Source organism: Bos indicus, chromosome 1, assembly GCF_029378745.1.
Source record: "Bos indicus isolate NIAB-ARS_2022 breed Sahiwal x Tharparkar chromosome 1, NIAB-ARS_B.indTharparkar_mat_pri_1.0, whole genome shotgun sequence".
Classification (NCBI taxonomy): domain Eukaryota; kingdom Metazoa; phylum Chordata; class Mammalia; order Artiodactyla; family Bovidae; genus Bos; species Bos indicus.
The window spans coordinates 142,353,861-142,414,808 of NC_091760.1; the positions used below are offsets into that span (position 1 = coordinate 142,353,861).

General features: G+C 51.6%; 1 protein-coding gene and 1 pseudogene across 2 annotated transcripts; both read right to left on the bottom strand.

Annotated features, from left to right (window-relative positions):
• Window positions 1-12,580: 12,580 nt before the first annotated feature.
• LOC139184636 (translation machinery-associated protein 7-like) lies at window positions 12,581-21,953 on the bottom strand (annotated as a pseudogene).
• A 12,352-nt stretch (window positions 21,954-34,305) lies between these two features.
• On the bottom strand, window positions 34,306-60,552 carry RIPK4 (receptor interacting serine/threonine kinase 4). Of its 2 annotated transcripts, none has more exons than XM_070795180.1 (8): window positions 60,318-60,552; window positions 50,353-50,644; window positions 45,285-45,433; window positions 43,384-43,433; window positions 40,971-41,129; window positions 40,072-40,175; window positions 38,549-38,810; window positions 34,306-36,962 (listed from the first exon to the last, which is right to left on the bottom strand). In XM_070795180.1, the coding sequence occupies exons 1-8, from the start codon at window positions 60,497-60,499 to the stop codon at window positions 35,686-35,688; spliced, it is 2,475 nt and encodes an 824-aa protein (XP_070651281.1). In that variant the 5' UTR covers window positions 60,500-60,552; the 3' UTR covers window positions 34,306-35,685. The 2 variants fall into 2 exon arrangements, with proteins under 2 accessions (XP_070651281.1, XP_070651285.1); XM_070795184.1 differs by having other exon boundaries at window positions 34,306-36,845; window positions 60,318-60,551.
• Window positions 60,553-60,948: the final 396 nt, after the last annotated feature.

Below are 60,948 nucleotides of genomic sequence, written 5' to 3' on the forward strand. Positions count from 1 at the left end.
GGAGGCACTGACATGCCTTGACATCGGTTGACTTATCTGTCAACAAAGCCACTTCTACCTGCTCCCCCACCCCGCTCCTTCCGGGCCACCTCTGCCTCCACCCTCCCCTAGAACCCAACCCCAGCCTCTGTGCTGGGAGCATGACCTGCCCTGGAGAGAACCACAGAAAAAAAAAAAAAAAAAAGGGCTTTGAGAAAAGAATCAGGTCAGCATGTTTGTGAGGGTGAGTCATCCTTCCAGTGGCCACGATGAGAGGCCATGGAGATTCACAGAGATCGCCTTGACTTTGGGGTTTGACATCTAAGCCCCCTGTCCTCAGGGAAGCCACCTGTAGAGGTGGGGTAGCCCGTGCGTCTGCAGGTTTTCTGCTGCAGATCATCCGAGAGGACTCTGTGTGCCTGCCTCCCGCCCCCTAGTCCTTACCCTCAGTCACAGGCCTAGCCTGGAGAACCACCCCACCCATCCTTGGTTCTTCCAGAAGGATGGTCTGACTTTCTACCTCTTTCTCAGAGGGTCCATGACTCCAATGCCCCCTTCTTAAGTGCATCTTCTGTTCACCCATTCTCTGCACAGTAGAAGACCCCATGCCATGCCATCCTGGGTCAAGTCCCAGCAATGCGACACCATAACAGTGAACCTGATGATCATTTTGGCTCTGAGAGCCTCAATGCTTCATCTGTCAAATGGAGGCAAGGCCTTCCAGTGGGTGATCGAGGGGCGGTCACCTGCGGGATTGCAGTGGAGGCATTAGTCAACAAGGCAAAGCCGGGTGTTGCAGGGGGTGGGGGGCTCCAACTCCTGGAAGACATTGTAGCAAACAGGCCCTGTCCTCTCGCCGTCTGTCCTCAAGAAGGTGTGGGGACCAGTCGGGCAGGTCTTCAGGGAGGTGACCATGTTTGCTTTGGATCATGGGGCTGGTCTGCACACTCGCTGGCACCACACCCCATGTGTCAGCCTCCAGGAAGCAAGCTTTTCCACTGCATTTCCTACTGTTTTTCTACCAAGTTGTGTTAGGCTGGGCCAGCACCCAGGGAAGACACCCCTGAGAACCTGCCCTGTGGGAAGAACCACCCCCTCCCCCAAGTACATGCTAGCTCAGGGCTAACTCTGCCCTGGGCACTCACCCATCCCAGGACTGTGCCAATGTCCTCCGTGTGCGCTAACGTTGGTTTTCACATTTCCCCAGGGGTCTGAGTTCTCTCAGCAAATATCTACCAAGCACCTGCTCCCTGCAAAGTTCAGAGACACGTCAGCAAGCAAAGCATCTCAACATCCATGCCCAGGTGAGCCTTCCACCCTAGGCGGGGAGGCAGACCACAGAGCAGAAGGTGCCAGAAGGAGCAAGCATGGCCTCACTGAGCAGAGACTAGACGGAGATGAGACAACAGGTCATGGGCATTGTTATCCCCATGTTACAGCTGAGGAGACCAAGGTACAGAAGGACCTGGTCAAGGTCACATAGTTTGTCCTTGAACCCAAGTACTCCGACTTTGGTACATTTACAGTTTGTTCTCTAAATGAAGCATCAGGAGCTTTTCCCTAAAAAGGCCTGGGGAGTAAATGTTCTAGGCTCTGTGGGCCACATTTGACTCTGACACAAATTCTTCGTTTTTTTACAACCCTCAAAAAATGTGAAAACTATTCCTGCCTCTCGGGCAGCACAAAAACAGGTGCATAGCGTGGCTTTTTGACCCTTGCTCTAAGCCATTAGCCTTTCCAACATTCCTAATGCAGTTAAAATTTCTCAGAACCCTGCATGACCCGAGGTGAATGGTATTAATCCCATTTTATGGACCAGGAAAGTGAGGCTCAGGAAAGTGAAGTAACTTGGCTATGATTATGGAGGGCCAGAATTCCAGCCCCGGTCTGGCTGGGTCGGCAAGATCCAGGCACTTTCTCCATTCTGCTTGATGTCTTACTTTCAACGCTGATTTTTAAATCCCTGTTTTAAAATGCAACATTGAAATAAGTTAAGAGGTTGGGATTAACATATACCCCCTGCTGTGTATTAGACAGATAAGCAACCAGAACCTACTGTGTAGCACAGGGAATTCAATATTTTGTAATAACTTATTAGGGAAGAGAATCTGAAGAATATATGTGTGTGTGGAACTGAATTGTTGTACTGTACACCTGTAATTAACATGATATTATAAATCCACTATACTTCAATAAAAAATAAATAAAATGCAACCTTTATGATTCCTCAAAAAATTAAACATAGAATTGACATATGACCCAGCAACTCTACTCCTGGGTATATATTCAGAAGAATTGAAAGCAGGAGCTCAAACAGATATCTGCACACCCTGTGTTCATAGCAGCATGACTCACAGTTGCCAAGAGCAGAGGCCCCTCAAGTGTCCATGGATGGATGACTGGAATGCAGTCCAAGGAGAGTGTGGTTCATTCATTCAAGGCAATGGTATTCAAGCTTAAGAGGAAGGATATTCTGACAGCTGCTGCCACATGGATGAACCTTGAGGTCACAGTGCTCAGTGACAGAAGCCAGCCATGAAAGAGCAAATATGATTCCTCTTACACGAGGTCCCTAGAGGAGCCAAACTCATGGGGACAGCAAGCTGGAAGGTGGGGGCCAGGGACTGCGGGAGGGGATGGGAGTGGGTGTGAGAGTGAGCAGTTCATGGGGGCAGAGCTTCGGGTTGGAAAGACAAACACATTTTGCAGATGGAGCCGTGGCGATGGCTGGACAGCAGTGTGAACAGAGTTCATGTTACTGACCCGTACAGTTAAAAACAGTCAAAATGGTACATTCATGTTTTGTGTATCTTTATCACAGTTCAACAAATAAAGCCTTCACAAGAGGAATAACGCACCAAACTGATCTCCACCCACCCCTGAGTGAACGTCCATCCACGTGACACCAGCTTGGCTCAGGGAACAGAGAGACCGCAGAATCCGGGACGCGTGTGGGAGGCAGGTGAGGAAGATGGAGGCCCAGGAAGTCTCCCTCCAGGCAATGGGTGTCCCGGTGCCAGGCGTTGGGCAGGGGAGTGGCCAGATAGGTCCACGGTGCAACTTGGCAGCCCCCAAGGCCCTACCCAGGGCTTCCAGTTCCAAGTTCTAAGCTCTTTCCGTCAACCTGACCCCACAGTCCCAGTCCCTTGTACTGGGAATCAGAGCAGGGTGGGGCTTGCATTCTGAAAACTGCCCCCTTTCCACTGGTCTTCCCAGGAGGACCCGGCTGAGCCCAGCTGACGGTGCCAACCTGTTTGCCTTCATTGTTGCAGAGAAGCACCGTCACCACAGCCCAGGGAGGAGCCCCAGAGTAGGCCCTGCAGGAAGCGAGTGACCCTGAATGCACAGCGGGGCACAGGAGGCCACTGCTTACGGGAAATCGACGTTTAATGGATAATCAGCCGTGCACTGAGCCTGAGTATTTTGTGTATTTTGTTTAATTCTTGCAGTCACCCAAGGAGGAAAGAACCATCATTCCCACTTTCCAGATGAAAAAACTGAGGTTTCCAAGGGCCAGGGGGCCTGCCCAGCATCAATTGGTCAGGTGGGAAGCCCCCTCCGTGGCCCTTCTCAGTCTCTAGCACATTGGTTTGACCTCTGACCTTTGAGGGTGCAAGGGGCAAGCTCAAGTTCAGAACTTTGGTAGAAAATAATTTCTTTTGTTATATAGAAATGTCTAAACTTTATCACCCACCAAAATCATTTGACCTGTATCTCTGACTTTTTATTGCCTTGAGAATATCCTATTCACTACATTTTGAAAGCAATGTAAGAAAGAGGACAATGAAACCAACAGAACTGAAATTTACATTTTCCTTTTCCTTTTTCAGCTTCTTAAAACACAACATGCTTTAAATTAATGGCAAAAATCATTCAAGGTTTAATTAAGAATTATTTATCTATGGATTTATAAAATGTCAAAGTCCTGTTTTTGTAAAAACGTCAAAGTCTTGTTTTTATAAAAACAACAGAGATTGTGTGTCATTTATTCTGTGGGAGTGTGAGATAGGTGTTATTTAAGAAAAGTTTATTATTTGAAAATAACAAATATTTATCCTTACTACTTGAAAATGAAAGTGACATTCCCTCAATCGTGTCTGGCTCTTTGAGACCCCATGGACTATATAGTCCCTGGAATTCTCCAGGCCAGAATACTGGAGTGGGTAGCCTTTCCCTTCTCCAGGGGCTCTTCCCAACACAGGGATAGAACCCCGGTCTCCCATATTGTAGGTGGATTCTTTACCAGGTGAGCCACCAGGGAAGCCCAAGAATACTGGAGTGGGTAGCATTTCCCTTCTGCAGTGGATACTCCTGACCCAGGAATGGAGCTGGGGTCTCCTGCATTGCAGGTGGATTCTGTATCAACTGAGCTACCAGGGAAGTCCAAGTAAACCAATTTATTGTATTTTGTTTTGATGTAATTAACCTCGATCATTTGTTTGTTTTTAAGATTTTATTTATTTATTTTTGGCTGCACTGGATCTTCTTCGTTCTGCACAGGCTTCCTCTAGTTGCAGAGAGGAGGGGCTACTCTGTAGTTGTGGCGCGTAGGCTTCTCACTTTGGTGGCTTCTCTTGTTGCGGAGCATAGGCTCTAGAATGTGTGGGCTTCAAAGTTGTGGCTTGAGGGCATATGGAATCTTCCTGCTCCTGGGATCGAACATGTTCCCTGCATTGGCGGGCAGATTCCTATCCACTGCATCACCAGAGAAGTTCAACCCTGCTGGTCTGTACTTTTTAAAAATTGTGATAATTCATTCAGGGTAAGGCTAGAATTTGTCTTTTCACTATCTATAAAAAATTTTTGCTAAATAGAGTATAATAGGACTCCACAATATGTATACAAGCTGCTTAGAAAAGCATTCTTTTTTTTACTGACTCTTACTGACTGTAAAAATAACTATTTACAATGAGACAACTGGGAGTTTAACATAAACATACATTTTTATTGGAAATTGTCTTTAATTGCTAGGTTAATCCTAATCACATTACTTTGAAATTTAAAACTACATGTTTTAAAATAATAATGTTCACTTTCTATAGATTCACCGTAATGTTTCTCCAATTAGTCCGTGTTGTTTCGGTTGTTACTCAGTCGCTAAGTCGTGTCCAACCCTTTGTGACCCCACAGACTCCAGCACACCAGGCTTCCCTGTCCTTCACTCTCTCCTGGAGTTTGCTCAGAATCATGTTCATTGAGTCAGTTAGTCTATATTACTCTTTAAACAAAAAATTAAGCCTGTTCTGGAAGCCAAGCTCAGACGGAGCACCTCCTGGCACTCTTTGGAGAATGGCTACAGTTTCCAGCCCAGTGGGAGCTCCCACCCCAAACAGTGGCTCTGGAAGTACCCGTCCGTGCTGGGTGACTTAGATCAGGCTCCTGGTGGTGGTCTGTCCCACCCCTGAGTGAGCTCTGCAGAGGTCGCAGCTGCCTGCCCTTAAGGAGGAGGCCAGTAACAGGAGAGCTGGGTCACCACTGGGCACCTGTGCTGTGCTGGGCATGCAGCGGACACGGGTGAGGAGCACAACCAGGAAGAAGGCATGGGCTGGGTGGATGCTCCTGATGGGAAAAGAGAAGGACATCTGCAAGAAGTTCGATGACAAGGGAAGAGAGACGGTGACAAGAGTTTAGCTTCTAGGGCCAGCATGTTGAAGAAGGGGTTTTTCAGTGCAAGAAGTCTTGAGCAGCCGTTGAGGGTGGAGCCAGCCAAGAGAGTATTAAATTGTGTCCTGCTAAGAGATACGTCCATCCCCTAAGCCCCAGTATCTGTGAACGTGACCTTATTTAGAAGCAGGGTCTTTGCAGATGTAATCAAGTTAACATGAGGTCATACCAGGTTAGGATGAGCTCTAAACCCAATTGAACTGGTGTCCTTAAAAGGAAAAAGAAATGTAAACACAGACAGAGGGAGGACAACGTGACGAGACACATGGAGGAGACGATCACGTGACGATGGAAGCAGATCTCAGTGAGCCATCTACAAGCCAAGGGACACGGGGGACTGCAGTCACCGCCAGAAGCTAGGAGTCAGGTTCGAAAGGAAGCCTTCAGATGAAACTAGCTAGCCCGGCCCACACCTTGATCTCGGACCTCTGGCCTCCAGAACTGTGAGGAAATAAATTTCTGTTGGTTAAGCCACCAATTTGTATCATTTGTTATGACAACCACAGGAAACATACATGAATTAAGCAGATGGGCTCTGACATCTCAGAACTGGACATAAAAATCAGATGTGACCTTGTGGTCTGAGCAAAGGGATGAGAACAGGCTACCCCTCCCTTCCACGCTCACCCCTGGGGCAGCAGGGACCTGAAGAATTCCTTGGGGGGTGGGGGTGATATCTGCTGGAGAATCTCCTGTCCACTACCAAAGAAGGCGTGTCCGAGGAGTGTCAGGACAGGATAGGAAACCTCTGTCTGGTCAGAGAAGCTCCCAAACTCCTTTGCTGCCTAAATACCAGCATTTAGGTTCCACTGGGAAAGAAAATAAAAAGACTGCAGAAAACAGCAGGAAACAGAGCATTGGGTGGATGGTTTCCATTTTCCCAGGTGTCTGTGTCATCAGTCCAACATGCTGGAACCCCTCATTTGTTACCGGGTGGCTGACTGCACAGCCATAAATCCACCTGTACCAACCCATAAACCTGCCAAAGCCAGGAGGTGACTCTAACTTAGTCACGTAAGCCTGTGCTCAGACTTCAGCTGGTTCAGTGGCCAGGGTCATCGCCGCCACCGGACACAGCAAAAAGGAGAATCTCAGGCAACCTAAGGTACCTGCCCTGATGTCCACATGGCTGGGTTTGGGTTTCTAAAGCCAGCTCAGAGGGAGTGTTCATATTTTCTCCTGAGAGGAGAGTTTGTAATTTTTATGAAGATGATTCTTCCTCCCTTTTTAATTAATTTTTATAACATTCTTTTAAAAGTCAGTGTTGCAAGGCTTGTTTGTCACCACACCCCTTCCCATCTACCATTCCCTCCCCATTGAGTTACTTTCAAATGTCTTAACTGTTTTATATTTTAATCTTTACCTTCACATTTTTAACTAACATGATTACTACACTATTTCTTGTTTGTTTGTTTTTGCCATCTTAGCTCACTTATTAAAGTACCCTCCACCATCCTCCGTACACTCTCAGACTCTTCCACACTACTTATCATCTTCACAATTATATCACAATCTTTGGCCAAATCACTGTTTAGGATTGGCATTACTATGACTCCGTAAATGTCACAAGAAAGCCTCTTACAGCACTAAGATACTCTTTCTTTTCTTGTGCAAATTTTTGTTTTTCCTGAAGTTAATTATTGACTCATTTTTTTTCATACACTTAATTTTTTATGTACTATGGACCACTTGGGCTTCCCCGGTGGCTCAGATGGTAAAGAATCTGCCTGCAGTGTGAGAGACCTGGGTTCAATCCCTGGGTCAGGAAGATCCCCAGGAGAAGAGCATGGCAACGCACTCCAGTATTCTTGCCTGGAAAATCCCATGGACAGAGGAGCCTGGAAGGCTACAGTCCATGGAGTTGCAAAGAGTCAGACACAACTGAGCCACTAACACACATACATGGACCACTTCTTCCCCAGTGTTGCTGCCAAGTCATTTCAGTCGTGTCCAACTCTGTGTGACCCCATAGACGGCAGCCCACCAGGCTCCGCCGTCCCTGGGATTCTCCAGGCAAGATCACTGGAGTGGCTTGCCATTTCCTTCTCCAATGCATGAAGGTGAAAAAAGAAAGTGAAGTCGCTCAGTCGTGTCTGACTCTTAGCGACCCCACGGACTGCAGCCTACCAGGCTCCTCCATCCATGGGATTTTCCAGGCAAGAGTACTGGAGTGGGGTGCCATTGCCTTCTCCGTCCCCAACGTTAGAATCTGACAAAGCTGAAAAACTCATCCCAACCAAATCATGCACATCAGGTAGGCATGCATGTCTCGTTTTGTTGTTTGTTTCTCCGGTGGAGACATCCTGACTGGAGCTCCCTGTCCTCCCATTTGTATCTGGACTGGCTGACTTTTTGGCTGTGGCATAGATGTCCTCCCAAGAGTTCCCTTCAACTTCAGTGAGAATGTCTTTGCATTTTTCTGTGCTATATACAGTGTGTCCTGGGTCCCATGTCTTTCTCTTTCTAGGTTTATTTTCTTACTCAAGTGAAGCACACCCTCCAGTAGCTTCCTAAGAAAGGATGCATGTGGGGTGCAATTTTTAGTTCTTAAAAATGTTACTTATTTTCAACATCTTTATTCTGTCCTTTATTTGACAGTTTGTACAGATAAAGAATTCCAAGTAAAACTTTTTAGAATTTTGAAGGCATTGCCCCCACTATTTTCTGCTTTCCAATATTATTAATACTATAACACTATTGAGAAATTCTGATGCATTGAATATCCCACTGTTTTTCTTCTATAAATGTTTAGAATTTTTTAACCCCTTGTGTTTTGAAATTTCAACATGATGCACCTTGTTTCATGTTTTATTGAGAAACTTGGTTCACACCTTCAATCAGGAAAATCATGTCCTGCAATTCCAGTAAATTTATTTGCATTGTTTCTTTGACAACTTTTTCTTCTGTTAAGCATCAATCTTCATTGTTGACCCAGAACAGCCAAAAAGCAAAATAAATACAATTTCTTTAAAAAAATAAATAAACAACTCACAATGCTAAGTGCTGGTGAGGTTGCAAAGCAAATGAAGTTTGCATAAATCACTGACAAGAGCACAGAATACTATAGCCACTTTGGAGAACAGGTTGGTAGTTTGTCTCTCACTTCTTTTTTTTTTTTTGGTTGTGACATGCAGCTTGTGGGATTATAGTTCCCCAAGCAGTGTCCGTGCAGTGGAGGTGCAGAATCCTCACCACTAGACTGCCAGGGAAGTCCCAGATTGGCAGTCTGCAATGCGGGAGACCTGGGTTCAATCCCTGGGTTGGGAAGATCCCCTGGAGAAGGGAAAGGTTATTCAGTCCAGTATTCTGGCCTAGAGAATTCCATAGACTGTACAGTCCATGGGGTCGCAAAGAGTCCGACATGACTGAGTGACTTTCATTTTTACTTTCAGGATGAAGTTAAATATAGACTCACCAAATGACCTAGCAAGTCTAATCTTAGATATTCACCCAAGAAATAAAAACTAATGTTTACAGGGACTTCCTTGGTGGCCCAGCGGTTAAGAATCCACCTTGCAATGCAGGGGACTAGGGTTCAATCCCTGGTCAGGGAACTAAGATCCCACAGGCCATGGAGCAGCTAACCCCTCACTGCACTAGAGAGTCCATGCACCACAATGAAAGATCCCACATGCTAGCAACTAAGATCTGATGTGCACGCATGCTCAGGTCTGTCTGCCTGTTTTCAGCCCCACAGACTGCAGCCCGCCAGACTCTTCTATCCATTGGATTTTTCCCAGCAAGAATATTGGAGCGGGTTGCCATTTCCTCCTCCAGGGGATCTTCCCAACCAGGGGTCAAACCTGTGTCTCTTGCACTGGCAGGTAGATTCTCTACCACTGAGCTACCTGGGAATCCCCTTAGGACCTGATGCAGCTAAATAAATAAATATTTTTAAAATAAAACTAATGTTTACACCAAAACTTGTATACAAATGTTTATGGCAATTTTATTCATAATCATCCCAAACTAGACAAACCAACAGTCTATCTATCAGCTGGATGACAAGGAAGACACTACAGACATGTATGTGCAACAACACGGACTCGACACAAATGCATTACGCTGCATGGAAATGCCACATTCAACAGCCACATCCTCCCAATGGAAGTGGGAGGTTCCATTGAGATGGCATTCTGGAAATTCATTCAGTGGAGACTGGAATGGTCACTGGTTGCCAGGGGCTAGGGCGGAAGCAGGAGGCTGACTGTAAAGGGGTAGGGAACGGTTCGGGGTGGTAGACGTCTGTTCTGGATTGTGTGGTGGTAACACAACTGGGTACATGAGTCAAAAGTCGTGCAGAACTGAGTTTTACCCTATGCCAGTTGTATCCCAGTAAAGTGTTTATTGCTAAGTCGTGTCTGACTCTTTGCAGCCCCATGGACTGTAGCCCACCAGGCTCCTCAGTCCATGGGATTCTCCAGGCAAGAAGACTGGAGTGGATTGCCATTCCCTTCTCCAGAGGATCTTCCCAACCGATGGATCAAACCCGGGTCCCTCCCATTTCGGGTAGATTCTTTACCATCTGAGCCACCAAGGAAGCAGTTGAGGGACTTCTGTGGTGGTCCAGTGGGTAAGAGTCCACCTTGCAATGCAGGGGACGATCCCTGGTCAGGGAACTAAGATCCCACACGCCGTGGAGCAACAAAGCCCATGGGCTGCAACTACTGAGCCCCTGTGCCACAACTAGAGAGTCCACGCATCAAAGAAATACCCTGCATGCTGCAACTCAGACCTGAGGCAGCCAAATAAATAAATCAGTTTAGCAAAATAAAATATTTCTGTTACTTTCTAAAAAATAATAATATATAAGTTGAAGTCACATACACGTGGGAAGTGCACTCTCTAACTGTATTTTGAGTCCTTGAGAAGATGAACAGTCACGGTCCTGAGTCAACGTCCTCCAGGACATTATCCAAGAGGATTCTCCCTCCCAGACTTTTTCCAAGTGACAGGCTGGACACACGTCACCCTTGATGATCTCAAAGCCCTGGTACAGACAGTCTACGATCTGCAGGAGGTTAGGCCACGCCCTCTCTAGAGGCGGTCCTGGGCAGCAGTCACCTTGCTTGGCATCTATGTTTCTTTGCAAAAGGCAGCCTCCTCCACCAGCTTCGTGGACTGACTCAGGTCTTCTCCAGGCCAGGAAATGAGGAGGGAGGACAGGATGCCTGTGGTCCACACCCTCTGGGAAAGGGCAGCTCCCGCTGGGGAGGGACATTGAGTTCCCACCTGGGGACAGTGTGGCCCCCACCCACAGGGCCTGATGCCAGCCAAGGGACCACAGCCACCATCATGAAGGCGAGCTCTGGTTCAGACTCGGACTGTGTCCATTTCACGAGACCACTTGAAGGAGGGGTGCAAGGTCTCCATGTGCAGCGGGGGCCTGCAGAGGAAGACAGAAATTGGCATACTTCCTTCAGACCTTCGCCCTTGGCCAACAGTGTGCCAGGGGGTCAGAGCCCAGTACCAGGCAGAATCAGAGGATCAGAGTGTGGCAGGGTCCAAGCCCCTCTGCTCACTTCCAGTACAACAGCCTTCCAGGTGTTTGCCAAGCACAGTTAGGAAGGTGACTCACTCAGCCCACGTTGGGGATGCTCACGCAGAGCACAGGCTGCCAAGGAAGGTGCCAGAGCACGTGGGTACTGTTCCTCCTCTGGCTACATGGGGGCGGCTCCAGGAGGGCCCTGCCCTGCCCCCACCCCATGCAGAGGATACCCCTGGGCCTACTATAGGCCAGTCCAGCTGCTAAAAATAGTCCCAGTCTGCAGCCAGAATCAATAAACATCATCACATTTTCCACAGCAGGCAGCAGCACAGATGACAAGGGAAATCATGGTGACTTTCCTAGTCTTCCCTGTGCAGCCTGCCCACGGCAAAGGGGACCTTTTTGAACAGGACTGAGGCCCCTGAATCTCACACTGCAGCTCCAAATGCTTTCCAGAGGTAGGTCAGGCAGGACCATGGTGCCAACATGGGAGAGGAGCTAGCCTCACACTTTTTTCATATTCTGTGACATTTAAATCACATGTTTCTTATTTCTGAAAAGACCAAATGAATGACAATGTAGATAAAACAAGTCTACAAAATTGGTCTACAAAGGGATAGTTCCTTTTGTGAGACAAGTTCTTACCAAGCGAACCTTGTAAGTTTTAAAAATATACTGTTTCTCGGGGCTTGGAGGTCCAAAGTTTAAGAAACCACCTTCCAATTCAGGGGACGCTGGTTCGATCCCTGGTTGGGGCGCTAAGATCCCACATGCCCCGGAGTAACTAAGCCTACATGCCACAACTAGAAAAGAGCCCAAGCACCGAGATAAGCACCCATCACAAAGTTTAAAAAATTTAAAAAAAAACAATAAAAAAGAAAGTATATTCAGTTTCTCAAAAAGTCCTGGTTGGTGTGCAACCATTTCATAAATGAGAACATAAAATCAGGTATAATATTACCCCTTGATCAACGTACTATTTAAAAAGCTTTCTTCCCCCATGTCTGATGAATTAACTCCCCCTATTGTGACTGCCTTAATATTGTTGTTGTTGTTTAGTCACTAAGTCATGTCTCACTTTCAGACCCCATGGACTACAGTATGCCAGGCTCCCCTGTCCTTCATTATCTCCCAGAGTTTGCTCAAACTTATGTCCGTTGAGTCACTGAGGTTAGCTAACCATCTCATCCTCTGTTGCCTCCTTCTCCTCCCACCTTAAATCTTTCCCAGCATCAGAGTCTTTTCCAATGCATCAACTTTTTGCATTAGGTGGCCAAAATATTGGAGCTTCAGCTTCAGCACAGTCCTTCCACTACATATTCAAGGCTTATTTCCTTTAGAATGGACTGGTTGGATCTCCTTGCAGTCCAAGGGACTCTCAAGAGTCTTCTCCAACACCACAGTCCAAAAGCATCAATTTTTTGGCGCTCGGCCTTCCTTTCGGTCCAACTCTGACACCCGTACACTACTACTAGAAAATAAAGCACCCTGAACTGGAGCTCGAGCCACAGAAACTTACTCTTAGCTCTAGAGACTCGAACTCCAAAATTGAGGCACGAAAAGAGCCACGCTCTCTCTGAAGTCTCCAGGGGAGGGTCCTTCCTGGCCCCTGCCAGCATCCTTGCCATCCTTGGCTGGCAGATGCATCACCCAGTCACATGGACGTCTTCTCCTGTGTCTTCTCACTGCCACCCTCTGTAGCTGTCTGTCTGTCTAATTTTCCCTTTTTTAAGGATGCCAGTCATATCAGGGTAGGGTCCACACAATGCCTCATTTTCTTTCATTTTTCTAAAAGGCTGCTATGTTGCTGTGCTCTGTTGCTCAATTGTGTCTGACTCTTTGCAATCCCATGGACTGTAGCCCACCAGGCTCTCTTGTCCCTGGAATTTCCCAGACAAGAATACTGGAGCGGGTTGCCATTTCCTCCTCCACGAGATCTTCCCAACCAGGGATCAGACCCCCATGTCTTACATCTCCTGCATTGGCAGGCAGATTCTTTATTACTATGCCACCTGGGAAGCCCCTTTTTGCAAATAAATTGGTTAATTCCAGGTGGTGTAGAATTCAGGATAGAACAAAGATTAAAGAACACTCTGGCAGGAATATTCTGGGCTGGGTTTTTGTGTGTCTCACAGCTAAGGTAGGAATGGCTGAGAAGTACTAAAGACAAGATGAGCCAGTGTATGATTTTTTTTTTTTCACACAAGTTTATTATTCAATGGACAATAGGTTCCAAGACAGCGCTTCCTTCTATTATCAGCTCTAGGTGGCAACAGACGTCATGGCAGGACATCCAGGTGTTTAAACAAGAACGGAATGAAGGATCGCCATTGCCTTAGGCACAAGGAACAGCTTACTTTTTGCCAGATTTCTTAATTCCACCTGTGGTCAAGCGGCCTCTCCCCACAGCCCTCGCTTTTAGTTCCTAGAGTTTCTTCTGCTCCTCCTTCTGTATCTGCTGGAACTCATCTCATCCATCTTCTTGGCTTTCTTCTTGGGCTGCTTCAGGGGCTGCTTCTTGCCTCCTTCGAGGCCCGACATGGCGCCTGCCATGCCTCATTTTTTTTGATCACCTCTATAAAGACCCTGAATCCCCATAAGGTCATGTTCTGAGATATAGGGGATAAGAACCCCAACATGTCTTTGGGGGATCACATAAATAATTCATAGCACTAGCTTCTCCTGGAGGAGCAGAGGTGGGAGAGGGAGGAGAGACATGTGGGAAGATGTGGGGAGAAGCCTAGCCTGCTCCAGGCATGCCCACTTCATTTTTGTGGTTTGTACCCATGAAACATGCAGGGCAGACAGAGCAAAAGAATTAAAATACAAAGCCAGAGCACAAACCCTGATGGTGCCAAAGATGCAGTGGTGAGAACATTACCTGAAGAAGTTGTTTTTCTGTTGTTGTTCAGTTGCTAAGTTATGTGCAACTCTTTGTGACCCTGTGGATTGCAGCACGCCAGGCTTCTCTGTCCTTCACTATCTCCCAGAGTTTGCTCAAACTCAGGTCTATTGAGTCAGTGATACTATCTAACCATCTTATCCTCTGCCTTCCCTTTTTGCCTTCAATCTTTCCCAGCATCAGGGCCTTTTCCAGTAAGTCAGCTCTTCCCATCCCAGGTGGGCCATCCCATCCCAGGTGGCCAAAATACTGGAGTTTCAGCTTCAGCATCAGTCCTTCCAATGAATATTCAGGGTTGATTTCCTTTAGGATTGACTGGTTTGATCTCCTTGCTGTCCACGGGACTCTCAAGAGTCTTCTCCAACACCACAGTTCAAAAGCATCAATTCTTTGTCATTCAGCCTTCTTTACAGTCACAACTCTCACGTCCGTACGTGGCTTCTGGGCAAACCATAGCTTTGACTATATGGACCTTTGTTGGCTGATGACTTTTTGTGATTTGTCTCAAAAGTGTTTGGGGTCTGAAGTCCATCCAGTCTGGGTCAAGTTTCAGGTGGGGCAGTAGGTCATGGGCCCTGGAAGAGCATCTGGCTCCCGGGGCACAGGCCTGGGGAGACCCAACCCCTGGCAGGTGGGCCCTAGTGACTTTCCCAGGAGAAGAGAAGCATTGGTTCAAGGTTACACGTGGCCTGTTCCTGGCTCTGTGGATGGAGCATGCTGTTACCATCTGCGATGCAGCGGGTCCTTTCAGCAGCACCATCCACATTTCACAGCCCATGAGGCTGCCAGCCAGGTCTCAGGCTTTGGAGGTATTGGCCTCTCTGAGGCTAGGAAGCCTCAACCTTAAAAACCGGAGAAAACACAGACAAGGCTGTCCGTTGCGGCCCATCCATCCTCCCTGTGCTGACACGACTCAAGAATCACATGACGCTTTGAGTGCCTTTGTTCAGAAGCAGCCTGGGGATGGCAGGGGTCTCAGCCTGCTAGACTCTGGTTAGAAATGGCGACATCTGAGTGTCAAGGCAACACCATCTGTTCCCAAAATCGGGCTCAGCAGGATCACGGCTGATCCATCCTCGCAGTCCACCTCCTCTTCCAGGTTTCTCTCTGGCGTCCTCCTGTGTCCTCTGGGAAGGCGCCCCCCAGGCTGGCCAGGAGCAGTCGTCAGCACCTGGCTCCCCTGTGCAGGGCCTGAAAGAGGGCCCGCGGGCAGGCGTTGTTAGGAGAGGGCCCCAGAGAGCCCCAGCAAGGGGAGGAAGAAGGTGAAACTGGAGGAGGAAATACACTGCAAGACACAGGGGAGGTGGGTCATGAGGACTTGGGCCCCAGAGCTTCAGAGTTGTCAGGTGAGGTCAGACAGGGAGCAGCCTTGCCCATCCCCCCCCGGCTCCCATATTCAAGCAGTCACTCCCACATCTCCTGGCACCATCTGCATGCCAGGTGGGCTCCACGAGGAGAAGCCAGGGGCAGGAAGTGAACAGGGTTCCCCCAGACCTGCTCCCACAGCAGCAGCTGGGACCCGGGGGACAGGGCACAGGAGGCGCTGGGCATACCAGTCCCCCACGACATTCCTTCACTGCAGGGGCAGAGATTGTAATAAGCAAGTGGGCAGGCCCTTGCAGTTGAGTCTGGGTCCTGGGAACCAGGCCTCAGCCAGCAGGGGAGGCCGTGGAGAGCAGTCGGAGGCAGGCGGGGATGGGGGAGGCCACCTTGCCTCCACTGACTCACGGAGGCAGAAAGCACTCCTCTCTGAAGCCATGGAAGGCCCCAGATTGTTCCCTACAGTCACCAGCTGACCCCCAGCTGGTGGTGAGGTCTTCCTGACCGGCCCTCCCAAATGAATGCAAACTGGGTGTGAGATGATGAAAACACCCATTTATTCCGTACCTGCTATGAGGCTGGGGCTCCTTCTGTGGTATTTTATTGACCGTCCAGGATCCTGCAGGGCAAGCATGTGTGGGCCCCATTTTTAGAGGAGGACCCCAGGGCTCAGGGGGGTTGGCATCTCAGCAAAATCCACACAGCAGGCCTGAGGGTCAGAATGCAGGGCTGCCCGCACCCTCGTGAGCCAGGCCCAGGTTGACTTGGTTTTATGTGCTTTGTTGACACCGTGCCAGGACATCAGTAGAGGGAGTGCCCTGGAGGAAGACTTGCAGGGGGCCCTGCCATGGTGTGTGAGCGTGTGCACGTGTGTGTGCACGCGTGCATATGCATGTAGTGGGACGAGGAAGAGCCACACATCCTCAGAACTGCCTGCTTTGGTTCTCATTCAAACCTACACAGGGCAAAAAACAAAACCAGGATGCCCAGTTAAACTTGCGCTTGGATGCCAGATAAACAGATATCGCATACAATATACTTATACCAACAAATTATTTGTGTTTATCTCGAATTCACATTTAATGGGTGTTCTGAATCTTACCACTGGCTCTCATGGGCTCTCAGCTGGGCTATTCCTCACATTAAATACCATTAAATACCATGCTTTAAACATTTAGAGGGGTTTCTGTATACCTAGTGGGATGCTGAGTTATACTCAGGTAAAATAACCTGGACAGAAATACACTAAATTGTTAATAGCCCTTGTCTCTGGTTAGTGGGCTTACAGATGGTTTTATTTCCTTGTTTATACTTTTCTCTATTTTCTAATTTTTTCAACTCACATCTACTTCACAGAAAACATTTTAATGACTCCAGTAACAATTACTCTCTCCTCCTTGGCACCTGAGACCAAAGGGCAGATTCTGCCAGCATGGGGGAGGGGACGGAGTGGACTTTGGCAGCTGTGAGCCCCAGGCCATGTGAATCATTAACCCTCAAGAGGGAGTCTTGAGGGGCTGATGAGGGTCAGTGCCTGGAGAAATGGGGCTGTGATGAGAGCAGTGACTGGAAAGAGTGGTTCAAAGGCAGTTCACGAATCGGCTACTTTGGATGAGAGGACTGTACAGGGGACCGCCCTGCCAGGTGCAAAGGCTGCTACCCACCTGGAGACAAAGAAGACTCAGGATGCTCTGGTGGAGAGGCTGAACTGCACCCACCAAGGGGCACATGTGCAGTAGGAACGCCACTAACATCGGCTACAGAAGCATATTCCCTGACAAAACTTCCACTTCTTCCCAAAAGGAAAACGAAGATCACAAGACCAGGAGTGGATTACAACCTCTTTTTTTTTTTTTAAGGAAAGGGCGTGTATCCATCCCCTTAGGAAAGAGTTGCAAGGCTATAAGCAAATGAGAACTTGTCCTCTCCGGGTGCCTCTGCAGACTGTCTGCAGGAAATCAGGAGCTGAGTGGTCCCACACGCAAGCCACGGGGTTGGGGGTGGGGGGTAGGCACCCTTCTAGGAGGCTGTCTTCATGCAAAGCCCATTCCTCTGCATCTCCTGGCAAAATGCTCCTTCTGCCATTTGAGACATCCATCATTGTAATCAGTGCTTCTGCTATAAATCTGTCACTCTGTAATCTGATACACTCTTTATTACCTACACACATCCCACAGCAGTCATCTAAAAGAATGATGTGTTTTTCACTTGTTGGCCAAAGTCAGCCAATAAAATGATAATTGCATGTTTGTTATTCACTTCACAAATTCAGGTAGTTGATCCAGACATCATAGAGTTCATTTTTCACTTATTTCCATATTAACCTTAAAATTACAAACAAACAAAAAAATAACTCTCTGTACTTTTGATATAATTCAATAAAAGACTTCAAACTTTAAAAAAAAAAAAAAGAGTGGGTATCCTGAAGCTCCAGCTAGGTCCTGGCCACTGGCTAAATGCAGTGGGCACCTCCTTCCAGATTGTGCCAGGTGGTTCGGTGGCCAAGACTCCATGCTCCCAGTGCAGGGGGCCGGGGTTTGATCCCTGGTCAGGGAACTAGATCCCACATGCCACAACTAAATATCTCACATGCCTCAACGAAGATTGAAGATGCCACACGCCAAAACTAAGACCTGGCACAGCCAAATAAATAAATATTTTTAAAAGAAAAGTAAAGTGTGGGGCAGGATCTCAGAGCCCACCCCTCGCTCATTCCCCAGGGCCTGGGGAAGGGGAAGTCCTGATTGATTCAGTTCTTGCGGGGGTGTCCACTCCTGAGAAGGGGTTAACCTCACCCCTTCAGAACTGCTTGGACCAAATGTGAGTGTGTACGTATGCACATGAGTGTGGTAGGGGACACAGGCCACCCGCCGCAGAGAGCAGACACTTCAGGAAGCTCCCTGCACCTGTTTCCTTTTCCTTAAAGTGCTTGAGTGTCTGACAGTGGCTGTGTGACTCTGTTTTGTCAGTGATCAGGAAGGTGAAGTCGCCAACGGCTTCTGGACAAGGTGACACAAGAGCTGTGAGAATAGAAGCCCTTTGCCACCTGCCCCTCCCTGCACTGGGTGTTGCCTAGGAGTATGTGATTCCTGGAACCCCTGCAGCCATATTGCCACTGAGGGGCAAGCCAAGAAAAATCTCACCAACCCAGTGCCCTCCCTGCATAGTTCATGAAATGATTGAAGGCATTGCTATCAACTACACTTCAATTTTTAAAATGCAAAAAAAAAAAAGAAATTTTTTAAAGAAAGCTTTGCTTTAGCTTCTGAGAGTTAGAGATTCTATTATTTATGACCAAAAGCACCCTATGATCACAGCCATTCTGTTGACAGACAAATAAATGGTCAGGAGGCCAGCTTAGTCATCTGGGTAGAATTTAGCTGAGACCTGTTCTGACACCTTTCTACCCAGGTACTATAAATGAAAACTTTGCCCCTTGACATGTCCCCAGCTCCCCATTCCCACACGACCATAACCTTCTGTGTGTGAAATGATTCCCGGTTGCCGTGGAGACCAGGACACCTGCAAAGGAAACAGACTGCACAGTGGGGTTGAAGGTTAGTCTAGGAGTAGGGCGTGGGAAGGCAGATTCTCCTGGCCCTTCTCTTTAATGGCCTAATTGTTATTTCGCACACAATAGTCTAATTATTTCCCTAAGGCTGGGGACACGGGCTTGCCTGGAATGGCTTTCTGAGTTGTCACAGGTCCCTTCCTTCTGACTCCTACTCGCGCCTAGCAGGGGCTGGGCAGCCCCCGTGGCAGAGACGGACCCTGGCTTAGCACCCCTGGAACAGCAGGGGTGGGCCAAGGGGAAGCTGCCCCTAATCTCACCCTCCACAGGACTGGACCTGGGCAGCATGGCTGGAGGTGTAAAGGTTCTATTTCTAGAACTCTCCAACCTGCCTGCTGAGCTCCAAGTCTCTACTGCAGGCAGGCAGATCGGCACAAACACTCATGAGATGCCCACTGAATGCATCATCCACCCCACTTCCAGGACCAACAATCAGGCCTAGATTGGGTTTCATCTGACCCCTATTCTTTCATTCAACACATATTTGTGGAGCATATTTCTCTGCTCTCAGGTGGGGATGCCTATGGTGGGCAGAATAAACCCCCCTTCCACCCCTCTCCACCCAGGGATGATGATGATCCTGGTCCTGAGACCTGTGTCATTTCTTCTGGCAGCAGGGACCCTGTAGCTGTGGTTCAGGTAAGGAATGTGAGCTGGGAGATCATTCTGGATTATCCACGTGGGCCCAATGTCATCCCAGAGGAAGAGAATCAGTGAAGGAGACCTTCAGGGAAGCAGAGAGGGAGGGAGGTGATGGCTGGCTTTGAGGCTAGAGGAAGGGGCCAGAGAGCCAGAAAGATGAGCAGCTTCTAGAAGCTGGGAAAGGATTCTCCCCCAGGATTTATAGAAGGAACCTCCCTGCTGCCACTTGACTTTATCTCAGCCAGGCCCACATCAGACCTCTGACCTCCAGCACCGAGAGCTGATAAATGCAAGCTGTCTTAAGCCACATGTAACAGCAGCCACGGGGAACCAGCCCAGCGGCCCTCTCATTGACCTCCATCCCCAGACCCCGCTTCCTCCCTGTGCTTCACACCTTCCTCCTGCCACCTTTGAATCCAGACTTTCCTCTCCCAATACAGCCTCTGATCAAACTAGTCAGTCCTAAAGGAAATCAACCCTGAATATTCATTGGAAGGACTGATGCTGAAGCTGAAGTTCCAATACTTTGGCCACCTGATGTGAAGAGCTGACTCATTGGAAAAGACTCTGATGCTGGGAAAGATTGAGGGCAGGAGAAGAAGGGGGTGACACAGAAAGAGATGGTTGGATGGTATCATGGACTCAATGGACATGAGTTTGAGCAAACTCCGGGAGACGGTGAAGGACAGGGAAGCTTGGCATGCTGCAGTCCCTAGGGTTACAAAGAGTTGGACATGACTTAGCAACTGAGCAAGAACTCATATACCACATAATTCATTCATTTAAGGTGTTCAATGCAATGGCTTTTAGTACATTCACAGAGTTGTACAACCATCTCCCAGCCATCTCCATGGTCAATTTTAGAACCTTCATCACCTCCAAAAGAAACACTCTACCCTTTCAGTAACACCCTGCAATTTCCCTCAGCCCCCAGGCCCTGGAAACCAAAACACTTACTGTTTTTCTATGACTGTGCCTGTTCTGGACATTTCATATGAGTGGAGTCGTGTAACACATGTTATTCTCACCCTTCCTTTTCCTCCTCACCACCTCCAACCCGCCACTGCTTCCTGCACCCACCTGCCTGGCACTCTCTTCTCTCAATGGGGTGGGGGGCATGTCACCTGTTATGAGTGTTATTGTTGCCTGTTCTGGTGGTTGGGGGAGAGGTGTTGGGGAGATGCTTTCACTGTTTCCTTCAATGCAGACACCTGGGAGAGTCCCACAGGTGAGGCAGGGCATTGTCCTATTGGCCCCAGTCACACCTGGACGTGGGGAGGACTTCCTGGAGAATGTTGCCAGGACTGTGTGGAGGAGGAGGGATGTGGGCAGCAGGCCAGCCAGGAAGCTCCAGAAGGAGGGGCACGGATGTGTAAGAGGGGCTGCCAGCCCTTCAGGGGCCAGGACGGAGGCCCAGGAGGGTAACTGAAAGTGGGGCTGGACACAGGCTAGAGTGAGCGGCCTTCATGGAGGCAAAAGGACCACTGAAGGCCTGGGGGCATCAGGCCTGGGAAGGAGAGTCAAGTTCCTTTAGAGGCCACTGGCTGCTGAAGGGAGAGAAGACAGAAGGTAAGATGGAAGGAGGCCTGGAGCCTCTCAGAGGGACATTCCTGGCTGGTGTCCTGAATTAACCTCATGAGTTAGTTCATGCTCAGAGCACAGAAGAGGCCAAAGTTCCTGTCAGGTGCCCTGGTGAGCACTCACAGCCACCTAATAGAGTCCTCTGCACTTTGCACCCGGGACTTCAGGGACTCCAGCCAGCTCCCCCGCCAGCCCACACTCTCCCAGCTCCCTCCTGGGCGCTTTCTGGGTTCTGGCTCCACACCAGGTGCTTCACCACTGAGTGCCACACCCACCAGGGGTACCTGCAGATGGAGCCAGGAACCGCCACACCTCCCCCAAAGTCCTTGGTCCGGAAGTGGTGGCCAGGGACAAGAACAAGCAACTTGGCAGATTGGAGAGAGTCCTGTTCCCTTCATCTCCTGGCTGGCTTTGCAAATAGCAAAGCACGTTGTCTTTGTAATGCAAGAAATATCAGCTCTTTGTTAATGGTCATGACCCTGATGCTGGGAAAGATCGAGGGCAGGAGGAGAAGGGGGCAACAGAAAATGAGATGGTTGGATGGCATCACTGACTCAATGGACACAAGTCTGTGCAAACTCCAGGAGACAGTGAAGGACAGGGAAGCCTGGCATGCTGCAGTCCATGGGGTCCCAAAAAGTCGGACACAACTGAGCAACTGAACAACAAAATGACATCTGTGGGTTGCAGTAAAACCTATACGATAAGCTTACTTGAGAGAAATTCAAATATTGAACTATTTAAAAACAAACTTTCAGGGGGGAATAAATTAAGAGTTTGGAATTAGCAGAAATATATATATATATATGCTAATATATAAATTACAATATACAAAATAGATAAATGGCAACTGTACAGCACAGGGAACTATATTCATTATCTTATAATAACCTATAATGGAAAAGAATCTGAAAAAGAATATATATATACAAGAAAAAATTTTATATATCATATAAAACTGAATCGCTGTGCTATACACCTGAAACTAACATGTTGTAAATCAACTATACTTCAATAAAACAAAAAACAAGGAAAAATTCGAAATTTAATAGAAACAAAATTTTATACTCTTCAAAGAACCAAGAATTACTAAGAGGATGTTACGTAAGTAAGGTGCTAGATAAAATGCAGGGCACCCAGTTAAATGTGAAATTCAGATCAGCAACAATTTTTTAGTATGAGTAGTCCCTGATAGCTCAGTTGGTAAAGAATCCACCTGCAATGCAGGAGACCCCGGTTCGATTCCTGAGTCGGGAAGATCCATTGGAGAAGGGATAGGCTACCCACTCCAATATTCTTGGGCTTCCCTGGTGGCTCAAGTGGTAAAGAATCTGCCTGTAATGTGGGAGACCTGGGTTCAACCCCTGGGTTGGGAAGATTCCCTTGAGAAGGGAAAGGCTACCCACTTCAGTATTCTGGCCTGGAGAATTCCATGGACTGTATAGTCCATGGGGTCACAAAGAGTTGGACACAACTGAGCGACTTTCACACATACACACAGTCATAAACAATAAAGTACAAGTATAAATTATAAACATTTGTGAGCTATTCATCATTTTTTGTAAGTCCATGCAATATTTAGGGTATACTTGTGCTAAAAATTATGAATCATTTTTAAATTTTCAAACAGAACATTAGTAAAATTGAGAATTGTACATTTTAATAAAAAATTAATAAACTATATTATGGCTAACTTTTTATTGTAAGTATGTCTTGTGCAATATTTGGGATATTAAAAAGTGATCTTGGGCAATAGCTTCACCACTCTGGGGCCTCAACTGTTTCATATCCAAGGTTGTAGTCCAGTGTACACACTCCCATCCCCACTTAATCAGGATCCTCCTTGTCCCCTGGGAGTGATGATACTGACCTTGGTTTTAACCAACATGATCAGGGAAGTTGGCCCCTGGCTGAGATGCTCTGACTCAGGTCATCCTGGAAGCCCCCCCTAAGGGGACTTGGGACCACAGGGAGTCGTTCCCAGGGCTGAAGGTCGAGGGAGAACTGGGTTGTGAGTGAGGACGATGGGGAGGCCACTCCAGGAAGGTGTGTTCAGGTAGATTGAGGTGATGATTTCCTGTGGCAGGTCCCAGCAGGCCGTTGCTGCCTTTGATGAATGAAGGAAGAATGTGGCCAGATCAGCAGAAGCGGTTTCCTGTGACTTGGTCTCCTTGGCGGTGCTGTGGTTGTCTACATTAACCTCTTCCCTCCTGTTGTTTCATCTCCAGAGAGGATGTGTGGTCCAGGCCCCTAGTGGGACTGCCAGGCCACCCTGCATCCCTGGGCAAGCCAATACCTTCAGTCTTATGAGTTTACCTGTATGCAAGGTAAGTGACATTCACCCAACTGAACAGGGTTCCGTGGGAACCTATGATGCTGAGGGGGCTCCAGCACCCAGGGCTGCTGGTAAGGGTGAGGAGAATGTGATGTTTCATTCTATGCATCAGCTTGGCTAGACCATGGTGCCAGACATATGGCCAAGCATTTTTCTAGTTGTTACTGTGAGAATGCTTTTGGATGAGATCAGCATCTAAATTGGTAGACTTGGAGTAAAGCAGATTGCCCTTTGTGGTGTGAGTGGGCCTCACCACATCAGTCAAAGAACCCAATAGCACAAAAGATTACCTTCTCACGAAAAAGAGGGCTGCTGCAACCGATGAACTTTAGACTTCAGCTGGGTCTCCAGCCATCTGGTCTACCCCATAGGATTTGGGACTTGCCAGCCTCCATAATCTCATGAGCAAATTCCTCATGATAAATCTCTTAATTTGCACATTTTCACACCCACTGTTCTGTTTCTCTGGACAGATGTGATGAATGCAGGGCGTGTCAGGCCTGCTCCCTCCCCCAAGACCAGGAGAAGCTGACAAGCATCAGACACACAGCTCTCCAGGCTCGACCAAGGCTGGGAGAAGCCTTCTGGAGGGGCCAGATCTGTGCCAAACAACTGGCAGAGCTCCCCCAGCCCCTCCTTCATGGGCCAGCCCCACCCCTCCATCCCTAACATGGCTACAGCCAGGGTGTGGAGATCATTACTGCCACCACCAATAATCACCAGGAAACTCCACCCAGCCCGGCACCGACACAGGATTCCACAACAGCCAGGCCTCTTCTGACTCCTTGGGAGCATCTCTGTTTTGCTGTTACAGAGTTGCTCCAAAGTGCAGCTCTGGGGGCCCACAGCCTGAGATGCCTCTGCCTCAGGAAGATGTGTCCTGTGAGTGGATGGTCATGCATGGGTCCCATTGTAGCCATTTCCCTGGGGAGGGAGCCCTGCCAGCCAAGATGGAAATGGTGGAGGGTAGGGTGGGGGTGGGGGCCCCTGGACAGCCTCCCCAGCCCCAAGCCCAACTCTCCAGCCCATGAGGCCTGGTCCTAGGAGCTCATCCAACTTGTTGGGAAGAGCCCAGGATGGCTCACTCCCACGCTGGGACCATAGTGTTCTAAGCTACTGCCTAACTGACTCCAAAAGGGGCAGCATGGGCTGCTCCCCGTGTCTCCACAGCCCCCGTTTCTGGCCGGCATCCAGATCACTCCCAGCACACCAGCCCATGACACATCTCTGTCCATTGTTCCCACCTGCAAGGGCTTTCCTGGTCTCCCTGACCTCCCAACACCATCCCCTAGCCACCTGAGGGCTGGGTCCCCAGGCAAGGAACTTCCAGGCCGCCTCCCTCCCCTTCTCCTCTGGGCCGGCTCTCTCTGTCACCCACTGTCCTCTAGAAGGTGAGCAAGTGTCAGAGACGCTAGAGGGCTTGGTGTCCTTTGAGACCAGGAGGTGACCCACACTGCTCGGTGGGAGCTTGGTCTGTGCAAACGATGGAGGAAGTGAAGGAACAAAAGATGGACTGAAGGGATGCCTTAGTCTGACATGTCCATGCTGCACAGCTTCATTACATCTACAAAAGAGATGCAGTGAATCATAAAACAAGACAGAGTCAGTGTAAAATAAGGATGCACCAGGCACCGCCCAGGTCCTTAGCGGGCCTGGAAGAGGAAAACACAAACAAGGGGCCCCTTACTGCCTTTGGCTCAGGGCCTGGCAGCTGCAGGACTTGCTTCTGTTGAGGGACCTTTTTTTTAATGAATTGAGATGAATACACACAGCATAAGATTAGTCACGTTAGAGGCAGCTGAGGAAGCATCTAGCACATTCACAATGTTGTTTCAACCCCGTGTTTCCTCCCCTCCAAAGGAAAAGCCTGGACCTCTCAGCAGTTTCTCCCCAGCCTCCCCCCAGGCCTGGCCACCACATCCAGGACTTTTCCTATCCATGGAATATACAGTATGTGACCTCCGTGTCTGTTGTCTTTCTCTGGACATAGAGACTTAGAGGCTCACTCACGTGGTAGCAGGCACCCATCCTTCCTTCCTTCCTGGATAACACGCTACTGTGTGGAGATGCTACGCTGGGTTGATTCTGGTACCCACTGACAGACCCTGCACTCTTTCCCCCTTGCTGGTTGGGAACGAGCTGCTCTGAGCACAGGTGTGCTTGCACTTCTCTGAGTCTCTGTTTGCAACTCTTGGGGTGTAGACCACCAATAGTTCACAGTTCACAGGACTGTGGATATCCAGTTTTCAGGCATCATAGCTTCGCTAGCCCACAGTCAGGAGCAGAGGGCCGGCTTTGTACCTGGGTCTCCAGACTGCATGCCATTCTCCCTCCATGCTCAGGCTTCTCTGATGGTGAAGAAAGGGAACAGAAGGTGTGTCTTCTTGCCTTAGCAGGTGGGCAACACCCACCAGGCCAGGCCGCAGGCAATGTTGTTGGAGGTGGGGCCCACATAGTCTGCCACCACCCACCCGCACCACATGAAATAACCAGGTTGGTCCACATGCCGGGGCAGCTAGAGGAAACCTGGTTAGCCTCAGACAGAGATCAAGGTTCAGCGTCCCACGGAGAGAGGCAAAGCCCAAGTCTGGGTGGAGGGAGGGAGGGGAGCGGGAGGAGCAGGCTCATGAGTGAAGCCTCACCCAGTTAGTCAGTGGCAGGTAAACATCGTTATTTCCACTCGGGGCTAAAAGAACGAGAAGGAAAGTTCCCTGATGATGCCACCATCCCGAGAAGCCACCATCAGCCTCTGAAGGTGGATTTGAGTGGACAGGAAAATCTGTGTGGGTTAATTACAAAGTCAGTGGTCAGATCTTAAGTCAATAGAGAAGTCTTCAGGGTTGGTTTCATGGACATCACTGGTGTGCCTTTTTCATTCTCCCTCAGGAAAGGCCAGAGGTTCTCAGCTCCTAGCTCAGGCGCTGGCACTTGGGAAGGGCTGAGGAATGCTTGTTGGATGGATGTTGAAACTTGGGCTGCCTTAAAAAGTGAAAGCAGAACCCCCAGAATCCTGCACTTGGGATCTTTCAGAGAGCTGGGTCTCAGCCAAGATACCCTGCCTTGTTCATTCCCAAGCCCCTTGGGGTCCTCTCATCAGCAAATCAACATGTGTAGGCATGTTCACGTGGTTGTTGCTGCTATTCAGTCACTAAGTTATGTCCAACTCTTTGAGACCCTACGGACCACAGCACACCAGGCTTCCCTCTCCTTCACCATCTCCTGGAGTTTCTCAAACTCTTGTTCATTGGGTCAGTGATCCCATCCAACCATTTTATCCTCTGTCGCCCTCTTCTCCTGCCCTCAACCTTTCCCAGCATCAGGGTCTTTCCCAATGAATTGGCTGTTCACATCAGGTGGCCAAATTATTCCTTGTGTGTTTTTTAATCAGATCAGTAAATATACACAGTGCATTAAGCAAAGAGCTCTGGACAAGGAAGCAGAACACAACTGTCCCCTGCCTTACTGGTCGCCCACTGCCAAAATCCAGCTCTCACACAGTGGGGCAGCCACATTCAAGTCCTGAAGTTCGTGACTTCCTAGTGGTCTAGTGGTTTAGAATCCACCTTGAAGTGCAGGGGACATGTGTTCAATCCCTGATTGGGGTACTAAAGTCCTATAGAGCAACTAAGACTGTGCATCAAAACTTCTGAGCGCCCACGCTCTGGAGCCCGAACACCACTAGAGAGTCCATGTACTGCACCAAAGATCCTACATGCTGAAACTAAGACGGAGGCAGCCCAATAAATAAATATATTTTTTAAAAACTTGAAGTTCAAATCTTTAGTGTTCATCCTGTCCTAAGTGGTCACTGCTGTTCACTGCTGTTTTCTGTTTAAGTCTTCATTTCTGACTACAAAAGATGAAGATTGAGCCCTTTCATAACAGCCCCACCCACACGCACAGTCACCCAGGGTGGTTATGTCAACAGCCACAATGAAATTAAAATTCACTGTTTGTACATCACTATGCCTAGGTCAATAGGCTTGGACCTGCCCCTATCCTATGTGGACCAGATATGAAGACTTGCCTAATACACATTTAGAAATGTTGTATAAAATGTGAGAATCCCTTTACATGATTATCTAAATGTACCAGAAAAAAAGGGAGCAAAATTTCTAGGCACCAAAGGAGAAGAGAGAAATGAAGACCAATCTGGTAAATGTGGCTGCCAGTCTCCATACCTGGGGAGTTGGGTCCAACATCCCAGGACACAAGATAAAGCTGGGGCCCATGCAAGGCAGCTGTTGTAAGTGAGACCCTTGACAGCTCCCTGCAAAGGAATATGTCTACCCACCAACAAAGAGAAAAGACCTGGAAACATACCTATCTCAGCCTGCGCCAGAGAAGAGAGAAGTGAAGTCACTCAGTCGTGTCTGACTCTTTGCAACCCCATGAACTGTTGTCTGCCAGGCTCCTCTGTCTATGGGATTTTCCAGGCAAGAATACTGGAGGGGGTTGCCATTTCCTTCTCCAGGGAATCTTCCCAACTCAGATATCAAGCCCACAGCTCCTGAATTGCATGCAGACTCCTTACCAGCTGAGCCATGAGGGAAGTCAGCCCGTGCCATGGGTGGTTTAAAAAACCAAGCAAAAAAACAAAAACAAAACCAATCTAGAGAACTTGTATTGGTGAGCCTGTCCTTTTCAGGTGTGAGATTCAAACGTGTACTACCTGCATAGTCTAGGACTCACGAAGCCCTGAGATTAGCATGAAAATAATCACTGACTGCCAATACAAATGAGAATCTTGCAAACACAAAATCTCTCAGGAAAAACACATCCTCAGCTTAAGTACAAAATATTCCCACAGGCAGAGCCCTACTGAAAATGAGCTCACAATCCAAAACCGTAAGACATGAGAAAACAATCCACCAGCAGATCCCATAAACAGGGAAATGAGATTCCCAAGAACCTCAGGTAATAGGACTATCAGATAATAGCTTTAAACAAACATGTTTAAAATGATTATAGATGTAAAAACAAGGAATTGAACCCAGGTACTGCTGGAAAAAAAAGGGGGGGGGGCATATTCAGAAGGAGTGAAATAGAACTTATAGAAATAAAAAATACAATGGATGGAATAACAATATCAATGGATAAGTTAATGACAGGTTAGACACAGCCCCATTCTCACAAAGTCAGCTCCAATCTGCAACTGGAAGGCACAGCTCCTATATAGGGGCCAATGATGTAGACCATAGCAAAGGGAGAGAAAAAGATGGAGAGACAAACAAAGCTGACAATTAAAGGAGAAAATTCACAGCAGTGCTAGACTGAAAAACTACCTTCCCGGGGACTTCTCTGGCAGTCCAGTGGTTAAGACTCTGCGCTTCCCCTGCAGAGGGTATGGGTTTGACCCCTAGTCGGAGAACTAAGAGCAAATGCTGCTGGGCAGTCAAAAAGAGAAAGGAAGGAAGAAAAACACTTTCCTTAGAATGTTGAGGGCATCGCTCTCTTGTCTTCTAGTTTGCCCTTTGTTGTCTAGCAGTCCGATGCCACCTGACTTAGAACCCCCCACCCTGATGCCCCGGCAACCCCCTGGAAGTTTCCAGCACCACCTCTGCATCCCCACCCTGACCTTCCGGGTGCCATGCTTTGACTAGCTGTCCACCCAGACATTGCCCTGCACCGTGTGATGGCCCTTCTGTAGCTGAGGCTCCTGTCCTTACTTTGGGTGTCTTTGCTTCCTTCTCTGCTTCTGGACATTCTCTCATTGGGATGTTGGGCCTCCTGGAATGATTCTGACCTTCTTTCCTTCTGTTAAGGGTTTCATCTCTCCCACCACATTAAAATTTTTTTTCAATTTCTGTTCTCGAAATGTTCATGCACACACTCCTGTTCTGATTGCCGTTTGTTTGAAGTCTTCTGCTTTCTCTCTGAGGTAATTGTATATTTTAAAGTTTTCCCCTGCTCCATACTTTGTTTTCTCTGCTTGTTGGCTTATTTGGGGGTGATGTCTTTCTTTTTCTTTCTTTTATTTTTTGGTTGGGGGTAGTGTCTTTCTTTGTCTTCCTTGTGAGAGGCTCACTGTTATCTTCCCAACGTGATTAGTAACTGAAGTCTGGAAGCCCTGTGCGCAGGGGCAGGGCTTACCAATGAGCAGGTGTCTCTGCAGGATGACGGAGGGCAGGGACCTTTAACTGTCAGGGCCGGAGAGCTTTTCCTGGCTAGAGGTGCTGAGTGCTGAGAGAAGGGAGAGAGGCCTGGGGGGCGGGGCAGGAGAGGCGCAGTTCCTATTTGTGAGTATAGAGAGTCACAAGGTCCAGGCACAACTGGTTCAAACGTGTCCCATGTCCCGTCTTTGATGGAGCAGGGGGCAGGGCAGAGAGAGGTCTGGGTCTAAGGGTTCCTGGCAAGAGCGCTGAGCAGTCCACGTGTCTGTCTCTGCCTTTCAGAGTCTGGTACCTTCACCTCTGAAGATTGACATTTTTAATATCAGATTCAACACATCCAGTTGGCTTTGTTCCTGGAAGCACAGGGAGAGATGGACGGGCAGGGAGATGCCCTGCCTCCTGGGGAGCTGGCTGGTTAATTAGCAGGGCTCTTTCAGGTGGCTCTAGTGGTAAAGAATCCACCCGCCAATGTAGGAGATACAAGGGACACAAGTTCAATCCCTGGGTCAGGAAGATCCCCTGGAGGACGGCATGGCAACCCATGCCAGTGTTCTTATCTGGAGAATCCCATGGACAGAGGAGCCCGGAGGGCTATAGTCCATGGGGTCACAGAGTCAGACACAACTGAAGTGACTTAACATGCACGTTCACACAGCTGCCCAGGAAAGACCAAAGAAAAAGGAGGTCCCATGGCCACCGCCCACCACAGCCCGCGGAGGAGGCAGCAGCCTGCCCAAGAGCCAGTTTTTTCTCAAGCAGGGGCCACCTCCCCACCAGCCACACTCACTGTCCCCATCAGGTGCCACTTCACCAGGGGCTCATCTTTCCGGTGGCCCAGCCAGCCCAGGCAGTGACTCAGGAGGGAGGAAGCAAGGAAGGAGACCTCATTCCCTTTGGTTGCCACAGAGGCGCCCAGGCTTGATGAAACCTTCAGGCTGTGAGCCAAGTAGCAGCAGCATCTAACTCAGACACGAGTCTTAAAAATTGAGTGTCCTCCCCCAGCACCCTCGACCCTCAGGCTCTGGGCCAGCACCCCACAGACTCTGGGAGCATCCTTCTGGAGCTACATGCAACTATTGCTCTTTAGTCACTAAATTGTGTTGCATGCACTCTTTTGCAACCCCATGGACTATAGCCCGCCAGGCTCCTCTGTCCACGGGATTATCCTGGCAAGAATACTGGAGTGCGTTGCCATTTCCTTTTCCACGGGATCTTCCCGACCCAGGGATTGAACCTGCTTCTCTTAGGTCTCCTGCATTGGCAGGCAGATTCTTTACCACTGAACCACCTGGGAACCCCACATACAACTATACAGTTATTTTTCCCCTACATGTACTTGTAGGTGTGAAATGGCCGGCAGGGATGCCTCCTGCCCTAGGTGGGCTTGTCTCCTACTGTGTGTTTCCTCATCCTCATCCAGCAGCTAAATGCTTTTTTGAAAAATGTGGGTCAGATGGTAAAAAAAAAATCTGCCTGCCAATGCAGGAGACATAAGAGACACAGGTTCGATCCCTGGGTTGGGAAGATCCCTTGAAGAAGAAAATGGCAACTCACTCCAATATTCTTGCCAGGATAATCCCATAGACAGAGGAGTCTACAGTCCATGGGGTCGCAAAGAGTCAGACATGACTGAGCATGCACACGCACACACACATACGTTACTTTTAGTGCAAACATTTTTATTACAGATATTAGCACTTTCCAATAGTCACGGAGGACACTTATTCTTTGTGTAACCCCTTCATCATCACGGCCTTCAGCCACCTGGGAGGTTCTGATTGTTCTTCCCTCCCGTAGCCTGCAGAGGTGGCCATCTGAGCCACCTTTCTGTTACTCGATTGCTTCATCCCCTTCAATCAGGTGGGCACCCTCTTAGATCCAGCTTGGCTTAGGGAGGACAGGGTCTCAGTAACTAGGGATGACTCTTCTTCCCTCTAGATATGGTGAGAGTTCACAGAGCCTGGGAACAGGGGTTCCTCCCCGACCTCTGATGCATTGAGTGGGTGACCCTAAGATACTCTCTCTGACCCAGTGGCTATGGCTTGGAAGCCACTGGGTAACTGTCCAAAAGCCAGGCCAATACCTTCCAGAACATCCCTGCTATTCTCCAGGGCTTCAAGAAGAGCCTGAATCAGGGAGACTTCTGTCCAATTCCTGAGATGTCCAGACACACATTCCACTGGCATCTCAGGTCCCCAGGCGGGTCCAGCTCTTCTGAGGGCTCTTTGTGGGGGGTCTCTGTGTGGGGAAACCCGTGTCTGTTAGTTGTTGTTCAGTCGCCAAGTCGTGTCAGACTCTTTGTGACCCCATGGACTGCAGCACGCCAGACCTCCCTATCCCTCACTATCTCCTGGAGTTTGCCCAAGTTCATTTCCATTTAATCAGTGATGCCATCCAGCCATCTCATCCTCTGTCACCCCCTTCTCCTCCTGCCTTCAATCTTGCCCAGCATCAGGGTCTTTTCCAATGAATCAGGTCTTTGCATCAAGTGGCCAAATTACTGGAGCTTCAGCTTCAGCATCAGTCCTTCCAATGAATATTCAGGACTGATTTCCTTTAAGATTGATTGTTTGATCTCCTTGTTTTCCAAGGGACTCTCAAGAGTCTTCTCCAGCACCGCAGTTCAAAAGCATCAATCCTTTGGTGCTCAGCTTTCTTTATTGTCCAACTCACATCCGTACATGACTACTGGAAAGACCATGGCCTTGACTATACAGACCTTTGTTAGCAAAGTGATGTCTTTGCTTTTTAACACACTGTCTACCTTTGTCATAGCTTTCCTGCCCAGAAGCAATCATCACTACCCAGCCTCTAATCCACCTCTCCAGCAGGAGTGTCCTGGTTTTCCTTTAGCAAACTACCACCCCAAGTTCTGGGTAAGACCGACCACCTGACCCAGCCTCGGGTCCAGAGCATTCTCTTGCCCTGGCCACCACAGCTGGTCTTAGGAATGGGCATAGCCAGGCCGTTCCTAAGGGGAATGGCCAATGTACTACATCAATTCTGAGATGCTGTGAATGATAAAATGTACCCTTATCTAGAGCACCTCCAAAAGAGAAAAAAATGTTGCCAACTTCAACTGTAAGATGCCATCCACTCTCGCAAGAGCTGTTAAAATGTGGGGAGGAAAAAAAGTAAGTTCCTGTGTACGTGTGTGTGAGTCCCTCAGTCGTGTCTGACTCTTTGCAACTCCATGGACTGTAGCCCACCAGGCTCCTCTGTCCATGGGATTTCCTAGGCAAGAATACTGGAGTGGGTTGCCATTTCCTTCTCCAGATCTTCCTGACCCAGGGATCAAACTCACATCTCCTGCTTTGCATCTGAACCACCAGGGAAGCCCAAGTTCCTATGAATAACATTGAATTTGGGGTTTGAGAAGGGGCAGAGATGACGAGAACACTCTTTCTACTGGGATCCTTGGGCTGAGGTTAAGCTAGGAGATGTCAGAGCCATTTGTGTTTTTGTGCATGGAGCCTGCTTGCACCTTAATGAAACCACCAGTGGGGAAGTGTGACACTTGTGAACACTGGATCCAGCCATTGTTCACACTGGATCATGGTGTGGCATATTTTTCTTTGCCAATTGGGCCCAGAGTGATGACTAACACCCCTGCATAGTACCCTGCCCATGTGGTGCCTCTCCTGACTCAACAGTCCCCACCAGAGCCACATGTCCCTGATCATGATGTCAATGCATGGATACAATAGGAAGCCTGGAGCTCCAGCACCTGGGAAGGTCGTGCCGGTGCTGGAATGGCAGGTCCTGACCCCCTGACTTCATACGATAATTGTAAAGGAAGGCAAGAGAAGAGAGGAAAAGAGGGGGATAAGGATGGGAGGGAGAGAGGTAGGTAGGGGGAAATGACTGAGGAAAGTGGGAGGAGAAGAGGGGTGGCTGAGTGGGGAGGGACCCTTGCCCAGGGTTAAGATCAAAGTTTTCCATAAGCTGGCCCTCGAAGTGAAAGCTCAGGGAGAGGACCCTGCTGAATGTCAGCTTCTCCAACGCTGGTTTCCGCTCTGCTGCTGCGTCAACAGGAGTCCTGAATCAAACTGCCCGCCACACCCAAGTAGCTGAGGCTGGGCAGTGAAATGCCTCCAGCCAAGGCCCTGAAGAACCAGCACCAGGCACAGTGACCTGGAAGAAGACGGCAACTCTGGGTGAGTCAGCACTTGGGTGTGGAGCACTCAAGTGGAAAACCAGGAGCCCATGGTGCCCAGGCCCGCGTGCAGGGGCAAGAGCACCAGGAGCTGACGGGCGGTGCCCTCAGCCCAATGGGGATCCGGAAGAAATTTGCACCCGGCTCACAATGTCCTCACAGTTGTTGGACACGGAGTCTAGAAACCACAGAAATGAAAGGGCTATATCGGTCATGGTCAGGGGTCTGACCTCTCTGCTCGGAGTGAGGCAGCAGGCACGTCTCTAGGGGGGACACGGTGACAACAAAGTCATGAGACACCTGAGCCCACGGGACCACGTCTCCAAGGCTGGGGCTGAGACGCAGCAGACACAGCACGCGGATACTGTGGCTATCCTGGTCAGTAACAAGGGAAAGCTTGCTGCCAGCTCACCCCTGGTTCTGACCTCAGCTCCAGGCTGCCCTTCCAAAGGGCGTCTCCACACCACGTGTGACCGCCTCAACCTCTGGTCTGCAGAAATCCGATTATTTGAGCTCATGTATAAAAAGATGTAGTCTCAAGGGCTTCAGAGAAGTAGGAAGAGAACTCAGCTTTATTGACATCAAGCAGACTTTCTTCCACGCGTTCTACATCCAACAGTAATACAACGTAGTAAAGCACAAGGCGTATTAAAACATAGCCAGTTCTAAGCAGTCGGGATATTTCCTGTTATAGAAAAGAAGTAACCTGCCCACAGATTCACATTAACATACACGGTACATTAATATCAATCTCTGCTTCATACACCAGGCCAAGGGGCATGTGTACGTATAGGCTGCGGCCCTTCAGCAAACTGACTCTCACAACAGCATCAGCGGGAGGTGCGAGACACCCTTGATGATGAAAGAACAGTGCTTTTATAGCCGAGACCATGAGGCTGTCTCCTGCAGTCGTCTCGGGGGTCACACCCCGAAAGCTGAGGCCCCTGCACAGTGTAGCTGTCTGTAAAGCAAGTCAGGAGCCACCTGGGAGACCCCAACACAGCATCACTCGCCACAAACCACCGTCTCTCCAAAAATAAGAACTGGAGAGAAAATGACATGAAAGGTGGGTCACTGAACTCAATAACACTGTTCTGAGTCCAGAACTGAGGCTGTCCGTTGACTTTTGGACAGCTGACTTTCGAGTTCAAATATTTTATGCAACATGAAATGAACAAAGGCAGGTAACGCGGCTGGCATCCATGTGTGGCCACCCACAAGGACAGAGTGATGGACAAACAAACTTGGGTGTAAAAGGGCTGGTGAGACGACTGCTTTTGTTTTAAAAAACCAACTTATCAGTTTATGCTCGTTGCCCACAAACTAGGTTAACCTACTTTTTATTTAAATTTTCATTATCTATTTGGCTGCACAATGTCTTAGTTGTACACGCACGATCTTCAGTTGTGGCGCGTGAGATCCACTTCTGTAACCAGGGCTCAGACGCAGGCCCCTTGCACCGTGAGCATGGAGTCTTAGCCACCGGACCACCAGGGAAGTCCCCGAAGTGAGTGCTTTTAACAGATCTCAAGCGATAGCTGACACTCTTCATCCATTACTGACATTCTATAAAGCAAGAATCCCACTCAAACTCTGTGGAGCAAGCTTCTTCACTGCTGCAAATGGAGACAAAAGATTCAGCTCCTCCCACACCTGCGTTCCCATGCACTCCAGGCAGCCGCTCAGGACATGTGGGCTCACAGCTCTGTCACCAAGGGACCAAGATCAGGAGTGAGGGACACGACCAAATGCCTCCGGCCCACCATCCCTCCGACACGGGTGCCCACTAGCAGCGGCCAAGCACACTGATGAACCTCATCGGGAGGGCGGGTAACGCCTAAGCTCGGTCAGTGTCCCGCAGGCCACGGATGTGACGAGCAGAGCACGATGCTGGGACAGGAACCCTGCTGGGCCCCGTCTCCCGTGTCAGCAGGCTAGGTCTTGCTCCGCCGGAGGAGCGTGGCGGCAGGACTGGGGCCGCCCTGGAACTTGAGGCTCTGTAGGTTGACGTGGGCTCCGTGTCTGAGCAGAGTCTCCACCGTCTTGGTATGTCGGCCCTGGGCGGCCAGGTGCAGTGCGCTGAGGCCCTGCTCATCGGACAGGTCGAGCACGTCGGCGCTGACCAGCTCCTCCACCACCTCCGAGTGCCCGCCGGCAGCAGCCAGGTGCAGTGCCGTCTGGCTGCGGGGGCCCCGGGCCAGCATGTTGGCCCGCTCCTCCACCAGCAGCTTAACGGTTGCCAGGTGCCCATTGCGGGCGGCCAGGTGCAGAGCAGTGCAGCCCTCTGCAGTCACTGCCTCTCTGTGGGCGCCCCGGTGCAGGAGCAGCCTGGCCGTGCTCGTGTGGCCCGTCTCCGCGGCCACATGAAGCGGTGTCTGCGCCAGCAGGTTGCACACGTTGACGTCGGAGTGTAGGTCAATGAGGACGCGGGCCACGCGGTAGTGCCCGCGCTGGGCAGCCAGGTGCAGGGGTGTCCTCCCGTCCAGCGTCTGGGCATCCACGCTCACCCCTGGCTGCTTGGCCAGCAGCTTGACGATGGGCAGGTGGCCCTGCCAGGCGGCGTAGTGCAGTGGCACCCAGGCGTCCTTCCCCGGCAGGCCTGCATCCACGCCACGGCGCAGCAGGATCCGCACGACGCCCTCCTGGCCGTGCTGGCAGGCCACATGCATGGGCGTCCGGCCCTCGCAGTCTGCCTCGTGCACGGAGGCGTTCTTCTCCAGCAGCAGCCGCATGCTGCCCTCGTCCCCGTTCTGGGCCGCGAAGTGCAGGGCCGTCCACTGGTCCTCATCTGCAGCGTTGACACTGATCTTCCGGGCCAGCAGGAGCTCCACGATGCCCCGCACCCGTTTCTCCACGGCCACGTGCAGCGGGGTGGAGCCCCTCCTGTTGGTGAGGTTGGGGTTGGCATTGTTGAGCAGCAGCCACTTAACACAGTCCTCCTGCCCGGCCTCCACGGCCAGGTGCAGCAGGCTGGCACCCCCGTCCAGGACCAGGTCCACGTCCTGGGGCTGCAGGATCTTCATTAGCCTGCTGGTGTCCCCACTCACGATGGCGTCCACCAGCTTCTTCTTCTGGATGTCCGTGGTGCCAAGGTCTGCGGGGACAGCAGATGCAGGGGTCAGACGGGGCGGCTCCCGAGGTCTGGCCGGTGTTTGAACGTAGCTACTGTTTACCTGAAATCGCTTAAGTGTTTGTCCATGTGGTTTAAGACCTAGTGGGGAGACCTCAGGAAGGTCAATGAATATCCCCAAGGTGCTCTTTTGTCAAATTGCAAAATGAAAATCATTCCAGCTATCCGATGAAGTTGTGATTAAATAAAGGATATAAAATTCAGGCCCTTGCTGGTGCTCAGCAATGGCAGTGACTGCTAACAAGGGAGAGAAGGCAGTGAACACAGAGCAGGCAGGAGCCCCCGAGCCACTGGAGATCTGGTAGCTCCCACCCTGGGGCATCCCTCCAGGGCCAAGCAGCTGCCTGCAGCCCAACCTCCAAACAGTGCCTCTTGTCCCAGTACCACCACCTAGGATGTTTTCTAGAAAAATCCTCCAAGGACCGAGACTCCCACTTCAGAAGGACTGTTACTCATGATGTAAACATGTAAATGTTTGATTTACAGAAAAACCCCACTATGTTGTCTGGGGTTCTGATATGCATGAAATAAGGCGCCTTCATGGGAAACACACTCAAGGGGCCTTGCATAGGAGGAGGGGGTGCTGGGGGTGCTAAGACAACAGAGTAAATGCAGCTGGGACTTGGTGTTTCAGCACAGGCTCCTGAGACGGACCAGTGACTGATCTAAGCATGAACACGTTACCTGAAGGTACCAGACCCTGAAAAGAGCGCATTCTAATGACTTTCTCCATGGGAAACAGGTGCTTCTTTCTTTCCAACCTCAGCGTTGATTGCTCACCTCCAATGCAGCCAGGCCTTCCCTACATCTGCATCTTTGCAAGGTGTCTCCTTACTCAAAATGCTCTCTTTAATCCCAAACACACCACTCTAAAAATCCCAGGAGGGCCAAGGCATCTAGGCAAGGTCCTCATTCCAGGAAGAATTCCCAATTCCCCAGGAGGAGCAAGCTCCCCTTCCCCCTGAGGTCTGCACCCTCCCCACAACCCTCTGGCCAGCCCTGTGCTACAGCCCTACACATGAACATCCGTCTTTTCCTCATGGAAAGGAAATCTCACACATCGTCCTCACAGAAGATGCAGTGAGGACCTCACAGGAGGGCCCCCATGCCCAAGGGCCAGCAACTGGGACAGGGCCGGAGCAGGAAAAAGTGCCTTCCAGAGAGAAAACCCAAGGTGTATAGTCAGGACCAGGCAGTTATGACTTCCAACGACAGTGTAGGCCCAGGAAACGGGAGCCCACAAATAAGAAAGAATGGGGTGTGTACCCAGCGTTGCCTGAGAAAGAGGGTACAGGGCTGACATTACAAAAGAGAGAGAGCTCTCCAGGAAGAGGGGGTCCATCCATTCACTGGGCTACCTGGTACAATCCAGCTTCTTCAACCTACACACCTGAGGTCAGTCCCTGCACGCGGTGTCAGCACAGGCGAGACCCTCCACACAGCCAGGGGCATGACCCACTCCACTTACACCTAAGTGACACCTGCTCAGCCCGTGTGCCCCCCCAGTGTGCACTGACACCCAAACCCCATAAGCAAAGGGCTGCAGAAAACACAGAACTACAGCCGGGCCAAGAAACAAGACGCCTGATCCTTTTCAGTTGCTCACACCATGCCTGCCCCCTCAGAATTAAACCCATTATTTCCCTGGTGTGGGGGTCCCTGCTCACCATTCGTTGAAGGTTCCCTCTCGAAAGACAAGGACAGTGACCCTCGGGAGGAGAAAGCAGAATCCACAGAGGACACCCCCGAGAGCCTCTTGCCACTGCTTGCCGACGGAAGTTTGGACTCGGAGGAGCTGCGGCTGAGCTCTTCCGGGCCCTCAAGGGTCTGGGAGATGCCAGAGTCCAGCTGGGACAGCAGCTCAGAGAGGCTGTAATCGTTGTCGAAGGTGGGGGCAGACGCACGCTTCAGCGGGGTGGGCACAGGGGCCTGTGGAGACAAGCAGACAGAAGAGATGAGGCTCCATCCATGACCGGATGGGGCAAGATCAGGGGAACATGTGGGTCCCCCCACATGAGCCACACAGAGAATTCAACTCTTGTTCCCACACGGTACTGGTGCTAAAGAGAAACGGAGGAAGGAGATGGCTTTGGGTAGGGTCCTAACACGCTGAACCCTCCTTGGGGCCATGCAAGGCTGGCTTGGGAGCTGCGGGTGCACAGGTGAGGTGTGGGGCTCAGCCCTGGGGAGGGCACGGCGTTCCAGCTCAACCCGTGCTAACAGGCCCTTCACAGGCTCTGTCCTGACAGCAGGGAGAAAGGCAGGTCCTGGTGAGGGATCAGAGCCTGCAAGGGACTCACGGCCCTTCCCTGAATCCTCCAACCCCGCGGCCTGGTGCGCCGAGTCACACCCATGTGCTGGGCCGCTCTTTTCCTTATCAGGGGCCAGGTCCCCTCCACCGTCGCTTTGCCCCCGGACCTGACACACACAGCCCTCGTGCTCAGAAAGCAGACACACCATAAACGGTTACTTATCTGCCGGCCTTACACCCCGGCCAGGGATGATAACACCAGATAACACCTTATAAAGTCAGTTTATCAGCCTCCACTTTACAAGTCCGACTGCCTTAAATGTATTTATTTAGTTAGCATAGTTAGAATTTCTTACCACATCTTACATAACCTGTGTGGCACTCGTAGAGGAAAAACATTTATGGGCAGTTAGAAAGGCGCCAATCCCCAACCTCGAGGTGCAGAAAGACACCCAGACCCCTGGAGCCCAGACCCCTCTCCCCAGTGTGGCCCAGCAGGGGCTTCAAGCAGCTCCCCTGGTTCAAAGAGCATCCGGCCCAGACTTCCCTGGTGGTCCAATAGTTAAGCCTGTGCCCTTTCAATACAGGGGGTGCGGGTTCTGTCCCTGGTCAAGGAACTAAGATCCCACATGCTATGCAGTGCAGTCAGAAAACACACACACACAGCATCCAGGCGGCGGCTACTTAATGTCAGCCATGGGCCCACACTGCCCTTCCCTAAGCACAGACAGCAGGTGGGGATGGGATACCGTCAGGCAGGAAACCAATCCGGGGCCAGCACACCATGGACCTACCCCTGCCCTGAGACAGAATTCTGCGGCCGGCCCAAGCCTGAGAGCCGGGTGGGTGGTCCAGGCTGGCAGGGTGTCTGCAGGAAGCAGAGACTCAATCCCTGAAGCTGGTGTGGCAGAAACCAGGCCCCGGGAGGGTCCCCATTACCTCGGCCTCAGCATCAGGCGGGTCTCTCACATCTGGGTCTTGAGTCGTCTCTTTCACCTCCTCATCAGGTTTTTCGCACAGGTCTTCGGTTTCAGAAGTGATTTCTTTGGAGGAAAATACAAACGGGTGTGTCACTCAGACAATGAATTAGCAAATGAGCTACTTAAGCCTGTGACCTTGGAGGGGACCAGCGCCTGCGGTGTTCAGTCTGACCTGTCAGCGCTGCCCACGCTGCTGGCCCCTGGCTGAGCTCACAGCGGACCCCCAGCACCCCTATCAGCAACCACATGCAGGGTCTGGCCAGACTCTAAAAGGAGCCACCATGTCTCTGTTTCCCCAAGAAGCCTTCGTCCAGGGAGCCCCACTAGCCAGCCCAGCCAGAGCTCGTACTCCGACGGCCTGGGCTGCCAGTACCAGGCTGCCAGCACTTCGTTCACACTCATTTTCCTCATATGTTTGAAATGTCATGGTCAATTCCAACAGCATCAGGATCACTCTCCTAACCAAAGGACACAGCTGTTCCCTGGGGACGAGGCCCCAAGAGAAATTCAAAGAAGGCCACAGGCCAGTGGTCATGTGGTCCCCAAAAGACGCACTACTGTATCTGAACCCAGAACACCAGGCTCCTCGGGACAGCAGGCCGCGGCCGGAGGTGGACAGCTGGAGATGACCAAGTGGTTCCAGCCGCCCCTCCCTGGCCCTGGGAGCTGGAGGGCCATGGGCGGGGCCCTGGGCGGATACAGCCTGCAGGAAGCGGGCTCACTCTGGCACTCCTGTCTGTGAACAGCCTCCTCGTCCCAGCTGCCGCCTGTCCCCTTCCTGGCCATCAACTCCATCCCCTGGGACAACAGCATGAGCGTCAGGCAGCAGGGCTCCTGGATCCCAGGGTGGGCGCTCACCTTGGAAGCTGGGCCGCTCCCGGGGGTCCCCGTGCCAGCAGCGCTGCATGAGGCGAAGGAGGCTCCTGCAGGCGCGCGGCCGGGGTTTGCAGACAGGCGGCAGCTCCGGCCTGTGGCCCTTCACCACTCTCACCATGATGTGCAGGATGTTTTTCTCGTCTGCAAAGGGAAGGCGCACAAGTCAGGGCAGCTCCCAGGGGCTGAGGTCGGATTTCTTATCTTCAGGAGGAGCGACGACGACCGTGGGAAAGTTTGGGCACCCTCCTGGGAGACACGGTATTATTTCCTCTTCAAAGCACGGAGGTTTCTGAAATCCTTAACCTTGCCGGACACACCTGTCCTCTATGCTCCAGATGTTGGAAACCACCTGTGATCTACCGAGGGGAATCACTCTCTGGTACCACAGAGATCTTTCTGTGCCACGAACTCAAAGAAAAATCAAGTTCAAAGGAGCAAAATATCTAACGGGGCAGATTCCAAAGGGGCCCAAACAGAGGAAAACTGATAAACCGTGGAGTCACACTGCCAGCCCCTAAGTGACCCATAGCTCCCTGCAATGACGAAAAAGTCTTTCTGAATTCCTACCCCAAAGCGCATGTGCCTGGCGATGAGCCAGCCCCAGTGATGGTACATGGCTCTCAGTCTCTTCACACATGGGCTGTGTAAACGGGGACCCTTCTCCTGCAATTCGTAATGTGGGGCCCCACCTGGCCTCCTTTCTAACCCCCTTCAGAAGCAGGCGTGGACCCCTCACCATCATCATCCTGGTCACAGAATGAGGGGCCCAAGGCGACCCTCAGGGCCCAGATTTCCTCAATCAGCCTAAAACCACACCAGCGACCAAGCAGGAGTGCAAGTTTCTGGTTCCTACCACGCCCACACCAGGGGACTCCCAAGATGCCAAGCCACAGGGGTGGAAAACTGGCCCAAAGTCACCGATGGCTGCCAGGAGTCTGCCCTGATATTTTGTTCCACTTTCCCGTTAAACCTTATGCAATAGCGAGCTCAGGTATCTACATGTTATCTCCACAATAACTCAGACTTCCAAAACCCAGCAGGTCCTCTGGATAAAATGTAAGTCACCTAAACACCTGGAAGGGTTTCTGCTGCCAAACACAGATGGAACAGGTTCATAAGCCGCCTCTGCGCACCCTGGATGGCCCATCGACCAATTGATGAAGCACGGGCACCTCAGCTCCCACGTTCCTTCCCATCGTGTGTCTGACCCCAGGGGCCATGTCCAGCAGACGGTGGCAGTCAGACAGGCACACGGCCACACTGAAAAGAACCCAGACCCTGGACCTCCGTGGAGGAGGCAGCGCCATGGAGACAGGGTAACGACTACGGGCAAAACCCTACAAGGATCCTACTCTGCTTCTCAACCAGCAGACCTAGGGCTGCACACTGACTCTGATCTGCATTTTTAGAACTTTTTGGTCAAACCAGAAAAGATGAAGTAGCCCAGATAGGCTTGGAGAGGAAGAGGAAAGCTTTCCAAAATAAAGAGAAAAAGTACTTGACTTTTCCAGTAAACCAAGTCAAGGTACTGAAATCTCAAGGCCAGAAATCCATGTGGTGGGTGCCTGGTGGGTGCGGGGGAAGAGGAAACCCCCAGCTCTCAGGCTGGGCGGGCTGACCCAGGGACTCTGACCTGGGGGCACCCCTCTGCGGCAGCATCTACACAGTGATTCTGGAGACTGGCTGCCCCAGAAGAAGAACACCCTTCACACGACTGCACCATACACTTCAACACAGTTCTAGTAGTCATTTCTGTTAGACATGTATTTTACAACCAAAAATTACAAAATTAAAAAAAAAAAAAAAACTAGCTGGAAATAAGTACAACAGACAAACCCACAGAAACAGAAAACAGGTGAGTGGTGGTCAGGGGCTGGGGGCGGGGGGTTGGGAATGACTTGCCTAAGCGCCAGGGGGTCCAGGTCGTGATGATCATACAACACTGTGAGCTTAACACCACAATGCATAGCTGAAGTGATTAAAAATGGGAATTTTAGCAACTAAATGCTAATAAGAATTACTTCTAAAAAATTGTAATGGGAATTATATGCTATGTATGTCACACAACACAAAAGAATGAGCTGGTACCTAACAAGATCCACTGACTGGACCCCATTGGATCTGTGCCTTTCCCTGTATGTGAACTGCATGGAGAGATCACCTTTTTGACATATGGGAAAGCCCACAATGAGGTGGGCCGTGGGTCTCCATGCTGACCTGCTGGGCTGGACAGAGCAGCCTCACCACCCCACCTGCCTGGACAGCCCACCAGCTCCACAAGCCAGGGCAGCCCCCTCTGCGATTGGCAGGCCCTCCTTACACAGAAAGGACCGCAAAGCACCCCCTTCACGGGGCCAGGAGAGACGGCTGCACCACCCCTGACATGTCCACTCACCTGCAAATGGCTTCTTCTGCGTGAGCACGCCCCAGATCACGATGGCAAAGCTGCAAGGAGACGGGCACATCAGTGCCTGCAAGTCAGATTCTCAAACAAAGCCAGAGCCCCACTCCCCTGACACTGCGACAAGCTCAGTAAAACCACCCCCTCAACCAGAGTCTTCAAGAGACAGGGAGAGAGAGAGAGAGAAAGAGGACATGGAGGTATTTTTCATGAATTTTTTAAATGGGCAAATACTCTTATTGTGGGACAAGGCATGCTGGAAGCTCAGACTGGACTGTCAGTCCAAACAGCAGGAAGGGGTCCCTGAGAGGGGGCCACCCTGTCCCCGGACCATCAGCTTGTGCGGAGAACGGCGTGACTGCTTCATTCACACCACGTTCTTGCAGACACGTCCACAAGATGCTGACTACAGCTCTTGGTGACTGAGTAACCTGCCCACTGATGTCATCCAAGTGCATGGAAGAGACGAGCAGGCAGCCATCTGAGCTTCCCACAGCCCTTGGTGGTGATTAGAAGCTATATATACTTGTGTGGTAATACATATACAAATTGGGTTGGCCAAAAAGTTCATTTGGGTTTTTCTGTAACATCTTACAGAATACAGGAATGAACATTTTATCCAACCATATAAATATACATACATAAATGTGTGTATGCACATATTTTTATATATGTACACATATTTATCTATATATATAATATATACATACACAACACACATATATATATATATACATGTGTATACACACACACACACACACACAATCTATCTATATAATTGCTCTGGATATACCCCCCAAAGAGCTCAATCTGGTAAATTAAAAAAAAAAAGTCCAAACTTGGGCTATCAGCCTGCATTGGGTTAACAGCACCTGTTTATAGAGACCCAAAAGTCCTCAGTGAAAATTAACTGAAATCTGCCAGTTCAAAAACTGAAACTCTCAACTCTGAATAAAGAGAGAATTTTATTCTCCCTAAACCCTACGAGCCGGGCCCAGTGCCCCCGTACCGCTCGCCTGCAGACGGACAGGAAGAAGCCCAGCAGAGCACAGACAGGGCGGCTGTGGTCAAACCAGCTGGCCGGGACCCCAGGCAGCGGCGATGACACAAGGGCAGGGCTCAGGGTGACAGTCATCCGCGTGGACAAGAACCACAATGACGGGGCTTAAGTGCCACTCACACCCGCCCGCCTGCTTTTCTTCTTCAAGACGTCTGAGGGATTAAGACCATGACAATTTGGGAAACGATGCTACCACGTGATTCCCGATTGTTCTCTGGCTCAGAAATCCCCAATGCTGCCTTGGAACAGCCTCCAGGTGTCCACGTTCCTGTCACAGGTCAGTGATGCTCGGAAGGGTAAGTTCTGAGCCAGAGGGACTGGATTTGGGAGCCTGAATTCACATGCAGACAGCCGCACAGACCACTGAAAGCAGGTGGTCTCAACAGACACGTGAGGAAGCCTACCTTTCCTACAAACACCAAAGCTCTCACCAGGCAGGGGCTGCCCATCCGTTACGTAACCGGCTCTGACTGACACCAGCCATTCATGACCTCCATCCTAAGCGGCATCACTCACAGCAGAGAAGTTCCTCTTGTAAGAAAGTTCTGGGGTTGGGACTTCCCTAACAGTCCCTGGTTAAGACTCTGAGCTCCCCATGCAGGGGTCACGGGTTCGATCCCTGGTCAGGGAACTAAGACCCTCACATGCTGCACAGCGCAGCAAGGAAAGAGAACAAAAGAGAAAGTTCTGGGGTGGCTTGTGCCCACCGACTAAACGCCCTCTCATCTGGACTGAACCTCTTATCTGACGGTACCCAGGAGCCCTTGGGAAAGCCCCGTCCAAACCCGAGGAATGGAGCTGCAGAGCCGGCCGGGGCTGTACACCTGTCGCCCACCTGTACACGTCATGCTTGGTGTCAAAGAGCCGGCTCTTCTCCCGGATGCGCTCCGGAGGGAGGTAGGCGATGGTGCCGAACAGGCCATCCATGCTGAGGTCATGCGAGTGGGACAGCCCGTTGCACTTGGCCAGCCCGAAGTCGGAAATCTGGAACAGAGCGGCGAGGAGGGGGCTGGTCAGGCTTGGCTGGCAGCGAGCCGAGTGAGGTGGCCCGGCTGCCACTTGAGGACGTTTATCATCATGTCCCCTCAGCAGTGTTGGGGGGCGCGGTCCCCCAGCCTGGCTGTGCGGGCCCCTTCACAGGACCACAGCTCTCATGTCAGCTGCACTCCCTGAGCAGGCGGGAAGGCCCGGCCGGCCAGGGAAGAACCAAGCCTGAAGACATTAAGGGCTTGACGGCTCGGGAAAAGATGACACTATCAGGAAGGAATCCACTGGGAGAGGGAACTGAAGAATTACGGCTTGTCTGTGGGGCGTTGTGTCTGCCCCGTCACACAAAGGGAGGAAGCGGCCCTTCGTTTTCAGGTGTTGGGGCAAAGCAGTTATGCAATCTCGCAGCTGGGGAAGCGGGCAAGTGGTGGCACATCCTTTAAAAGGAAATATGTCTTCAGAAGCCCTTTAAAGCGAGCAGAACACACACGACCAATCTGTCCTCCACGCAGAACGTTCTGGGGACAGATACTTGCTGTCTGCAAGCACACAGCATCCCAGCGTCCTGCAGCCGGCTCGTACACCACCCAGCCCACCAGTCCAAGGGCACCTGTTCCCAGGGGCTTGGCCCTCACAGCCCCCTGCCTCCTCGGCTCCTGGGACAAAGGTGCCCACCCTGAAGGTCTGGGGAAGCCACAAGGGGGAAGTCACTGCAGGGACCCACCGCCCTCCGGCCCCGACCCCGGCTGTCAGTCAGAGCTTGGTGGTGTTAAACGCCCCTTGCAGTTAAGCCACACTTGCCGGCAGGTGGAAAATGGCCCCTTTATAAATTCTCCTCTGAGCCTCGTGGATTTTTCTAAGCCTTCTAATTAATTCTGGGCTCCTCCTCAAACACACCTCTGGAGTGATCGGAAATGCGGCTGAGTCAGGCCTTTAGTTCTGGGCTCACCTGCCCACAAGGCGAGCCAGGGGCCTGGTGTCATCACCGCTGAGCAAGGGAAGTTCATGACTGGGGACCCGGTCCTCACATCTGCGGGGGTGGGGAGGGTGATGGGAAGAAAGCCTGCAAGACTGGACCCAGCCCCCTATTTCTGCAGCCAGGCTGTGCCAGGGTGGGCGTGGGTCCATGCAAAGGAGGCCAGTCTGGCCACTTCTGGGCTTCCGGCAGCTCTCCGTTCTCTGGCCTCCAAGACACTTTCCACTCTGAAGAGCAAAGCGCCAGCTCCCCATAACAGACCCATCACCCAACCCCGCGGCTCGGGAGGAGACAGCAACACAAGGTAATAGCTGGACGAGTGGAAAGTGTCAGGACCAGACTCAGAAGCATGCTGGCTGCCCTTTCTTTTTATTTCTGCTGTTTTCAGGTACAGCAGGCTGCTTCATGATATACGTGGTGAAAAGAAAATACGCATAATTCTATGTGAAAGCCCTGGCGTCAAAATCAAACTCAGAAATGAGAATCCTCTGATGCCCACTGACCCTCCGGCCCGCCAGACTTCTCCACCTGACCTTTCTCATCTCCCCGTCTGTCCCCAGGTTCCTGGAGAGAGGGACAGTGTGGCAATCCCGGTGAACAGCAAGTGTCTACAATTCACAAATGAATTCACACTTAGTGTCCACTGTGGTACTGCCCAGAGCCAGTGTTCACACAGGCCCCGAGACACAGCCCTTCCCCTGCTGGGCCCAGCTGGACGAGGCTAACAGAGTAACCGAGGGCAGGGCGGGCTGCGCCACCTCGGGGAGAAGGCCATTGTGGACCACAGAGGACAGGACCCTGGGTGTCCCTCTGAACACAGTCTGGGCTGAGCAACCTGGGCCTCAAGTGTGGCCTGAGGTTTTAAGTCGAGTTATTTCATTATGAAGTTGAAATGGGTTTACTGCTTATACTAAAATTAATATTTTAGTAGTGACACTTCGTATACTTAATATCAAGTATTCATTTAATATTAAGCGTCTTGAATACTCATTCCAAAACATACTGGTTGCTGTGAAATTTTCAGTTCCAATCCTCCTATCTATGGACATTAATGAGTCTGGAGGGATCAAGGGAAGGGGGTGGAGTGACAACTTATCATCTTATTTCAAGATGCAGATTCCAGTTATATCACTGCAAATAACCATCAACGAAGAACTGCCCAGAAATCCAGTGGATGACTTAGAACCTCAGACCAAGCTCCCACTGAGCCATTCCTGAGGATGAAAGAAACGCAGCCCGTAAATAGATTTTCTGCTGGTCTGGGGCTGTGTGTGGTGACCGCCCCATAAATAGGGAGTCATGGAGGAGTCCGTTCCTGACCTCTCCAGGGAAGTGGGGCGGTACCCTGGCTGTGTCCTCAAAGTGGCAGCATCCCTCCCCCGCTGTTCCCAGCCATCCCAGGTCCTCCATGACAAGCCGCATGGTCCTTGACGGAATGTTCACCCACTTCCTAAAACTGTCAAAAGTGCCAGGCCTGCCAAGCCAGGGGCTGCCAAGTGGAGGAAGAAGAAAGCGGAGGGAGAAAGTGCTCAAACCGAGGAGCCTCAGAGCCAACGCAGAAACACACAGACCACAGGGACACCAGCCCCGGGTGCCGGCGAGTGGCACTCTCCACCCTGCTGGGCGAGTGTTTGGTCCTACTGTGCGCCCAGCATCAGGACCATCCCTGTAAGAAGGTCAACATCTGGTATGGACAGAACAGAGGGACTGTGTCCTGGCCATTCCAACTCCATGGGCCAGGCGCGGCGACCCAACAACAGGGCCATCACCCCACCCGCCAGGGGCAGAGCACAGGAAGGCTGTGCTGCTGAGGAGGGTGCTGGGAGGAAGGTCATCATGGTCCTACAGGGCGTGGCCTCCTGGCCCAAATGCGGCTATCAGCAGAGGAACCTGCACCATGGGGAGGGAATGGGCTGAAATATAAGCCCCGCCGGGCCCACTGTGGTTCATGATGCTGAAAAGACAGCTCTAAAGGCCGGGCTGTGCCCACTGGGGACTCCCTAAGAAAGGTGCATTTTATTCCAGCGATGTCTCAGCAACCCTCCCACACCCTGTACTCTAATCCAACTATGTCTGTTTCCCCTGCCCCTAAAACCCAGAACTTTCCATGACTTCCTCCACCAAAAGGCTGTTTCGTGTGTGCCCCCCAATCCTGACTGGTCCCCCTCTGGAGACCAGTCCCACCCAGTGACACCCCCACCTTGAGCTGTTCCGTGTGTGCCCCCCAATCCTGACTGATCCCCTCTGGAGACCAGCCCCATCCAGGAACACCCCCACCCTGAGCTGGAGTTACAGTGTCTCCTCACACTGCACCCGGGGGCTGCCTGGGCACCTACCACCACTGCCCACTCCACCCCTGCGTGACAACGCCTGCTACCCATTATGTCTGTGAGCACCCCATGTGTGGCAGCGGGTTCGGTGACGGACCAAGGGCTCCAGGGTGCCTGAATGTGGTTCTAACCTCTGCTCAACCATGTACACTGGGACAACACGGGCCTTTGACTCAACTTTCCCAGCTTGGCAGGAGCCACCGTCCACGTGGTGCTTCCCCTGGGAGATGCGGCAGCTCCTGCAGGTGGGGTCCTCTGCAAACAGCAGGGACCTGTCCTCACCTCCCCGTTCTTGGGCATATTCAAGTTTGAGATCCAAGGTCTCACACTGACTGGGTGCCCATGGACCCCAGGTTCCCAGTCACAACCCTGTAATGTTCACAGGGGGCAGAGGGTCCACACGTGAGGCCAGCACCCCAACCAGAAGGAAGCAGGACTGCAGGGGTGCTAGAGCTGGGCGGACCAGGAACCACCCACCTGATGTCTGTTTTCTCAATTCCCTGCTTCACTTTAGCAGGAGCGTACTTCGAATTTCTGCTAAAATCTGATTATTGAGTGACATCTCCTTTAAGGACACATTGTAACTAAACATCTGATGTGAAAACTGATTTCCCCATGGGTCACAGGTGGACTTGGCCAGAGCTCTGTGCCTGTTGCAGAGTCAGGATGCAGGCGGTGGGTGCGGCGTGCGGGGGACCAGCCTTCCTTCCAAGGGTGAGTGAGGATGCCAAGGAGCCAGAGGGGACCCAGGCCGTGGTGTGCGGGTCTTCCCACCAACTTGCCTTCCTGAGGCATGGGGAGGCCATGGCGGCTGGGTGAGCCCTAGGACCCAGGTCACCTCGTGCCCTCCATTGACAGAGATCTTCAAAGAAATGCAAACCTGAACGCACTAACAATGGCCAATCCCAGCGGGCGGCCCCTGGTTTTTAGTTATATTATACCTCATGCTTTTCTGCTTTATAAACTTACCGAAAAATAGATCAGAACTAACAGGCCTTGAGTGAAGACAACAGAAGGCGTCCCTCCAGGGCTTCTCTCCATGACACCCCAAGACTCCCATCACCCCAGGAACCACCAAGGGGAAACACAGCCCCACCGGGCCTCACACAGAGTCAGCCAATCCATGGTCCACTTTCTAACCTGACTTTGTCAGATGGCCAATAAGCCCGGACTCCTAGAGTCCTGATCCAGAATGTGGGGCAGGGTGACCTGTGTTCCTAAGAGCCCATTTTCCAGCTACACCATCAGGGGCATTCGGACCAGCCAGACACGACAACAGTGGGGGTCCTGATGCTGAGAGAGCCTCTGTTTCAAGTTCTTTCCTGCAGGAGAACCTCTTCCACCTTCTCACTGGCCCTGAGGTTCCACACCTTCCCCACCCCACCACCAGAGCACCCAGCCCTCCCTGGGCACCCCCACCTCGACACGGTAGTGGGCGTCCAGCAGGATGGCGGGCTTGAGGGCCAGCCTCCCCCTGCACCCCCAGAGCACCCAGCCCTCCCTGGGCACCCCCACCTTGACATGGTAGTGGGTGTCCAGCAGGATGGCGGGCTTGAGGTCCAGCCTCCCCCTGCACCCCCAGAGCACGAGCCCTGCCCGCGCACCCCCACCTTGACATGGTAGTGGGCATCCAGCAGGATGTTGGCGGGCTTGAGGTCCAGGTGCAGGAGCGGCGGGGCCATGCAGTGCAGGAAGTTCATGCCCACGGCCGTCTCATGGATGATGCGGAAGCGCAGGTCCCAGGGCAGTGGCTCGGAGGCCAGCAGCTTCTCCAGGGAGCCGGTCTCCATGTACTCCATGACCAGGCCCACGGGCTCCCGGCAGATGCCGTACACGGGCAGGATGTAACGGAACTTGGCCATCTCCATCTTCTTGGCTTCTTCCAGAAGTTCCATGCGCTCCCTGGAAAAGTTCAAAGACATGAGGAACATGGTGGGCAGCAGTCGCCTGACTGCAAACATGGGCACCACAGCCAGGAGACAATCAGCTCCATACAGCTGACAAAATTGCTAAAATGCACGTACACATATGTACAAATGCATGGGTGTGTGTGCACACATACACACAGGGCTCACTTTAGTGTTAAATACAGTGAGACCCCTACATACAATAGAGTTCCTTTTGAGAGCATGTTCGTAAGTCCAACAAAGTGAGCCTAGGTACCCAACTAACACAATTGGCTATATAGTACTATACTGTCTAGGTTTATAAATACTTTTCAGAAATAATATATAAAAAACAAACACAAATTAAGAAAGAAAACATCTTTTAACCTTACAGTACAGGACCTTGAGAGCTACAGTGTATGGCACAACAGCTGGCACACAGGGGCACATTCACATCTTTGAAAGTTGGCAACTTAAAGGCTCGTATGTAGGGGACTTTCTGGGCCCTCCAAGGCCTTCAGTTCCATGGTTATTCAAACACAGCTACATGTTTTGGGGTTATCAGAGGTGAAAACAGAGACTGATTATGATCTGAAAACTCTCAGGTAGCACTGAGCCAGTGCAGGCTCTGGGCTTCAGAGGCGGCGGCCGAAGCTGACAAATCCTTCACTTGGGACGTTCAGGTTAAAAGCTGTAATGAACTGTCCACCCAAAGAGCTCAGCCCCCTTCTTTTTGAAGCCCATCACTCCATCCAGCCTCGTCATTCCTGACCGCAACCCCACACTGAAATCCACAGAGCACTGGTCTCGAGCAGGGTCTGCAGAGACCACTGTCCAAAAGCCTCCTTCTCTTTAAAGCCACTGTAGTAAATTACATGTAACACGGTATTTATCACTGTGACCATTCACAAGTGGGCAATTCACAGGCATCAGTATCCATTCACGAGCTTGTACAATCAACACTACTCTCTCCACCCAAACTCTGTCATCATCCCAACAAAAGTGTCTGTGCACACCCCAACAGGAACCCTCCTCGCAGCCCCCAACCTCCTTTCCACTTCCCAGGACCTCTATGGACTTCACATAAGTGGAATCATACAATACCTGTCCTTTAGTAACTTGCTTGTTTCACTCATCATGCTTTCCCGGTCCACCCATGTTGAAGCACACGCCAGAAGGTCACTCTTCTCAGAGCTGAGTAACATTCCGCTGTAGGAACCCACACGCTGTGCTTATCTGCTTATCTGCCGATCGGCACTTGGCTGGTCTGCACCTTTGAGTTACTGGGACTAATGCTGTACATTTATACACACAGGTGGTTCAAGTCCCCGCTTCTATCTCTTGGATATACTCTGAGAAGGAGAGTTGCCCGGTCATGTGGTATTTCTATGTCTAACCTTTTGAGAAACTGCTGAACTCCTGTCCACGGCCAGCTCCTATTTTCTAAAGGAACTCTGGCTGGGAGTCTTGCCCATCCATTCACGTCCCCAGGGGCAGGGCAGCCTCTACACTCAAGGCAGAGATGCGTGGCCAGACTCCGTGGGCTGCAGAGCCTGAAACATTCGCTCTCTCCAGTCAGAAAATCAGCCAACCCCGCTCTATGTCACTTCCTGGTGCAGCCCATGGCCTTACAGCCTAGCACCCAGGGCCTTGGTCAGGGTTAGTGTGACGGGTCAAAGTCTCAGGGTGCATTCAGGAGACGAGGCTGAGGCCCAAAAGGACAGCGTCTGGCCACCGCAGAAAGGACCTGGGAGCTGGCTGAAATGCAGATTCCTCAGCCCTGCTCCTGGGGAATGGGCTCCAGGTGGGTGCCAGGAATCTGTTTTCTCCAAAGCTCCTAAGGGACAGTTCAGAAGCACATAGCCCATGGAGGGCTAGGAACTGAAGCAGAAAGCAGCACAAGAGGCCGCAGGGACCTGTCCCCACCAGAAGGCAGACTCCCACACCAGCCACCTCACCCAGACCCAGGATGGCTGGTTCCCACCGCAGGGGCTCTTTCGGAGTCTGGGTGCACCTGCCCGCCCCGCCTGCCCCTGGTCCCACTTCTCAGCCTGCTGGAGAATCAGAAACCACCAAGAAAAATGAGTCTGTTTCTCACTGACCAGCCTCCTCTCTGTGACCACAGCTCACTCCTAGGCTCCCCTCACAGGCACGAAAGCACTTCCCAGGGTGGAGCCACCAGCAAGGAAGAGCCGTGACACGCTGACACCGGCTCTGGCTCTGCCCTCAGTGGGCTCAGCTGGACAGCATCTCAGCACCTCTGCCTACCTGTCCAGCCCCTGCTTTTGGGAGGGGAGCCCCCCGCCCCGTGAACACTCACCACAGTGGGCGTCTCAGGGACAGGATCTCTGGATGTAGACCAGTGGTTCTCACCCAGGGGCAACTTTGCCTCCAGGGACACTGGGCACTGCCTGGAGACATGTGGGTTGTCAGAGCTGGGGGCTGCTGGCATCCAGTGGGGAGAAGCCAGGAGCACTGCCCACCCCCCTACCCTGCATTGCACAGGACAGCCCCCAAGGCCAAGACTTATCCAGTCTCAAAAGCCAAGGGTTAAGCCTGACAACCCCGGCAACAGAGCTAACGCATTTTTAGCCAAATTTAAAATAAACCACTACAGCCTGGAATCACCCACTTCAGTACTCCCAGCATTTGCTTTAATTTTAATCCGTATCCAATTAAAATTCATTTATTGACATATATTTACTGAGCATCCTCTACATGTTAGAACTGATGACAAGGAGACCCTTCCCTGCCTTCAGGATATTTACCTTCTAGGGGAGAAGATGGAAAATTACCCCCAAAAAGAGGTGTTGTTGAAAAATCCAAGATCTTTGAGGGGAAAGAGCAGGGACCTGGGGAGGTTAAATAAAGGGGGTCCCTAACTTGGGTGGGCAGAGGGCAGGCAGCAGTAAGGGCTTATGAGGAAGTCACAGCCCCACTTCTGCAGGGGGGCCCAGGCTAGGAACCACAGGAGCAGAGGGGATACACACACTTAGGGTGGGTGACCCACTCAGAGGGGTCACCGGGGCGCAGGCTGGTCGATGTGGGGCTCATTTCTGAATGAGAATCATTAAGGCTTGGTGACAGATTGGATGTGAAGAGGAAGGGAACAAGGATGGTCCTAGAACGCTACTGGGAATTACTAGGTGGCTCCCCATTCAGGGAAGCAGCAGGAGGTGGGAGGTAGGAAGGGTTGGCATGGGTTAGTTCTAATCAGGTTCAAGGAGCAAGAGAACCCTACTTACTGGCCTCAAACACAAGTGTGACAGGTATCAGGAGTAAATAAAGACACGACTACAAAACAAAACTGAGCTAACTCGCCTTAGTTTGATGCACTTCCTTAGCACTCTGGTTAAAGAGCCAATGAATGGACAGACAGCAGGATGCTCACAAGAGCCCCTGTGGGGGTCCCAGGCTGGGCTGAAGCCTGGGTTCAGATGCCTGGTCCCAGCCAGCCCCTCCCTGCAGCCACGCTGCTCGCTGGGTTCCAGGATGACCTGCAGGCAGACCCCAGCCCTGTACCTGATCTCGAGGGACATCTATACCAGAAAAGGGCTGGATCAAGCATCATTTAAAATAAAAGTAGTGAAGGACAGGGAAACCTGATGTGCTGCAGTCCATGGGGTCACAAAGAGCTGGACACAACTTAGCGACCGAACAACAACACAGGTCACTTAAGGATCGGAAATGGCACCCTTGGCCCATCCCCTTCTTCCTCCTCCGGGGAGACCTCACGTCACCTACACTAACCAGTTCAAGCCCCCTCCTCTGACACTCACTACCCAGTGGTGGGGATCAGCACTGGGGCTGCTTCTGTTCCCTACCGAAGAATCAGTTTTGTGACTTGTCTGGTCCTCCTGCCTTCCTTTATGTTCTTTTAAAGTGACTGGTGTGCCACTGCTCCCCACCAGCACAAGTCCAGCATGCAGCACTCACGTGGCCCTGACATATGTTTGGCCACGGGATGGACAGAGACACACTTTCACCGGGAGTCCCCCCACAGGCCTGCAGGCTTCCAGGCACTGCTGGTTCCAGAGTTTACAGGCCAGTCACTCAGAGGACATTCTGAGAGCCAGCCCCAGCCCCACCCCCCTGCCAGCCTGACAACAGCCAAGGAGGTTGTCAACTACACTGAGGCTGAAGGTCTTATAAAGAGCGGCTCTGTGCCTCTCAGCAAAAGTGTTTGCTTCCATTTGCCCAAAGGGCTGAATACATAAGACCCAGGTGACTTCTGATGGCAGAGTTCGTTAGGCTCAGAGGAGCCGCTGGCAGCAGATCACTCATGGCCCCACCAGCCGAGGTCAGCAGGTTCCCAGCTCATTCCCCTGCCCCGGGGCCCTTCCCGCCAAACTGAGACCCCATTAACCTGACTTTGTTTAAGCGGGCTGGGGGGCAGCCCTGCGGCTGTCTGCTCCATAGAGTTGACTGTGGCTGGAATGTTCTAAGACTGCCTGTACCCTTTTGGGAAGCAACACCAGGCAGGCTTTGTGACTGACACAGGTCAGTGTGACCACTGACCACACATCCCACGACAGTTGGAGGAGGAAGGTGAGATATCCTGGAAATGAAGTCTGCGTTTCAAGGGACAAATCACCTTCTCCGTGACTGCTCAGTCAGAAACGCCTTAAAGCCGAGGACCCTACCCTGGCTGCACCCACCGGGGAGGGGAAGGGGGTTCCAGGACCACGCAGCAGGGGAATCAAGGGAACCCGGAAGGAGCCCCTCACATGGAACTGGGGGCGGGCTGACCGAGCCCCCCAACCACCCTCATTGTTCAGGTTCAGGAAGGTCGACACAAAAGGTGTCCGTCCCATTTATCCTCTAGGTCTTTCTTCCCCAGGCCTCTGGTACCATGCCAGGACCCCCCACCCCACCCCACCCCACCCCACCCCACACCTGGCAGTATCAGCAGTTCAATAAGTCTGGGCTGGGCTGGGCCCTTTCCGGGAGCTGCTGGAAAAGATAGGAAAGTGCTTCGTACACAGAATGAAACCATGACTGTGTTTTCATCAATTTAAATGCACTTTTCCTCGAAGCAGTGTTTCCAGTTTATGCTGATGACAACACACAAAGGATGGAGATTGGATATTGTGAATGGCTGCTATTACTTAAGGACCAGGAGAGACTGTCAAACAGGTCCCAGAACCCAGGTGTAGGACCGGGCCAGGGGCCTACAGGTGCCCAGACTCCTCACCATCAAATCCCATTCCACCAAGCGAGGCGGGGAAGCTCCGGCCACCAGAGTCCACTGACATCAGTTCAGCCGCTCAGTCGTGTCCGACTCTTTGCGACCCCATGATTTGCAGCACCCAGGCCTCCCTGTCCATGACCAACTCCCGGAGTTCACTGAGACTCACGTCCATCGAGTCAGTGATGCCATCCAGCCATCTCATCCTCTGTCGTCCCCTTCTCCTCCTGCCCCTAATCCCTCCCAGCATCAGGGTCTTTTCCAATGAGTCAATTCTTCGCATGAGGTGGCCAAAGTAACTGGAGTTTCAGCTTTAGCATCATTCCTTCCAAAGAACACCGACATCAGTCTTCATTAAACCCCAAAATGGTGACGTGCTAAAAGCGTGTCTACAATTAGGCATAATTCAGTAGGGCTGGCGTCATGTCTCTCTTCTGTAATCATTTCAATCACATCTCCTTTCTCCCATTTGGGGAAGGGTTGCTGTTTCCCAGCAGGAATGGGGGAAAGCACACCCGCCCCGCCCTTCTTGCTCTAAGACGGAACACCAAGCTGGGGTCTAATTTGTTAAAGTCACTTATTCAGCACCATTTAGGTCAGTACAATCTTTCTTCTGGCTGAAACCCATTTCCCCCACCCCAGAGAAGGCGTAGGGTGGGGAGAGATGAGAAATCTCACCAGATTGATCATTTTTTTCTTTCTTTTGATATTCATTTGACAGTGTCGGGTCTTAGTTGAGGCATGCGGGATCTTTTGTCACAGCCTGAGCTGAGCTGCCTTTCAGCTCGTGGGATCTCAGTTCCCTGCATCCCTGCATCAGAAGGAGTCCTGGCCACTGGACCACCAGGGAAGTCCCAAACTGATTATTTCCAAAGGCCCTTTTTTGGAGAAGCCATGGGGTTCTCCTCCAGTCTCAGCAGAAATTCCAAAGACATCCAGCCATATCCAGAGGCAAGTACCTTGTGGGGAGGAGGGGAGAAAATGGGTCCTGGGACTCAGGCTTCTGAAAAAGGAGCCGCAGGAAACTGCGGGCAGAGGAGGAAGGGTGGAGGTGCAGGGAGGCACCTGGTAACAAAGAGCTCCTCAGAGGGAGAGCACTGGGAAGCACCTATGGGAAGAGGCAGCAGGAGCACCATTTAATCATTCCTGAGCCTCCCGGCCCAGCCTCCTCTCTGTGTACCAACCCAGTTACGTTCCCAGGGAGCCTGCAAGGGGTTCCCACGCTGCTATTTTTAAAACTGACAAGAACCAGGCTTGTCGGATTGTCGGCTCTGTATGTACAAACCTGAGGTTTGCTCAGGCTCGCCCAAACGAGCCTCGGCCAATCACCCAGCAGCTGCTGGTGCTCAGCTATCCCGGGCTTCCTCTTAGCCAGGGGTGGGGGCCAGAGGAACGGGCCTGCAGGGCTAGTTCTCACCTAAATGGGAATGCCCCCCCTCAACTAAGCTCTGCCCCAAACCTCAATATCCCCTAATGAGGGTCAGCTGGGAGGACACACGTCTCCCCTGAGCTACCAGACTACCAGACGTCCCCATGAGAGGGGGAGATGCAGATGAAGGGGGCATCAGTTCTCCCAGGTCCCCCTTGGAAGCTACCTTGCAGGTGTTCCTCTGCCTGCTGCAAACTTCAAGGGGTGTCTGGGACCAGGCGGCTCCTGACTTTCTCACAGAGAAGTACCTGCTCACATAGTCTGGGGCAGCCTGCTCCTCTGAGGAGCCCTCGATGGGTGCCGGGGATCAGGCCCCGCTGTGGCCAAGGTGTGGCATGAAGACTGGGGCCAGGAGACCCCAGCCTCCCTAGAGGAAGAAGCAGCTGATGAAAACAAGCCCACACGTGTGCCTGCAGTGGGTCCCAATGTAACCAGTGGAAAAGGCCCTTGGAAGGAAAAGTCAGGCCCTCGTGGCAGGGGTGAGAAGCACCAGCCTAAAAACAGGTGAGACAAGACTTGGCCAGGAGGGGCACGGGGCTGGGGGCTGCACCCAGGAGCCTCAGTCAAATCAACTCCCCGCTCCAGGAAACATCTTGCAAACAGAAGGGTCAGGATGGTGTGCAGCTCACCAAAAGAGCATGGAGCCAACCTGTGGAAATCTGGCCGGACACTCCACCATTCCAAGATAGGGATGCAAGCCTGCTCCCCCTGCACCACTGAGGGAGGGGCATGAACTCTGAATGAGAATCTCAAACCAAAGCGTCAATAATTAACTCTGAAGAGTTTTATTTACAAAGAGCAGGGGTTTGACCATCTTCTCAATCAGAGGAATCTGCTGCTAACGCAGAAGCCAGCCTGCTTGACTCAGCCTGGCAAAGCACAAGAGGTGAATTCTTCCTGCTGGGCAATGCTGACCTCGACCCAGCTGCCCAGCACATGCCTCCACCTGCCTATTTCAGGCAGGGCAGGAAAGCCTTCCAGTTACAGGACAAAACACTTTTCAACCAGGCCATGCAAGATTCTAAGTGGCCTGCCTCACGTGGAGAAACCCGACCTCCAACTGGGCCACCCTAGAAACAAGGGCCTGGATGCTGGAAATAACAGATCCTAGGGAGGGCTGATGAGTCAGCCTGGGGACCTGCTTGTTTACTCTGCTCTTCCAACACAATAAGGTGATGTTAAAAGCCCTCACTGATGAGGAAAACGGCCAGAAGACTCCAGCAGACAAATAAATGCCCCCGAGAGCATAAAAATCTACACAGCGGCAAGAGTCTTGCCTTTCAGTATCCAACTATTAGCTGGCATTCAAAGTGATTCAGATTTCATCAAAATAACCACAGCACCCCTCCCAGACTGAGAAGCTCCCAGGATCCGAGGCAGAGCTTCTCAGGCTGCTCACCTTTGAGCCGGTGATATGTGCATGACACTTGTCACCACTCTACTGAAATTTGAGGCTTAGAGCAAAAAGCCACCAGTAGCTCTGCTGTATAATCTCTTAGGCCAGGATGAAAACACAAAAGATGCCCAGGGCTTCCTCCTATCGGGGACCACGGGCTGTGGCAGCTCGCACTGTGATTCTGTGTACCCCAGTCCAGGGGGTACACATGGCCACCCTGGAAATGAGCATTGCCACCACTGGGGAGGGGGTGATGGGGGGTGGAGGCGGGGGGAGCTGGAGTTTGTAGGCCCCATCACTCAATAAGCCGAGGATTAGGAACCAGGTCTCTGAGATAGCAAAGGAGTCACCTTCCTAGTCTGTGTCTGTTCAGGGCTGACTATAGAGACAGCTCTCCAAGAGCCCGCCCGTCAATGCAGAAGACCCAAGAAACACTGGGTTCGAGCCCTGGGTGGGGAAGATCCCCTGAAGTAGGAAATGACACCTCATTCCAGTATTCTTGCCTGGGAAGTTCCATGGACAGAGGGGTCTGGTGGACTATAGTCCATGGGGTTGCAAAGAGCCCCAACTTTGCAACAAGCATTGTGTGGCATGGCTCCATACAAACCACAAATGCCACACAACTTGCATGTTGAATGCAAACTTCACCAAAGGCTAAGTAATTTAGATGCACTCAACTAAAGCTTATAAATTATTAAAATGCAACCATAAACAGTGAACAACCCCCAGCCAAAAAGAGCTGCTTCTCAAGACTCTCCTCCCACCTCCCTCTCCCCTAAAAGTACACACAGACCATAATCCACCGGCTGAATTTAACTGGGGCAGCTCTGGTCCTTTCCAACTGTCTTTATTTGAGCGCCCGTGTTACCGAGGAACAAGCAGATATCCTCCCAGCTTTGGATGGAGAAACCGGGGTCTAGGAGGGCGCCCTGGCCCGGCCACAAAGCGGGTATGCAAGGCCGCTCCCCAGAGGCCTGGTCTGGAAATGAAATCAGCCTAAAAGGCAGTGTGCGACCAGAAAGCGCCGAGTGTTGTAACAAGGCTCCCGGGCCACCTGCCGGACCCACCGCCAGGCCCAAGCCAGGTAGCGACTCTCAAGTGCTAGGGCTCTGAGGAAGCCTGGCCAAGCCAAGTCCAGTGCTTCCGACCGAAATAATTACTGTCTTCCACCAATTTGTGCTCCAAAGTAAATTACTAAGTAAGTCGAATGGAGTCTAACTCACTCACAAAGCCCAGATCCCCACACGGCAATTTTTCTAAGCCGGGAGCAAACCGCAGCGCCTGGGTGGGACCTGGGCGGACCGGACGCGCCACCGAGGGTCGAAGATGCAAGGCGAGCTCGGGACCCTGAAAATCCGGGGCTCACCGGAAGCCAGGGAACAATACAAGGCACTCAACAACTCCTTAGGCGAACGCAGCTCCCCGAGGGTCTCCCGTAGGAGCCGCATCCCGGGACCCCGGCGGTCAGATAGACCCGGAGCTCGCCAAGCCGCCCCCCGCGTCCCTCCCACCCGGCCAGCGGCGCCCACCCCGCCGGGGGCTCACGGCCTCTCCCGGCGCTGGGTTTTCCTGCCGAGGCTGCCCCGGAGGCCACTCGAGTGGAGAGAACGGGAACGCCCGGAACCCAGGCTCCCCACCGCCCGCCCAGCGCAGCCGCCCCCGCCCGGGCCGCTGACCTGTCGTCGACGTGCAGGCTTGGCGAGCACTTGATGGCGAGCCACGTCTTCCAGTGGACGTGGCGCACCTTGTACACCTGCCCGAAGCCGCCCGAGCCGACCTTCTCCCAGCCCGCGAACTCGCCCGCGTCGAAAGTGCGCAGCAGCCCCAGGGCCCACGGGCCCCGGCTCTCGCCCTCCATCGCGCGCGTCTAGCAGTCGCCCCGCGCCGCCGCGGCCGCCCAGGTGCCAGGTGCGCGCCCCGCCCGCTGACATCATGTCCGCCGCCAGCCCCGCCCCCCTCCGGCCCCGCCCCCCGAGCGATCTCCAGGTTGGGCAGAACGACCCACCGGACAGGTGAGGTCGCACGGCGCCCAGCGAAAGAAGGACCTGGCGGCGCCCGCGTGTGTGCTGCGGGCCTGCGTATGTGTTTAGATCATCGTAGAGCCATACGCAGTTGTAAAAAATAATTCACTCTGCCAAAGTGCTATCACTTTACGAAATTTTGCAAAAATAGAAAAAAGTAAATATTGACTTTGATACAATCCGCCCATCTTATTCAGATTTCTCCTATATTCTTTGTTAGTAAGAAGTTCTATACAATGTTACCACTTGTGTAGATTCGTGTATCCACCTCAAACTACCTTATGTT

Excerpts from the sequence above, each read along its gene's own strand:
- RIPK4 (XM_070795180.1), bottom strand. The coding sequence starts at position 60,499 with ATGGAGGGCGAGAGCCGGGGCCCGTGGGCCCTGGGGCTGCTGCGCACT. Across the intron at positions 38,811-40,071 it reads CGCCTGATGCTGAGGCCGAG|GCCCCTGTGCCCACCCCGCT; the intron begins GTAATGGGGACC and ends TTGTCTCCACAG. Across the intron at positions 36,963-38,548 it reads GAGGGAACCTTCAACGAATG|GTCTTAAACCACATGGACAA; the intron begins GTGAGCAGGGAC and ends TCTCCCCACTAG.